This window comes from Clarias gariepinus, chromosome 5 (assembly GCF_024256425.1).
Source record: "Clarias gariepinus isolate MV-2021 ecotype Netherlands chromosome 5, CGAR_prim_01v2, whole genome shotgun sequence".
NCBI lineage: Eukaryota > Metazoa > Chordata > Actinopteri > Siluriformes > Clariidae > Clarias > Clarias gariepinus.
In genome coordinates this window covers 7520752-7592840 of record NC_071104.1, presented here as the reverse complement: position 1 = coordinate 7592840, position 72089 = coordinate 7520752, and the positions used below count along the sequence as shown (strand labels likewise).

The 72089-nt window shown below is 39.6% G+C and overlaps 1 protein-coding gene across 4 annotated transcripts; it reads right to left on the bottom strand.

The window, feature by feature from the left end:
* Window positions 1-33066: 33066 nt before the first annotated feature.
* Window positions 33067-63711, bottom strand: slc39a10 (solute carrier family 39 member 10). 4 transcript variants are annotated; one of them, XM_053496724.1, is made up of 11 exons: window positions 63585-63711; window positions 52132-52209; window positions 47585-48856; window positions 47323-47491; window positions 41261-41436; window positions 40930-41103; window positions 39675-39795; window positions 39268-39537; window positions 37428-37508; window positions 34083-34273; window positions 33067-33801 (listed from the first exon to the last, which is right to left on the bottom strand). In XM_053496724.1, the coding sequence occupies exons 3-11, from the start codon at window positions 48833-48835 to the stop codon at window positions 33649-33651; spliced, it is 2586 nt and encodes an 861-aa protein (XP_053352699.1). In that variant the 5' UTR covers window positions 48836-48856; window positions 52132-52209; window positions 63585-63711; the 3' UTR covers window positions 33067-33648. The 4 variants fall into 4 exon arrangements, with proteins under 4 accessions (XP_053352699.1, XP_053352701.1, XP_053352700.1 ...); XM_053496726.1 differs by lacking the exon at window positions 63585-63711 and adding an exon at window positions 52356-52475; XM_053496725.1 differs by lacking the exon at window positions 63585-63711 and having other exon boundaries at window positions 52132-52338.
* Window positions 63712-72089: the final 8378 nt, after the last annotated feature.

The window sequence follows — 72089 nt, the reverse complement described above, 5'->3', positions numbered from 1 at the left end:
CTAAGGACCATCAGTCAATCCCTGTTGGGATAATATTTTATTCTTTGTTTGGTTGGGAGAGCGATTAACCCTAATATTGAAGAAACAAATAGGTCTTTTTAAAGATTGGCTCAGCTGTACAGACATTTAGAGGAAGTTCATTCCACCTAGATCTAGTAGTGCTGAAGGATAGGAGGGAACATGGTGCGCTGTAGGGTGTGATTAGAGCTGAGAGGTATGTGGGTGCTGGACTGTTTTTAGCTTTGTGGGCAAGCATCAGCATTGAATTTGATGCAGGCAGCTACAGGAAGCCAGTGGAGGGAGCGGAGACGTGGGCTTGTGTGGAAGAACTTGGGAAGGTTGAAAACGAGACGTGCAGCTCCATTCTGGATCAGCTGCAGGGGACAAATTCTGGACAGAGACAGACCTGCCAGGAGTGAGTTGCAATAGTACAGTCTTTAAATAACAACTGAACAAGCACCCGAGTAGCCTACTGTATGTAGAAAGAAAAGAGCGAATTCCTCTGGAGTTGTAAAGTCACCCGCAATTTTCTCCTTATAGACAGCAATTTGGCAATAATTACAATAATCAAAACTTAATTTATGTACAACAAGTACACCATTTTCATTTTCAAACTGAGTATAAGTCCAAAGACATATTTTTTTTATCAGTGCCAAAGTATGCAACTTAAAATGCCATTTGTGCAATCAGAACATTTAAAAGTCACAGAACAGATTTCATTTAACCCTGATTATGCTCTTTGCTGCTGCTGCAATTATTTTTAAAATGTTATAAAAATTAATCAACATCTTCAACAGATATTGTCTGGATGGTTAAACACAGCATGTGACTGTCACAGTGGTGCTGAAGGAACAGTGATGTTTCAGCACAAGTAGTGTTTTGTGCCAAAGAAAACGACATGGTCACAAGTAGGCTGGGAAACCATTTCCCATGATAAACCATTTTCTATCTCACCTAAATGATGACTCTTCTCATGCCAGCAAACCTGATTTCCCCATACAGAGTTTCCAGCTCAACTGCTGTGCCTCCTCAGAGGGTTTCTCCTTCAGCCCTAACTGCAGCTCTGCGAGATCATGGTACTGAATTTCAGCACCTCAACTCCTCTCCTCCTCCCCATCGCTACTCCTTACTAAAAACAAAAAGGCAAAAGCTATTTCACTCTGGTCTGTGTTCTGCATTTGCTGAAGTTTTTACACTGGTTAAGTGTTTACAGGCATGACCACTCATCCAGAACCAGCTAGTTTAACAAGTTATCCATCATGTACAGTAGCAAGGTTTCCATCATCTCTTGTAGCAGCAGGATATTGAGCAAGTGCTGACCTGAAGATTGTCCTGGGTAAATGAAGCCATTCTCCTAGACCCATACTACTCTACCTGTGCTTCCTGTCAAAGTGCTCACCACTGAGGATAATGTCAAAGCATTCCAATCAGGTTGGTCGCAGCAAGAGTAGGCCCCAGTTCTCACCTCTTTTCTCACTGGTGAGACTCGGCCACTGACTATGACTGGGTCAAGCCAGGGATCCTGATCCCAACAAAACAGTGGCAGAATTCCATCAATGCCCTGCTAAATGTTGTGCTCCAGATCACTAATGGCTGACTAGAGCTAGATTAACTGACATCTTGAGACCTTCCTTAAGGGAAATAAATAGATCTTTGTCCTCATGGACTATATGACACACAGTACCCTAAAGCAACCTCTCTCCGAAAGGGGGTTAGTCCTTCTATTTAGCTAAGTTGATCTACTGAAGCACATCCCTTCTGACTAAGGTATGCCCTTCATTACAAAGTTGATGTCTAATTTCAAGACGTCAGTCTACCGTACCCAAACAGACAATCTAGTCGAGGGGGTTCTCGACCCCTCCTGAAAAGTATGCTTTATAATGTGTTGTAATTAAAAGGGGTGAAAATGGTACACCAAGGGCGTGCTTAGAGTGAAAGACCTGATGGAGCGTCTGGGGAGGGATCTGTTTCATATCCATCCTTAACTTTACAAATTTTTATCGACAAGTTTTCCCTACACCACAGGCAAGACCCAAGATGGCATTCAGCACCACTGGTACGGTAATAGTGGGTTCTCCAGTTTGGCCTCTAAATGTTTCCAGAGGCTGAAAGAGGTACAGTTACTGTGTAACAATGTAACACAATGAAATGATTTATCCAATTATAAAAACTTCAAAGCACTTTGGTAAGTTGCTCTGGATGAGAGCGTGTGCCAAATGCCTAAATGAAAATGTAAATGTAACTGGGAAATCGCATTAGCAGGGGACCAATGAAAAAAAAAAAGTGGTGGCCATCAGAGGATACCCACAACCCACCACTAAACATTAGGTACATGCCTTGCTTATTCCTGTATAATACAAAAGGATTTTAAGCGGTTAGGCATCAGCCCTGGCCATTTACTAGCACACTGTTTCCTCTCAGTTCCCTCCTCACCTCTTCCGCGTAATACCATTTTTTTTTTAAAGCAAAATTCTCACTCACTCTCTCTCTTTTAGTAGGTCTTAATAATTTCTCTTAATGGTTCCTGAAAACCATAGAAACTGCACTGACTGTTAAAAATTGCTGCTACTGCTGCTGGCATTCTTGCAAAAATGTCAAACATTAGTAAATATTATTATTATTAGCCTGCAGTGATATAAACCTGTGTAAATGTTTTATCCTAAACCAGATTTAATCATTAATATTAATTCAGTTATTGTCCCATCAGTGCAACATTTTTTTTTTATTAAATATTATATAAAAAAATCTGTGCATTCAGGGTAGTTAGAATAAGTACCAGATTATAGACCGATGTATCAGATAAAGTGATTACTAGTAAGCATCAGCATAACAAGTATATTCTTTAATAATTGATAAAAAAAATGTTTTTAAATATGGACTGTGCAAAAAGCAGAAAGAGTATAAGTAGCAAAAATAGCTGTAGATAAACGCAAATGGTGCAAGGCATTAGAGCTGGACATTTGTAAGGGAGCCGCATGCAAGAGCATGCTGATCTATTTCGCCTAATTGCTGCATGTTCACGTCTGACGCATCAACACACAGCTGCAGGGAACAGGTGTGTGTGTCTGTGTGTGTCTGTGTGTGTGTCTGTGTGTGTCTGTGTGTGTCTGTGTGTGCGCGCACCCCTAATGAATTAGCTTCCCCCCAGCAAACAGATGCAAAGATATTTCATGCAGCGAGCTGTCTCTGTCTTCATCTGTCATGAATAATAAGCCCTAGAATATCAGATGTGCTCAAATACGCATTCCCATATTTAGATATGGAAGATTTCTATTTCTAAATGAAGGGACGTCACGCAATCATTGAAAATGCTACTAGAATTGTTCTCTTTTTGAGTACTAACATCCTTACAAATTAAAAGATTTGCAGTAATGGGGGATCTTTGTGTCTTCTTTGCTAAGAGTTGCAGTTTGCTGAAAGCCATTTTGAGATCTTACAATATTACAACTTAATTTTCAGATTTCAAACTGAATTAATTTTTATATATATTTATTTAGCACTCTCCTGATTGTTGAGAGGAAACAACACACAGTCACACACACACACACACACACACACACACACACACACACAAAAAAAAATAAAAAAAAAAAAAATTCAAAATCATCTTCAGTATTCTGTATTCAGATGCCAGATGTCTGCATCACATGTCATGTTTTAAGGCCCTGCTAATCTACGTTTTGCATTTAATTAACTTGGAATAGTAAAAGATATATAGATGACAAAATCTAAATGATACAAATGTTAAAAATAATTATTGACTTATTGCTTGTTAAGTAAAATAATGATACAGACAAGTAAAGTCCTGTCTCTTTACAACTCAAAATATTTACATCTGGAACCTACAGAAAGAAAGCAAGAAATCAAGAAAAAAGAAAGAAAGAAAGAAAGAAAGAAAGAAAGAAAGTTTGATAAATGACACATGAGATTGACTTTTTAAAGCAAATAATACTCAACAATAATTTTGAACTTCTGCAAAATGTTTTACTTAGATCAATAGAATTTAAATGACAGAACTACAATTAAGATGGAAATTTGATTAATAGAGAACTAATATAAGGTCAATTTTACACATTTGAAAAACGCTTTTAAAAATAATACTATTTCAAACCAGGGTTTTCAGACCTTCAATTAGCTCCAAAACTGAAACTTCTTTCAAACAAACTAAAAACCCTTCAGTTGAACCACTATTCTACTTTGCCTAAAAATTTTTTTATAGTTTATTTTCAGCATATGTAGGCTGTGAAATACAGTTTATATTGTTCACAATTGAGTATAATATTGAAATGTGTAGTACTGCTGCATTTTGAAGAGCCATTAATCAATAATACGCATGGCATGGAAGAGAACTTTTAAAAAAAACAATAGAATGGTCTTTGTTGTTGTAGTAAAATTTAAGGCGTTGACTGATTCACAGCGTCAACTCATCCATTACGTAACATGCAAGAAAAACCTAAAAGCTGACATTAGTCTCACAGCAGCATGGAGAATATAAATTTATTGCAAGATAAAAAAAAAGATAAAAAATCCTTCACTTTTGGATCAGCAAAGAAAAATATGTGAGGTGTTTCGAGTCCTGCCATTCTCATACACATGCACAAATGTGCCTGTCATACTGTAGGTGTTCTTCGGTAAACAAATAGCACTATAGCTCTAATTATATTCCAAAGAATATACAAAAACAAAAAACTATCACCCCGAAAAACACAACCTACAAAACTAACAAAGAATTTAAAATGGACCTTAAGGAACTTAAGGACGTAAATAAACTGGATGTTTCTAATGCAGGTGTTGAAATGCAATCGACTATTTAGTTAATCAATCTTTAATCTATTGTATAGTTACATAGCAGGAGTCTGTAAGCCAAGCTTATTGCTTTAGAAAAAGGCTTTTTGTGTTTGCCAACCACATCACCTCAACAGATAAAAATCTGATTGCCTGAATTTGTTCACGTTTCCCCAGGTCCTAAAGACAGACATAGCATTGTGAAAGGTTTTGTAGAATAACAAATGTTTGTAAGTAATACAGTAAGTAAAGTGACAGGAAAGGTGCGAAGGTGTCTTTACTAAGTATTTTACATAAACCTTTATGTCCAAAAATGTTTGGACTTTTGACCATGGACTCAATATGTAGACTCCATTTTCAATTTTTTCTTACTCTTTGCCACAAAGAATGTCTCTGTATGTTGTTGCATTGCAATTTCTCTTTAACTAAGCATGGCAGTCACTCGTGAAAAAAATGAACTCCATAAAGACATGGCTTGCCAATTTTCAAGTGAGACGCTAAAGTGTCCCACACAGGGTTCTGACCTCAACCCCATTGAAAACAATTGGGATGAATTGGGGGTGCTAACTGCACCCCCCAGACCTCTTTACCCAAAATCATTTACCCAACATTTGTTCAACAAGCACATGTGGGTGTAGTGGTCAGGTGTCCATAAGTGCCAAAGGCATTACAGCTACGCTATATCCAGTAGAACAGCAAGACCTTGAAGGTGATATTGTATTCATACAAAATGTCCACAAACACCATTTCTTATCAATAACTATAGTTATCTTATCAATAACTATAGTTAATAACTAGTTATCTTTTCTTCACCAGCACATTCAGCACATCCTTCTAAGATTAAGGGAACTAACAGTGGCTGGCAGTTAGTGTAATTAACAGGGGTTAAAGTATGAATAAAACATGATAACAATGCTATGTCTGTCTTTAGGAAAGGTCTGTAAGGTCCAGGTTCCAGCTAGTTTGGTAGAGTGTACACTGTCACACACACCAAGGCAGTTGCTCTCATCTCAGTATGTTGGACTGTACAGACCTACTGTCAACCATGCTGGTGATTGACCTTAATCCTTAAGACCACCAGCACCGATGGGTGCATAGGGCAACGAAAGTTCTCCATTGTAGAGGACTTTTGCTGTTTCCGTAGCAGTTGTTTTTTTCCCGGGGCGGGTTGCTAGCCCAACGGCCAACCCTTCTACTTTCTCATCCGGCACTTGGGAACCGGCAACGGCGGAGCTCTATCCCTCCGGCTACGAGAAGTTACAGCCTCACTCGGCAACCGAACCAGCAATCTCCGGATGATAGGGCGAGCAGTTTACCACTGAGCCACTCAGAGGCCTGCTAGTGATCGACAGTTAATGTTTATATGCACAGTTATACATATATTTAAACGTCCACATGCTGTTATCGTAAATTATCACCACTTGTGGAATGCCTCTTGTCCAAACAGATTGCCCTGTTGGAGCTAATTGTTGTATAATATTGTATAATACTGTATACTGTAGCGTTTTACCGCCGGAAATGATGTTGGAGAGACGAGTGAGCTTACTTGCTGCCCAATGCAATGGCTGGGAGTACTTTATTTTATACACGCAGTCATACAAAAGCATAAGCAGCACATTCACACGAAGTCTACCTCCAATTCAGCCTAAGCATGAACCGGAGCACATTCCACATGTCACACACACACTACACACAAACTTTGGCAGGTGAGGAATGAGCGCGAACATTGTTTCGAGGCGATCCGGCCTCCACAAAGTTCGATGTTTTGTCAGCGTGCAGCTGGTAAGGCGCAAGACGGTCCCGGTGGAGCACAACTCGTGCCCGCCCCGCCAACCGCACCCAGTAGAAGACATCGGTAAGCCGAGCAATTACTGTACAGGAGCCCACCCAGTGGGACATAAGCTTGGCCGAGAGCCCCCTCTTCCTTCCGGAGGAACACATCCATACCTGCTCTCCAGCAGCAAAATCTCGCCCCCGGCTTGCTCGTTGCGTAGCAGCGATGGGTAGCCCTGTCCCCGACTAGGTTCACCTACCTAGCTGCAGGCGGTTACTCAGCTCTTTTGCCGTGATGTGGCGCCATTATGGGCTCAGCGCGCTCTGCCTCGCGCAGCGCCTCGGAAAGGGAAGCTGGTGCTGCTAACCTGATGTGCTCGCGGAGCTACGGCGGTCGGAGTCCCCAGACAAATGAGCGACGGGCTAGCTCTTCCCGCTTGTCGTGCTAGAATTCCAGTTAGTTCCGGCGCGCGAGACATCTCAGACATACGAACACCCCCAGTGGCGCCACGTCACAATATCTTAAAACGCCCCACGTCACAATATCTCAAAAGTAAATAAAAATCAAGTCTGATCATCCCTTCTTCGGCAGCTTTAGGAATTCAAAGACAAAATCTTTAAAGTACTTTTGTCATCTAAAGAGAAGATTCTGAAGGACAGGCAGCTATAGACATTCTCCCTATACACCTCCTCTAAAGTGACCAATAATACATCAGAGAAACAAGCTGTGGCTGAGGTGATGAAAAGAAAGATTGATAAAACATGTTTGGGCTACAAACCCATCTCAGTCCACTCTGGCATTGGCTTGTACTGACCTGGTCAACATTGAACCCGGTGTACCAGTTCTCACTGGGCTGATTCATCAATCTCATAGACAAGAGCAGAGCAGAGGTGTTCTGCTTTAAAAAAAAAAAAAAATCAGAAATCCTTAGGTTATTTTTTAAGTTTAAGTTAAGTGAGGCCTTTATTTGTAACATTACTGCACAGTGAAAATATGTTTTTACATTTTACAGCTTACTGTTAGTTTAAAAAAAGAGCTTTAACACCTTTTTCAAAAGCAAGTGTTAACGCAAGTGTTTTTGCATACTTATAGTACTATATGAAATACATAAACTATCACAGTTGTTGATTATGATGTTTCTTTGAGCCTTTAGAGGCCAATAATCTGAATAGACATGTTGGATTGATTAGTTTTGGTACAACAATATGTTTGGAAGCTCTGTAATATATGTTCTTACACAAGCCTTCACATCTGGTTGATAGATAACAGATGTTAATCTGCATGAGATGGGCAATGAGATTTAAATTAAAATAGAAAAGAGAAATGTTTTTAAATGAACCATCACTGACACCTACATTCATCAGTGATGTTTTATGCTCATAATATATTTTATAATTTAACATATAATTATATAACAAATAATTTGAGTTTGTATAGTATCAGGATCTGGAAATAAAAAAAAAAAACTTTACTTTACTTCACAGCTTAGCCCAGCTCAAAAACATCAGAGGTTAAGAAAATTTAACCTATATAAAAAATGTAATCGTTTGATCACGCCTACCGGTTCGGTCTTTGTGGGCCTGGCAAACCCTCGTTTCCAGGTCCAAATGAAGTGGTGTGATGATCTTTGAGAGCGAAAGGACAGGCGCAGGGTCCGCCCGGGGGACGTCTTCCTCATGTTGACGGGAGAGGGCATCTGCCTGGTGTTTTTGGACCCTGAGAGGAGGAAATTGTAGTGTTCAGAAAACAGAGCCCACCGCGCCTGTTTCAGGTTATGATTGGTGATTAGGTTTTGGTGGTTGGTCCAGATGATGAATGGCTCCCTGGCACCCTGGAGCCAGTGACATAATTTCTCCAAAGCCCACTTTATGGCCAGGATCTCGCGGTCCCCTACCCTGTATACCTGCTAAGTGGTGGAGGGATGAAGAGATGAGATGATGGACGGGTCAGAGTGGTTAAGGGCGCTGCAACTGTACTGTAGTCCCAAATAAAGCGACGATAGAAATTTACCGTGGAAGTTGCTTAAGGGTCTTGGGTAGGAGTCAATGACGCATGTGAAAAGCGCACTTCTCCAACTTAAAGTATAGCTGATGGGCGAGCAATCTCTTTAAGACCGCCCTGACATGTTGGATGTGTTGATCGACTGTATGGGAGCATATGAGTATGTCGTCCAGGTAAATGAATACCCATTGGCCTAGCATGTTCCGGAGAACATTGTTAATGAAGTGTTGAAAGGCTACAGGGGCATTGCAAAGTCCAAATGGAATAACCAGGCTCTCATAGTGTCCTGTAGGGAAAATAAAGGCTGTCATCCACTCATCACCCTCTCTGATGCGCACCAAGTTGTAGGCGCTCCAGAGGTCCCACTTTATAAAAATAGTGGCACCAGAGGGAGCGTCCAGGGCTGAGTTGGTAAGGGGCAGTGGATGTCGATTTTTGATGGTAATGTTGCTAAGCCCCCGATAGTCAACACATGGACGAAGTTCGCTGCCACTTTTCTTCACGAAGAAGAACCCCGCGGTGGCAGGTGAGGAGGAGCGTTTGATACATACTCCTCCATTGCCTGCGTCTCTGTGGATAATAGTGAATAGAGGTGGCCGCGGGGTGGAACCGTACCTGGCGGAAGATCCATCGCCAGATCGTATGGGCGGTGAGAAGGGAGATGTGTGCCTCGTCTTTTACAGAAAACAAAAGCCAGGTCCCGGGAGGCAGCAAGGATGTTGTTGATGTCGTTGATGACGACGTCGGGGGCCTCTGACTCCCTGGAGCCGGTCCCAGCCGAAGCCCTCAGACAGAGTTTGGTGTTGGTGGGGCCCACTGCAGAATCCAGTTCTGAGGGGGGATCGTGTTGAAGACGGTGGTGAGATGAAACCTGATCTGTTCTTGATGTTGGTCAATGGGAAGAGTGATAGGTTGGGTCTGGGTTGTGATGGGGCTGAAGGTGAGGGGCCGACTGACGACAGATGTAATTTGAACTGGCTGGGATCATGCCTCGACTTTTACTTTGACCTAATTTTTTGGCATAAGAGGAGGCAATGAAGTTGCCTGTGGCACCGGAGTCGATGAACGCAGTGATTCTGACCCATTTGTGGCCAAACTGGAGGTTTACTTGGACCGTGAGACAGGAGGTGTTGGTCGTGGTTGTGGAGAGTTGGAGGTGACCTGGTGGGTTGCTCTTATTTCTCACCGGGCCTGAGTGTTTGTAGGCCGTAGATGGCAAATAGCTCGATGGTGTGCCACCGATCCACAATAGGCGCAGAGCCCCTCTCTAAAACGCCGCTCCGGTTCTGCAGTGGTCAAGGAGGCACATCCTAATTGCATGGGTTCCCCGGCTCCCGTGTCAACCACGAGGTCCGGTGACTGTGGGGGCGAAGGTAGATCGGGCGTCAGGAACTGGGGCGTGGGAGAAAAAAGTGGAGAAGCGGGTTGTGGTATGTGAAAGTGATGGCATAGCGGGCGGCAGGGTCCAAGGGGCTGGCTTCAGACGAAAGAGCAGATGCTGGTCTTTTCGAAGAGCTAGTTGGATGAGACCCTCCAGCATCGTGGGCAGCTCTCATCCGGCGAGGTTATCCTTAATACAGGAAGTCAGTCTCTTGTAGTAGGTTGTCCGGAGGGCGGCGTCTCTCTAGGTGGTCTGGACTGCGAGGGTACGGAAGTCAGCAGTGTAACGGCTAACGGACAACCCTCCCTGCCACAGATGCTAAAAATTGGTGTCGGTCTCATTTTGATTCATGCACACTCACATTCCATACAGATTTAAATAATTTTTTAGGTTGTGTAAACCTGCTTTGCGACAATGACAGTTGTCAAAAGCGCTATACAAATTGAATTGAATTGAATTGACCTCACCGGCAGGATGTTCAAAAGTGAGCTTCAGTTAGCGGGTGAATTCGTTGTAAGAATGTGCTGTATCTGAGTTTGAACGTAGAACCACCATGGCTCACTCAGCTGCCTGTCCGGATAGCAACAAGACGAGAAGAGCAATTCGCAACCAGTCTATTGAGTATCTAGTAAAATTGAACTCAAACACAAGATCCAGTGCGGTTAGAAAAACAATACACTTCCCATCTGTGCCATCCCACTTGTCCAGTAAGGCTAAATAAACATCCAAAGAAGGGGAGGGTTTCAATGCTGCTGCAGAGAGCCGCGAGCTCGCCGTTCAACTGCTTGATGACTAAAGGTGAATCCCAATTCTACCCCTTACCCCTACACTTAGCCCTACCCCTCCGTTTGGCGCGTTCACGTGAAGGGGTAGGGGTGTCTCTTTTCTCTTTTGGTTGGAGGGGTAGGGCTAAGGGGAAGGGCCAGATAGCCCTCGAAACGAAGATTTTTCGGGACCTCACTTCAAACGAAGGGCTAACGAAATTTTCAAGATGGCCGCTCACTCGAGCAAGCAGACCCGTAAATTTAACGATTTTTTGCCATTAATAAGGATTTTTATGACAAGTTTTTATTATATGTGTATTAATTTTAGTCTTGTGTTTGTGTTTATGGTGATGTTTTGTAAAAAAAACGTTTGCAAAAAAACCGCTAAAGTTTGCTAGCGGATAGCGCCGATTGCGCAATATTACAAAAATATATTTTTATGTCATATACACTTTACTACATGCTACAAACAAATATGAAAGTTCAGTAGCACGGCAGTTTGCCGAGCTTTTGATAACGCATTGTTTGTTTTGCTTACGGCCATACTGTATGTGTACATGTAAATGAACGGATACGTATGATGACGTATAACAGTGTTGTAGTGGTGTCCCATTTCTTAGGGGAAATATTTTAACCCTTCCCCTTTCCACTTCGTTTTAAGGGACAAGGGGAAGGGGCGAGGGGTAGGGGAAGGGGTAAGGGGTAGAATTGGGATTGGGCTTTAGTGTGCCTGTTCCCCACATTGCAGAGGTAAGCGTAATCCGCTGGGTTCACTGCAGATGGCTCAGTCATTCTGTCACGGTGCAACTGAGGAGGACCAGAAGACTTAGCAGTTAGCCCGTGTAGTGTGGATGGTGAATCCAAACGCAGAAGTAGCGCGAACAGGCACGCAATTTATTATTACAGTAGAACTCTCTCGAAGCGAGAGCAAGAGTTTACACAAATAAACACACACTCGTCAGAAAGAAAAACCCAAAATTGGTGAGTACTCACGATTCGAAAGAAAGGTTTCAGAATACACATGGGCAACTCAATGACTGAGCGATGTGACGCGCCATTTTGTCTCCTTTTATGCTTCCTGAGTCGCGACCGTACTATCAATTTTGTTTCCTGTGTACTGCATTGCATAGCTTCTAAGTGAGATTAAGCATTTCACTGCTTATCGTACTGTGTATGACTGTGTATGTGACAAATAAAATTTGAATTTGAAAAAAATTTATTTTCTATGTGAGTCACGTAACAAAAGAACAAATGGCTCGAAGTGGAAGAGTCATTGAAAAAGAATCGCTCAATTCTGTTTCCTGTGCATAACCTATGGGGATTTGCGATGGTTTGTGCATGCGCACAAGTAGAAATGAACGTATCACTCTCCGAGACTACTCGTTCTTCTGTGGCACATTAAAGATTCATAAAAAAAAAATGAATCGTTCATGAACGACATATTACTACAATAATGCTGAGCAGCACATTAAACAAGCTCATCCGATTGGTTGCTTTAGACAATATTTTTATTTTGATTCACTCAACATTTAAATGTTAAGTTAAAGTTTGAAGTATTTATTCTGTTGGAACGTAAACATGTTTTTATCAATAGTTATAACTATGGCCATTTTTTATCTGCTTGTTTTAATATTATAGTTATATTATAATATTAATATTATTTCTACCCATTCAGAATGTTTAAAATTACACTGGCAGTGGCTGATAGTTTTCGTTTCCATCTTTTAGTCATGAACATGCCAAAAGCAGCTCCTAGACTCGATTCAGAAACCCCAGCATGGCCGACAAACTATCAGGCCTAATATAATATAATATAATATAAATGTTTTTTTATTTAGAAACACACTCACTGGCAAGTAAATAAAACTTTGGTTTTCAAGGTTAATATCAAAAACCAGTGAGGATTACACTCAATTACCCACATACACTTGCACGTATAAAAAGACTTTCAGTTCACTCACTACAAAGTAAAAACTCTGTGTAGTATCCGCCAGTTTGTCCTACCAAGCCATCTGCCCTTCTGGGGTGGATACTTTGTCAGGTTACCTTTCATGTCCCAGTGTTTCATGTTTTTTGTGGTTTGTTCATCCCTTGCCCTTTGCCTGTTTATCATTGTTCACTTCCTACACTACCTGTGTTTGTCTTGTTTTCTGGGGTTTTATTAAAGTTGGCTGACCTGTGATTGCATCCACCTATAGTTACTGTAGCTGATAGATTACTTTACCTTCATCATGGATGAGACTAAGTCACTAAACAAACAGAAGCCCTAAAAAAAAAAACAGCAGCAATACAGAAACACACTGCATCAAGAGCTAGAGATTATTCACCAGTCAATTATGCAGCCCATGGCCAAGCTACACGCCACATTTCCCCACCCTGAAGCCACCATTTTGGTGCCATTCACATCACCACTCCTACCCCAGCCAGCTGCCACACGGTTCACATGTCTCAAAAAGTACTCTGGAGAGCAGATAAGGTGCAAGGGCTTTCTGCCTCAGTGCTTCTTATATTACACAAGCCAAGACGGAGTTAATGAGCAGCTGAAGATTCATTGGTCTCCTCTCTGTTCAGTACAGGATTCTGGGAAGTGGAACGTTGCATCTTACAACTTCTTCTTTGAAAGATTCTGATGGGCCTTTGATCACTTACACGAACAAAAAGAGACAGGTTGAGGTAGGGAGAAGTGCTGGCTGGAAGTGCTGGAATTGCTAGGACTTGCATAAAAATCACCTAGGACCAGGATTTAGGGAAAGGGTTGATGGTACCATTTGTAAATCCCCTCAACATGACAAAAATGGAATGGATGCATAACTTAAAACAAATTATGTGCCATTTTTAAGAAAATCTATTATTTTAATTAGTAACGTAGATTTATTGCATTTTAAGAGCTTTATAAAAAATAAGGAGCTTAAAAAAGAGCTTAAAAATATTTAGAGAAATGGGGTGCTGAACTTATATTAGCACAAGATAAGTCCCCCCCCCCCCCAAAAAAAAAAAAAAAAAATCTACATTTTATTAAAATAACAATTCACCAAGTTACAATAAGTTGTATTTTTTTAAGCCATTGCACCCAATTAAAAAAAAAAAATCTAATTGTGTGTTATTTTCAGTATGTGATCATATTAATTCTCCTTTCTTGCCTATATGTCTGGGCGTCTAAATTGCAGATCCTAAGAGACCACTTCATCTACAGTATTCGCTATATGTCAAGGTGTGCCAGTCACTCTTAGAGAAGGCTAAGTTGCACTTCTATTTCTGCCTCAGTGTCAACCTGCTTAAACACAAACGACTTGTGACTGTTGGCTTTTCACTACCATCGTAATACCTGCAATCTTCACAAAAATGTTATTATTTATATCTAATACCTCAGAAACGTTATCTGAGGTATTAGATCTAATAGATATAAAACGCTTTACAATTAATATAACATATACAGTTTAAATGTTTAATTAGCTAAATTAATTTATAGTCACACGGTTTTTAATGTACTTACAGTAGCATAGACGTCTACAGAGCCGTAAAAATGTATTTGCCCCTTTTCAGAATGTATTATTATTATTATTATTATTATTGCATATTCTTTTACATATATGTCACACAAAAAAGATGAGTCTGCAAAAAATTCTCCACAATGTTGTGAAAGGCTCATTGCCAGTTATCGTAAATGCTTGTTTGTAGATGCTGCAGCCAAGAGTGGAACAAGTGCAAGAGTGGAGGTTATTATGTCTAGGGGAAATTATTCTTTTAACTAGGGCCAGTTTAATAATCACAGCATTTTTCGTAGCAAAACTACAAAAAAAAAAAAAAAACTGCATTTTTCTACAACTGATTTTTTGTCCTAAGGATCAATTCTTTTATAGATTATTTAATTAATTTGTTTCTGTTAAGACAGAATGAGGTTGCATGCCTCAAGCACACAACATTTGAGCACATTTCCAATAAGAGAAGCCATAGTTGACTTAATACTATCTATCTATTTATTCTTCATGTTTAAAATAATACCTGCCGTTTTAGATGACACTCTGTTTATATCATGTGGAGGTATAACCCAAAGGTAATACTGATTATGTTTTTTTAAAATGGTTTAAAATAAACTAAACCTTGCAATAAAATAGGTTATCCTGGAAAACCTTATTCTAATTCTCACTGAACATGAACATGTTACCAGTCACAGTCAGCTTTCAATGCGATCCGGTGCTGATGTCTCTTGGTAAAGGATGGATGTTTTGTTGTCACAGTCCCTGCCCTTAGCTCCAAACTATCTGCTAGCAGCCTTATTTAAACAACTGGGATAACGCTGGCAATTTGCACTAGCATCTCTGCGCATAATGTCTTATTAAATAAGTGAAGAGAGATATCCAGGGTCATATTGTCAGAAATATGATTTAAAATTAAGATAAGGAAGGACATTTGAGTGGTTCTGTAAATCTTGGATGGCTGTGCAATCCCGTGTAGCCGTCCAGGATGTGATCAGGTGGTAGACAGGTTGCCCATGCGTGGTGCTGGACCTGGAAAGAGAAATAGAAAGAAAAACAGGTCAATATGGTCTATTAGAGTCTTTAAGGTACTGCAGGATAACAAGTTCAGAAAATTTGAATAAAAACTGAATGAGGTGAAAGTTTTGTACATTGCCTAGAAAGTAGTTCTTGGTGTGATTACTGATTTCAGGCTTTAATTTAAAGCTCATATAAAAGCATACGATAGCCTTCTTTCATCTCCATAATGTTGCTAGGAAAAGAAATCTAATGCCACTACACAATGCAAAACCAACAGTTCATGCTTTTCCTACCCCTTAGTTGGATTATTGTAACATTTTATAGTCCAGATGTTCCACTAGGTCAGGGGTAGGCAAGTCAGACCTAGACAGCCGCAGTCCTGTAGATTTCAGCTCCAACCCTGTAATAAAAACGTACCTGCCTGTAGCCTTAGTAATCCCGAAGACCTTGATTAGCTTGTTCAGTGTGTTTTGATTAGCCGAACTCTGCTGGAATTCGACTCTCTAGGGCCAAACTTGCCTACTCCTGCACTAGGTGGATAAATAAACTCAAGTTAGTCCAGAATGCAGCAGCCAGAGTCCATATGTGAGCATATCACCCCTATCTTATCAATTCTGCATTGGCTCCGGGTAAAGTTTTGCATTTATTTTAATATGCTATTTTCTCACAACACAATACCCAATTAGGGATTTTATGTGTATTTTATGATCTGGTCTTATTATCTGGTATTATATCTACATCTAGGCATTTGGCAGACACCCCTATCCAGAGCGACTTAAATTTTTATCTCATTATACATCTGAGCAGTTGAGGGTTAGGAGCCTTGCTCAAGGGCCCAACAGTGGCAATTTGGTCGTCGTGGGGTTTGAACCTGGGATCTTCTGAACCATAGTCCAATGCCAAGTCAAGTTGATTATAGAAAATCAGGACATTTGCTGGTACCTTGTATAATGAAGACTATATCACGGGCCAGAGCTTCCACTTACAGTACAAGGCCCCAGAATTATGTAATATCCTATCCAATGTCATCCAAAAGAGGATGGATTACCTTTTGCATCTGGTTCCTCTTCCGATTTCTTCATCGTGTCATCTTGGGCAGTTTTTTTTTTTTTTTCCATGTCAATATTGGCTTGCTTATCAGGGACAAATTGATAAAGCTATACATTTCTAATATTATCTATTTGTTAAACTTTATCCAGAATTATTTATTCGCAGGTTTATGCATTTTTAAAAGTGGTCCATAAAGACCATATCATTTCATTTCATTTCATTAATGAGGATTGAGTTGTGTGAACACTGGCAAATCTTCTAACCAGCCTAACTTACCTGTGGCTGTCTTTCAGGATTCTGTCAAGATAAAATATGAGACACTTAAAAGCCTAGCTTTACCCAAATCATTAGTTCCCTTTAGAAGAACCCTCCCACCCACCCCACCGCCACAATTCAGCATTCCTAAATGGCAACTCTAAGCCAGTTTGTGAAGAATTTGGTGAAACTGGTCTTAAATTAAAAAGATATAGCATAGTGATTGAGAGAGGGATAAATAATAAAGCAAAATATTTTAGCCTCTTCAATATTTATGGAAGCATGCCTCCTTTTTAAGATTCAAAGCATTTGATACAAACATAGCTGATAAGAGAAAAAGAAGATTTATAGGATTATACCTATTCTAGTAATTATGTGGATTTTGTAATTGTTCAATTTGTGTGCATGTGTTTTAGACAGTGTTCAAAAAGCTTCTGTGTTTCTTTCATGCCCTTACCCAAGAGCAAAGGAAGATCTGTCCTCTGGGCTGGAACATCCTTCTGTGAGTTCAAATCCCTGTCCAACAAGTGCATATGTTCCTAGACCAGTATAAAGTGACAACACTTGAACACACGCACACCCGCACACACACACACACACACACACACACACACCATCCACTTCTGCTCCTCTTTTTATACTGACATGGACCAATTCTCACCCGCCTGCACTCTATCACATGTGCTCTTAACACAATCTCTCCGTGCCTCCGACTTCATTTTCACGCACCCCACCAATCCTTTCATAAGTCCTTCTGAAGAAGCATAAAAAAACCCTTGACATTTCCGCAGCTTCAGAGCCGCCCTCCATGCTACCCTCACTATGCCTTTCAAAACAAGCACTCTGCATAAACTGATCAAGAACCCCCCCGAAAAAAAAACAAAACATGCTGACATTTTCTCCGTGGCATTAGCAAGGGAAATTTCAGCAGGAAATGTCATGATCTGAGCGTCACCGGCTCCACCTTTTCATTTCTGAACCCCCTCCAAAGTGTGCTGAACTTGCCAAATGCTGCACATAATGAAAGGGATCTTTGGTGTAAAGATGAGACAAGAATGGGTTGTTGCTTTGTTCCTAATTTAATGAGACAGAAGCAAAAGAAGGCTGCGAGACATGGTCATTAAAGTGTCTGTTACAGATGTTGTATGTACAGTCCAATATCATTATTATTATTATAATAAAATCATTTATGATAAAAAGCATTATTTCAAACTGAGATGAATGAAAGTATGCAATAGCACCCCAAAACATATCCAGGATCCTGATAGCAGGAAATAAGACAAGCCAGAGGCAAGAAAACTTTGACAGGCAAAGCATCATGGTTCATAGAAGGAATCTATCAGATCGTTTTCAGGCTGATGTCTGTAAGTGGGGCACAAGGACTCAAGAAATGGATTAATAAGGATGAAAATGATCTAAACCATATGCTAAGGCTTTCGCATTTACCAGATCCCTAGTCAGTTGAACACATAAATGTGAGATTTTTCGAGTGACGTGTTAGACAGCGCTGTCCACAGCCATCAGCAAAACACTAGCGGAGGGAATATCTTTTGAAAGAATGGTGTTTCAGCGCACATATTTACACTTGAGGAGAACACCTTCTTCTAAAAGCTTCTTCTCAATTTGTCACCTGTCTATATATTTAGCTGTCTCATATCTGGATGATGTGAAATAAAGAAAACAGATGTCACTCCGTTCTCATTAATTTTAATTAAAACATCCCTATGCAGAGTGAAAAAAAAAACTTTGTGCTGTCGAGTTAGATTTATTAGTTCAATTACAAATTTCTTAAAACATGTATTATACTGTATAATGCTTGTTGTCATGGTAACATTCCAATGTAATTACACAATATGAAGAGCAGTGGTTTGGAATGTTGTTCAGTCTAATTTAGTTGCATACTAACATTGGAGGATAATTTGAATTGACAAGTCGCACATCTTAAAAATAAAATATAAGCAAATTAGTGAAGAATTCCAGTAACCGGTTTATGGTTATTGTTTAGAACTGGGGAAAAAAGCAAATTATATATAATGTGTTGTTGAATGCACATGACTATGGAGGTTGGATGAATGGGACCACTGGACCCTCTGCACCATCCTCTCCATCTTCTACCTTAAGAAGATCTTCTAAAACCTAGTACAAATTCGACCCAAGTGGAATTTACTACTAGCTGCCTGAAGGAGATCTCTCTCTCTCTCTCTCTCTCTCTCTCTCTCTCTTTGTCTTTCTGTTTAGCTTACTGCTGCTATGTAATGATATAAATGGCCTAATATTTTAATTTAACATTAGAGTTTTTCCACTTAATCTTCCTCAAAATTGGACGCCTTTCATTTAAGTAGCACATGGTCTAAATGAAAAATGATGACCAGAACTTTATGTTTAGATCAAATGACTAAGATGTGTAATGCCCACGCAATGCAAAATGCATCATTTCTGATTCACTTGCCCACTCATTTTTTTTTTTTTTTATTCCAAAAAGTTCTGAAAATCATAATAAGCTCTAAGTTCAATAACTGTGCACGGTGGGATGCCACCAGTGGCCGCTGCCTAATTTATTTGCGAGCACATGTATAATCTACGCTCGGTTTTATTTGCCATTTTCTGCTGGAATCTTTTATTCATGAACATTGATTTGCATAGTCATTATTATAAATGTCAGCGATCTCGTGGGTGGCGTGCTTTAAGTGCGCCATCGCTATTTAGTGTCTTGCTTTCTGGATGTGTGCGACAGGAAGTGTCTTGTTTCTTTTGCAGTTTAACAGCTACATAGAGTACACCAAAGCGCTCCCACTGTACCCGTCACCACAAATCCTTGGCATGAATGCCAACACTGATGTCGCCATGGACCAGGTGGAGATGTAGCTCCTGTTTGACAGCATCCTGCTCACTCAGGTTTGATGGGGTATGGACTGCAATCGCAATGCTAAATGTACAATGTGCATATGAGAAAAATCTTATTTGTGATCTTTATTCATTCTTGTCAATCCTGGATGAAATGTCAGTGAGTGAGTTTAAATCATAAAAAACAACTGAGGGTAATTCACACAGAGGGAGGCTAAGTTTGAGATCTGCAGGGCTATCTTTTCAGCATTATGCCGCATTTTTTAAATCAGCATGTAAAAATGATGGGAAAGATGAGCAAAACCAGGGTATAGTGGTTGCTCTTTCAGCTGTTCCTATTGAGGTGTTGCTACAGCAGACCATTCGATCCGCACACAACTTGGCACAGGCCCTCCCTAATGCCACCCTTCTATTTTTACTGAGGCTAAAGCATCCAGTGGCTGGGAATTGAGCCCGAACCTTCCGCACGGCAGGTGAGAAACTTTCCACTTACCACCAATAAATAGTGTGTAGATGCAATACGTTATACATAATGGACAGTGGAAATGCTTGATTTGTAATTTACATACATTTCTCCAATAAATGCAATTGTTTATTTAGTCAGATGTGAAAGTGTTTACATTTCTTTCGTTGATTTTACATTTATCTATGTCTCTATGTAACTGATTAAAAAAGGGCTGCCTCTTGCTACTTGCTGTAATGATCTAATTTAGTTGCATAGCTAATGACTGCAGTAGTCACACTCTTAAATATTGGTTGTGCGACCATTATGCAAAAAACGGTTTAAGTTTCTAATGGACTACAAGACATCATTGCTTGTTAATGTATGTGTGTGCAGGCTCAGGTACAGACTTTGTGATCTTGAGGCTTTTCAAAATTAACTGCAAGCAAATTAAAAATGCCACAAGACCATGACATGCATGCAGCCATGTACAGGTTTCCTACCAGTTACAAGCAGAACATGAACACTGTCACAGACAACCCGTGTTTCATGCACCAATATTCAGAAAGCCTTCAATGTCCAGAGTAACATTTGGAGGCTCTGATGAACCTTCTCAGAAGGGAAAAATCTTAAAAGCCTTTGAGGGCTTTGTGAAGCCATAAAAAATATTACAGGAGGTCTAGATCAAAGGTCACTTTAAAGACTCTGATGAAGCATTTAACCCTATTAAAGCCTCCAAGGGGACCTTAAGGGGACAAGCTTTGGTGGTTCCATAAAGCCTTAACAATGCCTTAGACAAGCTTTGGTAGCTCTGATGATCCCTAGAAAAATATTAGATTGGCTTTAGAGGCTTTGTGGAACCTTACTCTGAAGAACCTCAGAAAAATCTTTGACACTTATTAGGCTCAAAGCAACCTTAGAAAAATGTTAGGTAAACTTTGAAGGCTTTGATGAACCCTAGATTAGCTTTGGAGGCAGAGAGGAACCTACTACTACTCACAACAGAAACCTTACAGAAGCTTGGATGGGCTTTGCAGGCCCTGAGAAATCTTACAACTAGCTTAGATGAGCTTTAGAAACTCTGTGGAGATTCAGATAAATCTTAGAGGAGTTTTGATGGCCCTGAGGAACTGTAAAGAAGCTTCAGAGGAGCTTTAGCGCTCCTGAGAAACTTTACAGGAGCTTTACAGTCACTGAGCAACCTCGGAAATTTTAGGTAAGCTTTAGATTTTCTGATGAACCTTGAGGGAACCTTATGTTATGGAAACATATTCTGTAGGTCATTGATTTGGTTTTACAGTTGAATATATTAATCTTGGGTAAAGATGCCCGATTGTCAGCCGTGAGTGTTTCAGACAAAAACATTTCTTTTGTCCAACTTCTAATTAAATTGAACTGAAGAACAATGAATATATTGTTCAATAAATACCAACAGATAAGTTAATGTCATATGCCATTTTAGCAACACTTAACCATTCTTTCACCACTGCATAACACTATTCAAATCACTCCATATGAATGATTGATACAAATTGTCTTTCTATCCCTTTTAACACATTATTATGAATTATTAACATATTTAAGCATATATAAAAGACTTTTTAAGGGTGCCATAGTGATGTAGTGGTAGCACCATGGCCTTATACAGTACCTTCAGGGTTGAGGGTCTGAGTCCCACCTTCGGGTCTGTATGCATGGAGTTTGCAAGTTATCTATGTGATAAATAGGTTCCTTCTGGGTGCTCTAGTTTCCTCCCACAGTCCAAAGACATGTAGATTAGGACAAATTAGTGCTTCCAAATTGCCCTTAGTGTGTGAATGTATGCAGGCTTTCATACTGTAATAGGTTGTCGTAACATCCAGGGTGTTCATCCTGCCTTGTGCCCCGAGTTCCCTGAGATAGGGTTCTGACCTCCTGCGATGTCGTACAGGGAAAGCCTTATAGAGTACTATGTAATTTAAATAAGTACATTTTAAATAAATAGTGTGTGACAGCTGTCCTAGTGTTTTTTTGTCACACTTCTTGTTAGTGTGCCTGGCCCTGAAGATTCTGTACCTGTGCTGGATCTCCTCCTGCTGTCTGGTTGACAGCTCCAATCCTGGTTAACGCTGTCCTCTGTCTTGATGAGAGAGCAGCACTTCTGAATACACCCTGTGGCCCATGATCCTATAATCTAACCCTAATATAATCCTCTTCATCTCCTCCAACTCCCTGCTTGAACCCTGCCCCAGGGTGTCACTCTGTTTTTTTTTTCCCCCTTCTCATTTCATGATTTTTAGCCTCTCTATTCCCTTTTCCATTCGTCTCTTTCTCTTTCACATCGCTGCGCTTTCCTGCGCTTGTTAACTCCGCATCCTCTGGAGAAGATGAAGAGGCGGCCGTCCTTTAATCTCGGCTGCTGTTTGCGCACAGCCTCGCCATATGAGCTCTTGTTAGATTAAATTTTGTCTGAGGGCGAACATGGAGACAGTTGGCCAAAGTTCAACTTTAAAATGCTGTTTCTTTAAGCAATATGCGAGTTTTATGCAGCTCACACACGCGTGGCATTTCAGCAGGCGATTTGAATACAATGTAACTTCAGGCACACTTTTATCTCAAAGAAGTACAAAATCTGCTCTTAGTACTGACAGCTTCTCAATACCAGTTAGCTTTCCTGCCAAGTGGAAACTCCCATGAGGCTAATTAATTCAGACTTGCTAGTTTACAATACATTATTCATGGAGGAAATAAACACAAATACATGCATTCCTGAATTCTGAAATAAAACATATAAGAATAAAAAAAAAAAAAACGTTTTAAGACTATTTACTAAATCAACTTATATATCTGCACCTCCAGGGTCCGGGTTTGATTCCCGCCTCTGTGTGCATGGAGTTTGCATGTTCTCCCTGTGCTTGGTTGGTTTCCTCCCACAGTCCAAAAGCATGCAGATTAGGCTAATTGGCGTCCCCAATTTGCCGGTAGTGTGTAACTGTGTATGGCCTGCGATGGATTGGCTCCTGAGATAGGCTCCAGGCCCCCCACGACCCTGAATACAGAATAAAGCAGTATAGACAATGATGAGTAAGTGAGCTTATAAATCCTTTTTACCATCATTAAAGTTCAACAGGATTTGACTTTGAAGTACTTAAATGTTAAACGTTGAACAGACTAGTGCTGTAAATGTTCGAAGTCACAGCTAAGTCAAGCCAATATCACAGTGTTCTGTACAGAATTATCAAAGACTTTATAACTGAGGGGAAAAAAAAAGGTGTGGACAAGCTATTTTAACGGTGTCCTAAGGTTTCTTTGAGATTCAGACAGGTCTCAAAGCTTCTCAAAACTCCATTTATCCAAGGTTCCACTAAGCCCCCAAAAATTAATTTAAGGTTCCTCTAAGGTTCCTTGAAAGTTTTCCAAAGGAAATTTTACCTTGGTAGTCCAGTGGCACCTGCATTGCCAATAGTACCAGCAATGCTCGACTGATACCACAATCTGTTCTGGCATCAAGGTGGTGGAATGAAATACCTCTAAATGTCCGTAAAGACCTACAGCATTTGACTGATGGTACTAATGGGTAGTAAACTAGTAACCGGTGTATGGATCTATCCAATGATGGAAATTTCAAAGCACTTTTTTCAGTCACTCTGGATAAGAGCATCAGCCAAATGCCTAAATGTACCTTTACCATAGTATTTAGTAGTTATCGTATATTAGCAGCTAATTGTTTTATATTTTACAGTTTCTTTGCCAAACTGTTAGCACAAAGGTGGAATCGCACCATTGTATCAGATGTCTTTGTATGCTGTAAATTTACAGTTTCCCTTCACTGGAAACCTGTTCCAGCATGACAATTAATGGTTTGCCAATGAATGGTTTGCCAATGTTGGAGTAGAAGAACTTGGGGGTCCTGCACTCAGTCCTGACCTCAACTCCACAGAACACTTTTGGGATACATTGGAAACTGGAGCCTCCTCAACCTCCCAAACATCAGTACCTGACCATATAGGCCATATAGGTCCTGAGTCCTGAGCAACACCAGACTTGAGTTAGTAAAGAAGAGTTTGTTCGCTTTTTTATTTTTTATTTTTTGGATAAAACTAATTCTAAATGATGTTGAGGAGGAGACTCCAGTTCCACTGTATACTAATGGTGTTCAGGTCTCAGATAACTGAGAAAAAAGAAAGCACACTCTTCGAAATTCTTAAAACATGTTTTGAATTTAGAACTGGACTTTCTTAAGGTTTAAGCAGTATGTTTCATTTAGGTGTCCACACCGTATGTGCATGAGCTTTACTTTTTTCTGTCTGTGCTGCTGTGCCATGTTCCAGAAATGTGGATGACAAAGTCGTACCCGAGCTTCAAACCTCTTGGAGGAAGCGTCAACAAGTTCCTGGAGACGCCCTGGCTCTTACAGGTGAGCTCAGGCTGTGCTGAGTTACAGTACGTGCCAGTCCTGGAGGTAAACTCCAAAATAGCTGTATATTTCCCTGAGCTGAACATGATGTGGTGGCATACCATCTGCGCCTCAGGAGGGCAGTAGAACGCTTTAGTTATGAGGCAGAAAATTAAATCACACACAGTGTATGAATTTGCAAGAAAGAAATGTGTCCGTGCGTGATGTCGAATTTGACAGTGTAGTTAACAAAAACTGGGTGTTTTACCTGTAGAGAAGAATTACAGAGAAGTTATTATAAGTGGTTCCAGATAATGCATGCCTACTACAGTATATAGAGATTATACCAGAGAAAAGGCAAAGTATAATAAGTAATAAGGTAAACTTTATTATACCTATTAGCTTGTTTCACATTTTGACACACAAATTCTGGTAGAGGCAACCTTCTTTTCATAAATGCAAAACTTGTGTCATAGTGGTTAGCACAGGTGCCTTGCACCTCCAGGGTCCAGGTTCGATTCCCGCCTTGTGGTCTGTGTGCATGGAGTTTGCATGTTCTCCCCGTGCTTGGTGGGTTTCCTACGGGTACTCCGGTTTCCTCCCACAGTCGAATGTATGTGTGTGTGCCCTGCGATGGATTGACACCCCATCCAGGGCGTACCCGCCTCATGCCCTAAGTCTCCCGGGATAGGCTCCAGGCCCAAACAACCTTATAAGCAGAAGAAAGCGTTCTAGTCCGTAAGTGAGTGAGTGAGCACACAACTTGATGCAGTTAACCCGCACCCCCACACCAAACTCAGCCAGCTGTTAAACGCTCACACTCGTATACCGCGAGAAAGTAATTAGGCACACAGTAGATATGCAAATGTTCTTTTAATTATCTACTTTTTTTCTATTCCAATGTCTGACAATCATACAGAAGTGAGAGCATTGCAGCAGCATGCATCTTTTTCCTGTCCAAATGTTGTGTCGTTTTTAGTCGAAGCCTCGGAGAGCACTTCTTGTCTCTGTCGAGATACAGTTACAGATGTGTTTACAGGTTTGGCTTTTCAGTGCCTTTTAATGAGAAATGCTTAGCTGAGCAGTAATTATCCTAAAGTACATACACACATTTCCCTTGCAATTATTGATGTGTGATAATAAACGGTGTCATAGCAATATTATTTTTGTTACCTCTGAAATGTAAATGAGATTTCATTAAACCGACACAACTGCATGAATGAAACGGATCTTAATAAGCACTTGCACTCGTACTTGGATGAGTACTTGTTCTTATGATGAATTCATACTTCCTGATGCTGTGGAGTCGACGAAAACAATTAAAAGACAAAAACGGAGAATTCCAGCGTACAGTAAGAGCCGGGGGGAGGGGGAGGGGGAGTCACATGCTCACCATCTGATTTGAACATGCACTCTAATCATAATCCCGCGTAATCACTACTACAAGGTAGTAAGCTTTCTGATGTTTGGTTTAATGTGTAGATTATCACATTCCTGTAAATAACTCGTTAGCATTCACACAGGCTTCAAGCCGTGCCGCTGGCTGCTTTTCAGCATGGATTCTAAAGATGACTTTTACTCTAAAGACTTTAATTTGATTTTAAATCTCGAGTATTTGGCTTTAATTACTCTGGCGATGCCATGTGGAGTCCGTAGCAGTCACTGAAGTACAGTCCGAGACTTGAACCAGAGTGTGACATGATGTCTTATCATGGTGGAATTAAAGCTGTTATAAAACTGTGACCGTGAACATGAACATATCACACCAACAATAATCACACAGACTGTCACATTCAAACAAAGCTCCGATTGGTACTACCAGGTCCAGTGTGTACTAAGAAAAGATTTCCCACATCACACCGCTATACAACCAACACCAGTTTGGACCAGTAGATACGAGGCAGGATCTCCTTCATAAGTCTATTCTGAGTTGTTTTTCTGCTCCTCGAGGTTATATGTGATCGAGAGTGATGATTTGAGTTCCCATGGTCGACTGTCAGCTTGAGCCAGTGTAGCTATTCTCCTCTGACCTGTCACTCATTATGAAGGTGTTTCTGTTCACAGGACTGGCACACACTGCACAGTGCCTTTTTTTTTTCACACAATAGTGTAAAAGTCTATAGATTCTTATTTGTGAACATCTCAGGAGGCCACAGGTTTCTCAGGAAGATGCCACATTTTTAACTAAAGACCTTGATCTTTATTCTCGAATGTTGACGGGATCATTTCAGGAACGAGCAGTTACAGTATGAAGGTGTTCCTATTGAAGTGGTTGGTTGGAATGGAGGAAAAGATGGCGAGATATGGGTGGATTAATAAAGATAGAGGAACATATGGCGTTCCAGACTGTATTGTATATATCCTACATGCAGACGGAAATCGATAGACAAACAGATGGATACACAGAGGGACAAACAGAGACAGGGATATATACATGGAGAATAAAGGGATTAAGGAAGACTAAAACCTGAGTGAACATGACAGAACAGAAGAGACGAGTTGAGAGATGGGTGGGGGGTTATGAGGAGAGAGGACGCATTAACCCCTTGCCGTGCCCACGGGCTATCAATCAGAGTCAACATTACCTCGCTCTTTTACATCAGACCCCTGTCGCTCGTTCATCAGCATGTGATGAAGCTCTTGTTCCTCAGGGGGCTGCATGCATGCAGGAACACACTCACACGCACGCACACAGATTGACAGCTGGTGTGTGTGTGTGTGTGTGTGTGGGTATATACTAGTGTTTACCAAGTTTTCAGAGTCCTTAATGTCTGCCCCAGGGCTTCTTCTTCAGGCTAAACTCAGGGTGTGTTTCTGTGTGTGTGAGATAGTGAGAGTGAGAGAGATGGTTCGAGAGAGACCTAGCATGTTTGCAGTTGATGATTGTGGGTGTTTATAAAAACCCATGGTGTCTCTACCATCCCTGGCAGGCATCTACATTCATGCTTTGTTCCTGGATAGGGCACGATGGGACAGAGAAGAAAAAAAAAAAAAGCTCCTGGCAGAAGACCCCAAGGTCCTCCATGACACCATGCCCATGGTAAGTATTTATAATTTCCTTATTTATTATTTATTTCCTTGGGCTTGGTTACATACTGTGCATCACCCTGATAGCTTATGTAAGTTAATCAACAGGGTAAAATTTAAAACATAAATCACATACAGCACTGTCATGCTGATCTTTAGACATCACCCTATTAGACTGTCCTCCGGAAAGGTCAGAACTCCTTCATGCAGGTGTTTCAGACAATAAAAACACACAATTGATCATATTTTTGTCAAAACATCTTTGAGCAGGTATGTGGTAGTATGCAGTTTATTATATAGAGCATATTTATTTAGGATAATGAAGCTCAGGCAAAAATATTTCTACAAAACTGTTAATTATTGATTTCAGGTCCCTTATCCCCAGTGAAGGACAATCTTAATGCTTCAGCTTACCAAGACATCTTGGACAATGCTATGCATCCACTTTTGTGGAAACAGTTTGGGGAATGCCCTTTTCTATTCCAATATGACTCAAAGCAAGAGTCATAAAGACATAGTTTGATGAGTTTCACAATGTGGAAGAACTTGACTGGCCCGCACAGAGCCCTGTGACCTCAACCCCATCGAGCACCTTCGGGATAAACTAGAACGGCCAAGCCAGGCCTTCTCCTTCAACATTAGTGCCTGATCTGAAAAAATGCTCTACAGAATGAATGGACCGACTCAATATTGAAGTACCAAATGTATTTGGATACAATGTCATTGCAGTTTTGTTCAAATAATGTGTATCTTGTTAGTTTTTGGGGTCTTGAACACAGATCCTCAGATCCCCAAACCAACTTATAAACTGTACAATATAATATATATATTGGCCCCTTAATGTATACACACATATGTTGAGGTTCCACTATATCATCTCTGTAAACATACTGCTATAGAAATGATTATATTGATTGAAAAAAAAAAAGTTTTCACGCCTGCTGTTAGAGAAAATAAATAACTTAGTGTTTCTATTACTACTGTAAAACTTGAGACACGCACATCAATAGCCTGAGTGCCAGGATACCTGATCTAACTTTAAGGTACTAGTGTGTGGATATATCTAAGCTGAAAATGTTCTCCAACAAACCATTGAAGAAATAAAAAGAAAAAGATTTAGGCTGTATCTCCAGAGTCATGCAGTATCAATCCCAGAAGACTGGTATTACATGACACTTTTATCACCGCGGCCTACTTTATGATGGTGTTGATCATTTGATTGACGTTTCCCCTTTGCAGACTTCGTGCAGGAGAATTTATCCTGTAAACATCTCAATGTGGCCGAGATGAGCTCACGCGTCGTGTGGAGGTTTCAGTACACAAGGGTGCTTGTTCAAACTTGGCATTAAAGGGCTAAATGAATAAACTACTACATCCCTGACCGGCTGAGAGATCCCTCCAAGTTTCTGTTGCATGATCAACGTGCAACTTTCTTAGCTAAGTCATGTAAACATGGCGAATTGGAAATGTGTTGCAGTACAAACACAGCACACGGGGGAGGATAGTATAACAGAGTTCCTCCAGACAGTATGTGGCTCGGCTCCTGGGAGGCAACGCTTTTCATCTCTGTACAATACCCAAAAGCCTTTGCTATACTGAGTATCCGAATGATTAATTATAGCTGCTGTGACCCAGGAGACAAAACACACATGGTGAGCTTTTGTCTTGCTGGGTGTTATCTTGGGGCTTTTGAAAGGCATAAAGCCATTTCAGCTCAGAAACTCCAAAAAAAAAAAAAATAAAAAAGTTGACTTTGTCTTTGTTCGAAACTGATTGGAAGACATTCCAATTACAAAGTTATAAAAAAAGTGTATGACTATTGCAGTAGGTGGATATACTGCCCCCCCCCCCAAACATACTGTATAATGCGACTTCCTCCCTCAGACTCATGCTGCTGAAATACACACCAGTTGCTGTTTAATAGTCAGAAAATCCAAGGGGATTTATTCCAAGAATCCAAATTTAACATGAAGCTAAAATATTATAATAAAGCTTTTTTACTGGCTTTTAACTGACATGTGCACACACATTATCAACTGAGATAATTAACGCTTAATCCTAGACTTAGCCGCAGTAACTAAAGGAAATCCTATGGCTTGTTTTTATTTTTATTTTTTTAATAAAAGCTGCAAATTTTGCTTATTGGAAATTAACCAAATATCTTGGCAACTCAAAACTGACACTTATTTAGTTCCCTCAAAGACATAAAACTACCCAGGGGTAATGGTTTACATCAGGAGTTCGGCAAAAGGACCTGATTTTATAAACAGTTTTCTCGTAACATTTAAATAATATATTTTATTAAGACCTATATGGTGTAACAGCCAGGTTTATTAATACAGTATTTTATCCAAGACCTAATAATAACTAGTTTAACTTAATCTTCAAGGTGAAAACAGCTTTTAAAATAAAATTCTTCTTGGGTATTTTGGACTATATAAATAACCAAAACCCTAATTTACCCCTGAAGGTTAAAAAACTGTATGAATTTCATTTATCTTTTTATTATTTATTTATCTCCTACTATTCACCTGAACTTTAATAGTAAAAAAAGTTGATTCAATACATTACAGAAACATTCCAGTATCTCGCATGTGGCCAGCTGGCACTAAAGCGTCAGCTATCTGTTATTATAGCACTGATGCTGTGTTCATGACCAAGCTACTTTAAAAAGGAAAAATCAGTTTAAAAGTCTGATTTCGTTGATTTGCGCTTCCATGAAGTAACTTCAATATGGCAGTGCTCACAGCGAATGTAAATTTGGTTTTATTTAAGGGAATAAACTTTAATTTAACTTTAATTAAGCAGAATCTCAGGAAAGGGGGTGCCGTCGTGCTGGTTATTAGTACGGCTGCGATGGTATCGTTGGCACCCGGACACAGCTCGAGCCATACTGACGAAAAGCACAACAGCATGACCTCATGCTTTTATGTAACAGTTATACACGTGCCATTTGTTATCAACAGATTATGATTTGTTTATTTAAAGGCATTTTGCTCCACCGAGACATATCCTTCTGTGACTGATGTAATTAACAGGAGTGAAAGTAGTTTTAAATTCGTCTTGGTACTGTGTAGCCAAAAGTTGAGAAGAATAAACCATGATTGTGGCGGACAGTCCTGAGAAACGTAAACGATTAAGCCTTTATTCCGCGTTAGAATATCAGCTTCTAAGGTTTCAGGGTTAAATGTAAAACTAGTGTGTGGTGTACAATCCCTTGTTCAGAGAGTTATTTGGGATTCGTCCTTGGTTCAGAGATGATTCAGAATGAATTAAAAGCAATTGCCAATTAGACAACGTGTTATTTCAGATGACATAATGCTATCAGATTCATTTTTTCATGCTGAATGTGACTGGTTTTTGGCAAGCAGCTGCTCTCCTTTTCTTTTCACCCTTGCTGTGATCGACAGTTAGTGTAATTAACGATTGTAAGAACACCTGCGATGCACAGTGATACATATACTGTAGTTGGATGTCCCAGTGGAATGACAAAAACTTATAGATTTCATTTTTTGCAGAAGCCTTAGTTTGAACATTTCTCGATCATTTACACCATTTCAGAGTGTTAATGCTGTATAGTTTAAATGTTTGGAGGGAGAAATGGAAGGAAAATTCCCATCTATAAAACACAAATAGTAACAAAAAACACAGATTTAATTATTGTGATATGGCACCTGAATCGAAAAACATCAGGAGTAGATGTGCATATAAAATGTTTCTCCTCACTGATTAGCTCGGTTATAGATTCAGCTCAAGCCCATGAAGAAGCAGGACATCCCTAAACACCTGTGCTACATTTCAGACAGGGGGACACACTGTCCACCAGGGGCCAGCCCACCAATTATGTCATCACAATGAGACTTAATTCAGACGTATCAACTGAGCACTAGAATCGGCATGGAGTTGTTCTGTTCTGCCAGCTGGATTCACAAAGAAGCAGTTTGTAATGGTGGCATATTCAATCCAGCAATTATACTAACATTTACCCACTTCACAAACACTACATACAATTAAACTGTTCAAAAGAACAGTTAAAAAATGTCTGTTCTCTGCTTTCGGCTCATACTGTTCACACACTCAATGCATTTTTACCGTAATGAAAAAACCCAGAAAACTTATTCAGGTCCAGCTCATAATCAACAGCAGAGGATTAAGATTCTTCACATGACAGCTGAAAAAAGTAGTTTTTTTTTTCCAGGTTACTTTAAAAAGTGGCAGACTTCACCCACTACTTCTATTACAGATCCTTAAATTGCCTTTATTGTTTTTGGGGAAAATCCTTAAACCTGTCAGGCTAAAAACACAACAAAAGTTGGTGTTACCCCTTTATTTCTAGACAGAGATATCAGCAAGACTAATGTGACCAAGACATTTATACACCCAGGCTTTCAAAACAACATTAAAAAAAACAAGGTCAGATCCTTCACATTTTTCTCATCTTTAAAGCAAGGAAGTATTTTTGAGGTAAAAAAAAAAAAAAAAAAAAAAAAAAGGAAAATAAAAGGACATTTTAGTATTACTGTTATGATTTTTTTTTTCCAGATACAAGCTGCACTACCATGTTGGAAATTAAAATGGAAATGAGTGTTATACAAGATCTTGTTAATCATATTACATGCCTTAAGGCAAGTTCTCGTGTTTTTTTTTTTTTTCTTTAAAGTAAAAGTTTGAACCACCTTCTGCTTTGGTTCAACTGATCAAACTACAGCATCATCAAGGTGAACACTAAAATCATTTCTTCATCACTTCCTGCCCCAAAGTCTACCTCACAGTGCTGATGTTTTATCACGCACAAATAACCGTGAAGCAAAACCAACAAAACACTCGATATTCAGCATACTCTATTTAATAGAAATTAAACACTGACCAAAACAGGAAAGGGGAAAAAAAAAAAAGAAAAGTTTGTTCCATTCAGCTCATGCCACATGCATGTTTCAGGTCCATTTGAGAATGTCGGTAAAATGAAGGCGACTGATCTTTATACATACATTCAAAAGAACATATCAAAGAATAGGAGTGTTATCTTTGTTAGCTAATCGAGCAGCACACACCACAGCCAATGGAATGCATGGTGGAAAAGTTCATGAGTGCAGTTCTGTGGCAGGTGTTCTCAAAATAGTATGACATATTACAGAAAAAAAATAAAAATGATAATAATCCACCATTTGTTTAGATGACAAGGACGTAAATTATGTGAAATTTGAAGTGGAAATTAGCCTAATAACAGACGAGGTGGAGTTTGGATATTTGAACCTGGTAGTTTGGATTGTCAAAGAAGCCACAGACAAACTGTTGCTTTTACATGATAAATCTATTACCCGCTGTCAAAGAACTGTTTCTAATTGTTTTCATGATAAACATATATAGATAGCACCCTGGGTGAAATGTACTAATAACCTTGATTCGACCAGTATAATAACCTGAAAGAAAAAGCGGTAATTACAGTAATGACAAGCAGTATTAAACCCTTTTACTCATGAACCAAAAAACAAACAAACAAACAAACAAAAAAAAACAATTAGTATGGGTTCATTAATTGACACTAACTAATAAATATCTTGTGTGGTGATCTGGCTGATGCTAACAAAACACTACTCCTTAGCAGCTTGACTTTTATAGTATTCTAACCTTGTTTTAAAACACTGTGCACGTTTTTATTTTTTGACTAATACTCAGACACCCAGACAGATAGAAACGGATGGCTTTACAGGTTTTGCTGATGAAAGGATTTGAAGGGAGTCGTAAAGGTAGTGCGCTTCCTCCAACTAGGAACAGTAGAATTACTACAGCATAATGAAAAGCACTCAAATCTACACTTCTGCTAACAAGCAGACTAAGACTAGTTTTTAGTCTGTTTTTTTCTTTTTGACTGCCGTCCGTTCCTGGGACAGTATTTAAAGATTTTTTTAGTGGCTCGTTAGCCACAACATGACAACATGAGACAAAACACGGCAAGAGACGGTACACTTCTTCATGAATGGGCTTGCAAGTGCGCTACAAATAACAACGACAACTCTGCACTACTAGACTTAGACGGATGGATGTCTGCGCTAGCTGCCTCTCTCAACAGTCGGATCGTCATCATGATATTAGGAATAGAAGGAAAAATCCTTCAATTCTCAGACTTCCTTCTCACTGATATGATATTAGGATGATGCTTGCGTACTGATACACGTGTTAGGACAAGCACTGAGACATGCGCTTTGAGCTTTTGAGGACAGAGAGAGACGTTTACTGCATGTTTCTGCATCTGTATTGTGCTTACTCGGGTTTTAAACCCAAACTTGACCGAAGGGTAAAATGAAGCCGGATTGTAAATGTTCTTGTCTGCTGGTCCGTTATAAGCCACAGAGGCCCTCGTAGAGAGCATATGAAAACACAAGGACACGAACTGAGACGTGAGGATGCTTCGTGCCATGTTGTGAGGGAGGACGCTGCTGGCGTGGAGATGAAGCTAGAAGTCGAAGTCAAACACTATACGGTCCTCGAAGATGGCGATGAGCAGCATGATGGCGAAACCTGTGAGCATGCCTACGTTCTGCAAGACAAAGTGTCCCATCTGGCAGCGCTTGTGATCTTCGCTATCGCCGTGCAGCATCTCGGGCATCTGGAGAACAGAACCAAATTCACTTTAGATATTGTTGATTTTAGATTGAACAAAAATTCAGGCACATTTGGCATCTAGAAGACAACTTAACTGTTTAAATGCATTTTTTGTTGTTCCAATGTATTACTAAAAATATAAATAAATTATTGTCTAAAAAAATAATCCCCATCTGCATAGTTTTAAAAACAAAACATGTCTGCGCTTTAGACATCAACAGGAATTGCAGTTTTAAATGTCGTTTTTTTTCTTCTGTAATGCCTGAGGAGTGTATAAATACTCACCATGTCCACCAAGGCCACATAAAGGAACATGCCGGCAGTGATGGCAAAAATCCAGCTTGTGACGTTGTGTGTGTACTGACCCACAGCTGTGCCGATCACCATGCCAAAGTAGGCCATGAGAGCTGACAGCAGGTTGTACACAATAGCCTGCTTTACTGTCATACCGGCCTTCAGCAGCACCGCAAAGTCACCTAGAGGCAAGAAAAGGCACGGTGTCAGAGATATTCATCACACCACCACAACTTAGTGAGTGTGTACACACTTCCACTGCACTCATCATAAGGACACAAATGCTAAAAATGAACACAGCCAACTGGCACTCGGTTTCAATCCCTGAGCAAGATGAAGTTTAAAAAAAAAAAAAAAAAAGCCAAAAAGAGTCGATTATTGGCCTAGATTCATGTTACGCCATGTGTCCTGTCCTCCTTCCCTGCTAATTACTGTCTAAAATGCATTAATGTGTCTCTCATGCATCAATCCATCTCAGGAAAAGCGGCGGAGATGTGACAGCCTCAACTGTGTGGAGCTTGTGTGCTAGCTCTTGCCTTCCCTCGTGTCGACAGGCACAATTAAAACAGTCGGCAAAGGAAATTAGCTGTGCCTCGAGGTGCAAAAGAGCACTCATTACCACAGTGTCGTGCTTCGTAAAAGAGGTGCTGGCAGACCAGTCATTCCCTTAGGATGGCACAAATATAAACACAACAATACAAGCTAGTCAAAGTCATTCAACAAAAAAAATTCCAGACATACAGAAACAGGTATACGGTTGTGGTCAGAAGTTTACATGCACTTATCATGAACGTGGCACGGCAATGTTTTTTTTTTGAGCTGGTCTCTTTTTACAGGTAGAGGAACTTGTTGGATTTTTGACCTCTCCTCTTGTCAAAATTAGTTGAGCTCAATAAAATGTGTTGGTTTCCTGATGCAGACCTGACTGTTCATCAATAGGGTTAAGTCACCAAAGGCTTAATTTTAGCCTGGTTTATTCATTCTACAACTAGTTTTGTCTGTTTTTTTTTTTTTTTTAGGTCTGTTTGTGGTCATTTTCCTGCTGGAGCACTCAATCTTGTCCAAGTTTCAACTGCGAAGCTGATTATCTGAGATTGGGAATCCTGAAGTAGTCCTCCTTTTTCATTATACTTACCACTGTATATTCAGTACACCAGCTCCACTGGCGGACGATGTCTGAAGGCCGAGTAATGTCACATACTTTTTTTGTAGGCCGACTCTAGACAGAGAACCTGGTGCTGTTTAGAAATAAACATTTCTGACTACCATACTTCTTCTCCGATCTGTACTGAGCTCCTTGGACTTTCCAATTGAATGGTTTGTTGGTCAACCTGATCAGTGCTGTCAAACAAATCTCTTCTGTTGGCACAGGGAAGCTACCAGCTGTAGACCATCATCATAGATATCAGGAAGTTAAAAGACTTTAGGCGTGGCAAGTTAAAAGGCATTTTGTGACTTTAAGCACAATTAAAAAAATAATCTAAGCAGGTAAGTGTATAGTTTAGATCGAAAAACCCAAATAAATGAAAACATGGTCTCTTCAGGTTTTCTTCCATTAAAGATATACACTATGTTATGCAAGTATACTTCTCAAGAGGAATATCAGGAGTAAATACTGTCATAATTTTCATGCTCTTGAGTGACTGTAACTGTAAAATACAAATGAGCTTCTATTTATTCCCCCAAAAATAGACTCATATTCTGAGTTTCATTCATATAACTCAAACACTACAGAATATTTGAGTTTCTTGTTTTTGTTGTTGTCTCAGCCTTGATCGATCTATGGCATTGCCATTTCGGTTTCTGTTTGTTTTGCTTCCATTTAAACATGAAAGGAGGCACATGCACACGGAGAGATAGATGGGACTTCTCTTTTTCCCTAGCTGATGTCTCGGACGAAGTGATCAATCGATATTGGATGCAAGAAGCATCACTGGAAATGAAAAGCCATTACTCACACAAGCAGGAGAAATTTTACAGCATGGTATTGTTGCAGGAAAGCAATAGGAGTGATTCATAGTGACTGGCAGCATCCTTAAGGACAGCTTAACCTTCCTTTTACTAAATACAGCAGGGTCGGGATGTCTGAAGCCACTACCAGCAACTACTTTCTCGAATATATCTCTCTGTAAACATTACTCATGATTTTAACTACTGTGTACAGTATATCTGGGCATTTTTTAGCATGTGGGTTGTACCTGGCCATTACCCAGACATGTGGCTCTCAGACAAACCACAGAGTTAGAAGCACGCAGTTGTACAAATGTCTAGTGCGCTGTAACACCAGTGTTTCCCTCCACTGGACCCGAGAGGTCCAAACCTGTTCCAGTGTGACGATGCCCCTTGTGCACTAAGCAAGGTCTATGAAGATAAGGTTTGCCAAAGGTGCCCTTAGGAGCCTTTTTCAGAAGAGTGGAGTTTAAGTGTAACGTTGATACACCGTGTGGAATGGGACATTCACGGAACATGAGCGCTACGGTCAAATGTTCACATACTTTTAAACACAGTGTCAGATCAAATCCCCTATTTTAAAAGAATATTATTAATTAGAAATATATTTATTTTAAAGATATTTTTGAAAAATAAAATAATAAAAATACCACTTTTTCAGTAAAAAAAATCTAAATCCAATCCAAAATTTTACACCCAAAAAAAAAAAAAAAAAGCCACTATTGCAATAAGCATCGAATAATACACCATGACAAAGTAAACCTGTAACAAGGCAAAATAATAAACCTGCCATGAATGCAAGCTGTTTCCTAGACTACATTTTATTTAAGACATGGTTTATGACGACCACAAGCAGAACCGTGTGATGATTTTGAAGAGAACCTCCACGCTGCTTTACAACAAAAAATATCTGTCCCAGAGTACTTAACACAAATTTGAGGGCCTTTAGAAGACACTTACCTCCTCAACAAGCAGGTGAATTATGAAATATTTACTCTACTAACAATCCCTTGAGCTTGTGTTTCCCGTTCTTGCTCTACTAGCCTTCCCCGCAGGCTTTTCTGAACTGATGGTTCTTCTAGTCCTTGACCTAGTGAAGTAGGATGATTTTTTTTTTTTTCTCGATAAAGACTACAAAGCACTTAAAAAAAAAAAAAAGTCTCCTTGGATAAGGGCGTCTGCTAAACTCTGTAAATGTCAGTGTAAATGCTAACTCGAAGTCGAACACTTACCTAAGCTTAAATGACTAATAAAGCATGCTTTTTCTTTTACTTAAAATTATGACAAAGATGCGCAACACTTCTTCTCAGATGTCTGTTCAAGCCCACTAACGGTAATACATTGTACGTTTGAACAACTGACAGCTGGTTTTGATAAACAACCTACCCAGTTCATGAGGTAATTCATGGCAGAAGACAGCGACAGATGTACTGATGCCCCCCGTAATGTTGGCACTAAACGCAGCACCTGTAACACAGAATACAGATCTTAAATAAATCAGATAAATCGTAAATTTTTAGTTAATTCATTCGACCGCTTATCCTGTACATTTTCCTGTTTCATGAAAAGACTGGAGCTTATTCTGGGAGTGTTTGGGCATGAGGTAGGGTACCAATCACACACGTTCATTTACACACTTCGGGCGATTTGGTAACGCAGAATTATCATATTCCGCATGTCTATGGACTGTTGGAGAAAACCAGATTAACCAGTGGAAACCACAGCTAGCCATTTCCTTGTTCTACACATTTTTAGGACTATTTTGGAATTATTAAGGACTATTGGCCAGTGTCGGCTGTGCACCTCTTTGGTATTAGCTATTTTGGCCTATTACTAATGATACTACGCCTAGGTCAGTTTACATACTCACCATGAACATGAAAGTCATGGCAATATTGGGATTTTCAATGATTTTTTTGAACCGGTCTGTGTATGACAAACATCTTTTACTTCAAATTCTTGCGATTTTCTTTTGTTAAAGATGTTTGTCATACACAGACCGGTCTACAACTTGATTATTAAAGCTTTTACTTCAAATTCTTGCGATTTTCTTTTGTTAAAGCTTTAATAATCAAGTTGTAGTCAATTATCATCACTTACTGTATAGAATGTTATACCTTGTTTTAAGGGAACGGTCCATCAATAAAAGGTGCTGAATATTGGTTTTGATCAATTTTCGATTAAGTTAAGCCTTTATTTGTCAAGTTTACATTTTTGCACAGTGAAATGCTTTCTTTGCATATCCCAGTATAACCAGGGTCAGCCATGATACAGCACCCCTGGAGCAGATGGGGTGGAGCTGGGTCTCGAACCACTGACCTTTGGATTAGTAACTCAGTGCCTTAGCACTCTTAACTCACTGCCTTATCCCTGCCCCTAATTTTATATTTTCTTGTTTAAAAGAATCTCAATATTGCCATGATATCCATGTTTACAATGCAACTGTATTATACAAGGGCATAAACTAAAACCTACTATTCATGTTACAGCCAAAGTTACTGTCCAATCTGTTGCTGATAAATGAAAATAATGCACAATTTCTGACCAATCAGATTTGAGCTTTATACCTTGCTGAGGTACAAGATGGTTTAATATCAACAGAGTTATTTATTAGGTCACAATAAACCTTGATATGAGATAATTAGATTACAAGTTAAAAGAACAATTAATTAACTCAATTTTAATTTATTTTTTATTTGTATAGCGCTTTTAACAATTGACATTGTCCCAAAGCAGCTTTACACAATTAAAATAATTATTTAAGTTTGTATGGAATTTGAATGTGTATGAATCAAAATGAGCAGGTCCCTGGTGAGCAAGCCGAGGGCAACAGTGGAAAGAAAAACTCCCTGAAATGGTAGTAGGAAGAAACCTTGAGAGGAACCAGACTCAACAGGGAACCCATCCTCATCTGGGTGAAAGAGAGCAGGAATTGATCTGCATTTATACTGTGTGTTAGTTGGCAGGTAGTTCGGCAATTAACTCTAAGTGTTGATTAAATAACCTGTAATACACTTCTACTTTGCTGACTGTTTCTTACTGTATATATATTGTTCCCACAGATATTTTTATTTGTCATATATTCACCTCTACTTTCCAGCATTCTTTATCACGGCTATATATTAATATGCCAGATTTCACACAGGCATTTGTGCTGATTACTGTTTTTGTCATTGTTTCCAGTCTAAACATACAGTAAACGTCTTGACATTTCAACAAGCCTTACCTATAGCTAACCCATCACTGAAGTTGTGCATGCCGTCTCCCATGATGACCATCCAGGCGATGCTAGCGATGCCAGCATCTTTCATTTCCTTCTCCGAGTGGCAGTGGCCCTGATGTGAGTGGCCGTGACCGTGGCCGTGCTTCTTTGTTTTGACCATCTTGCTGGTTTCCTCTGCGGCTGCAGGCTGCTCCGTGTCCGTGATGGCCAGAGGAGTCTTGCTGGGAGAATCTGGAGGCTGCGGTTCCATCATCGGCGTGTCGCTCTGGGAAGCTGATTGCGAAAAAGCAGATTTTTGAATCAGTTAGAAAAAAAAAAAAGGCTTTCTCAAAGGATGTCTGCAAAATGCAATAGATCTAAAATCACATTTGAAGTCTTCTAGTTTTTAAGTGTCCTGGTAAGGGACTTACCGTCATCTAAACGTTTTAAATGCATCCACTCCGCATCTGAACGCCTGTTTAGTTGGTGGTCTGACAGCTTTTTCCCGATCTTCCCATCCTCACCTCTCTTTTTCCTCCGACAAAAGCCGCCCTGCGCAAGCAAAACCATATGAATACTTCAGGAAAACAACAACAATCACCCATTTTTGTACATTTCGTCCTTTCTTTTTTAGAATACCTGGGTGATATGTGTGTTTTTGATGCTTTCTTCTAATTCTGGATATTTCAACCAGCAGTAAATCAATCAGTCTACAAACGGCTGAATGCTTCTTTGTGTTAAATAGTGATATTGGATTAACTAAACTGGAAATAATACAGTGAAGTGAGCAATACTAACATTTTAGTAAAATCAATGCAAGACCTTAGTTAAGGAAACCTATTTCTGCTTTGTGGCAAAATGCCCACTGTAGCAGTAAATCTCATTATATAAAGGGTTTTAGAACCAATCAAACCAGGACTTGTGATGAACTTCCTTGTAAATGAAGTCGTTCCTGTGAATATTTAGCAAAAAGGGGAACACCTGATCGTCAATAATCGAGGGATAGCCGACTTGCAGAAGAGATGCATTTCTGCATCTGTATAAACTGTACACACAATCAATCATTCACCAATACCACTTGCACATTACAGGACCTCGGCTGCGATTTATTGCCATATCCCCCGTACAGCCATTTCCTCGTTTGACCAGAGTTTCAGACTTGAAGCAGGCAGTCCGATCATGGCCGTTCCGAGAAAACTTTCTACCTTGATGGTGTCCAAGCACGGGAAAAAAGCTGGGATAAGTGCATTAGTGTATCAGGGGTTTGTATAGAGTAATAAAGTGAGTTTTTACTCTCATAACTGTGTCCTGGTATTCTGCACAATCAAAAGTCCTGGTTTGAATCGAACACCCCTTCCATTTTGTCAATATTTATGTTTATTTCATCATATAACCAGTTAGGCTGAATACATTACAGTGTTCATCCTAAAGCCAACAATTATACTGGATCCTTTGTTCTTACACTCACACACACACACACACACACACACACACACACACACACTACTTGTACTAGGCCGTGTTTGTGCCTGACATAATCTGTCCTTTTTATGCCTCTACCCCACACTATACACTCTCTCTCTTTCTCAGTCCTTCACTGATGAGTTATTGTCTTGATTCTGGATTTGAATAGCCTCGACCCAGCCCTACACAGCAGCCCCTGTGCTGTCTGAAATAGCCTCGTACCCCATGGTCTTTGTAATGTTTGATCATCCTGATGCAGTGCTCGATGATGAACAGGAGGTAGATTCCTGCCAGCGCAGTCAGACCCTTCCACACGCCGTCGAACTTTGTGAGCAGATCCATGTCGTCAGCCTCGTGCCCGTGCTCGCCGTGACTGTGGTCATGGCTTCCTTGAGACTAAAAACGGAAAAATACACAAACTCAAAGCACTGTGACAGAAGACGTGACCCCCGAGCTTTAGGGCTATGCCCGACATCGCAGAACGTAGCGCGATCAGTGGTCATTAAACACATGTCACTCAGCCTCTTTAGGCAGAAAGATCATTCGGTCTTACGTGAGGCAGCAGATGGAGGAGGGCATCGCCACTCAGCGTGCCCACTGCCAGCGCTACCAAGAAGGTGAGCAGGAACTTGAAGCAGGACTGATTGAGGATGGGCACCAGCACGACGCCCAGCAGGGACAGCAGGCTGATCACGGTGATGGACACGAAGCCCCACACCCAGATCCATGCTGCAATAACAAGAGCAAGTGTACTCAGTACTGCTGAAATGTAAATAACATTAACTGAATGGCAGGTCATTACTCTACAAGGATAACAGACACATTTTTAAACACTTTAAGGATATATGAAAAAAAAAAAAAGTTAGTAGTGGTTAATCAAGGTGTGGTAGATCCTGGGGGCGGAGTTTCATGAACATCAATGCAAAGCCCAACTTACATTAGAGACGTGATCTTGTAGCATATATACACTTATGTTACCTCACATATGCACATTTCACCTGACCGAGTGTGTGAATAAAAATAATAATAATGCGTTCTGATCATAATGTCAGGTCGCAGTTATTTACTCTGTTTGAACAGAACACGCCAGTGTGGTTTGTTTGTGCAGGCGAGCACACAGAGCACACGGCATTCGCACTCCATAACAACTCGTATGAGCATATGAGCGAGGTGTTCCCCATCCGCTCTCATGTGAACTACGGTGCAGTTTAATTACAGAGAGACAAACAACCCAACTAAGCCTTGAGGAGCAAAACATTAACCAAAGACCAGAGCTGTAGCGCTGCCACAAGTGCCATGTGTGTTCTGGGTAACTGGACCGATTAGCAAGAAAAAAAAAAGATAAACAGAGTTGGATCTGATACACAAACTGAGTATGAAACCTTTTTTTTTTTTTTTTAGATTTCACTATATTTCTAATCAATAAAGACAAAAAATAAATTGAAAAATACAGTGGACCTTTAGTCTGCGAGTGTTTTGCAAGACGAGCAACGTTTTAAAATAAATTTTGACTTGGTCTTGATATACGAGTAGTATGCATACACTTTGTTTGTCAAGCGTCACATGATCACAACCGAGACACAATAGTTATTCTCTCTCCCACTCTACTGGATTATGGGTAATTGTCTTTCATGCTCGGTCTCAGTGCGTGTGTGTCATTTGTAAAGTCAACATCTGATGTACAGATTACTATAACAATGTGACCGTGTGTGTGTACTTGTTAAAGAAGTTTCCCTGCAGAGCACTGTTTCCGTTAGTGTGTGTGTGTGTCTGTGAAAGTCGTCCCACAACCTTTTGTCTTTACATTTACACGCAGGCGCCAACAAAACACACACCCCGATGCGCATTTTATATAAATATTTTTGGGTTCTGGAACAAATCGTCGGAGTTTCCATTATTTCCTACAGGGAAATGTGCTTTGATATACAAGTACGCTCAGAGAACAAATTATGCAAATCAGCCATGCCTGTAAATGGTAAAGGAAAAAATTCTCCCACAGATGACTTACCATTTTACACAGGACACCAAGGTCCAGAGATAATATTAGTCCTGTGCGAATGTTATTATTTTTAATGAGATTTTTTTCAATGTTTCTGTTCACTGTGTGCCTTTTTTCCATCTTCCTCGAAGAATGGAGACTGCGTTGGAGTGCTTTGTTATTATTTTGGGTGCTTTGTTCATTCCTTAATCACAGAAGGTCCCCAGATAACACTAATCCCATGAGCATAGGGCTTGTGTGTGAAACCAAACCAAATTAAACTCCTGACTTTTCTCCAATCCAGACTTTTGAAACTACTGAAAGCACTCCAAGTGTAGACTAAGGTAGACAATCAGGATATGGTTTTAAGTTTACAATGGAAGCCCTGATTAATATGCTGAAATGCTAATCGACTGTACCGAGCGAAATTAACTTCATTAGGCAATCACTTAATTGTATTTTAATGAGAGTTATTTAAAAGTTTTAAAGGTCATACACAGAGGGGACGGAGTGATACTGTTTGGAACAACTGCAGATCCTGTTCCTAGCGCAAGGTCATTATTAATTCATTTATTAGACTGAAATGCCTAGCTTCTTAACTCCAACACAATACGCAGAGTTCTGCTTTTTGAATAAGTATTAAGTTCAGGGGGAAAAAAAGGTGTTAATAGACCTCATAATACTGACAACAATACTGATTAGAGTTTGCGACTCCACAATTTGAAAATTTTAATTAATATGTACCATCGGGAAAAAAAGAGAAAAGAATTATGCCTTTTTTTGCTAAAACTTTATTACTCTGAAGGGAACAGCAGAAAATTATGAACTATAAACTTGTAAAGGATTGACACTCGCTTAGGAGAGCTGCACACTATCTCTGGAGGAAAAAGCAATCACGCACTGACACACAGCACTAATTATACAGGCCTAATAAATAGCACCCTCAAGCTTGTGCCCCGTAAAACACACACAGCGACACACTTCTCCCAACTTCTAATGACTAGAACAAATAATTAAACATATCAATTAATTTATCACTGGTCAGTGTGTGAATCAGTGGTCTATCTATGTCTTTACAATGGATTATGAATTAATATTTTGACAGAAAAGTTGAGTACAAAAAAAAAAGAAAAGAAAAAAAAAGCTGGGTCTACAGCAGTGCTGAGCAATCTTTTGGATTACCCTTAATTAGTTTAAAAACAATTTTGTAACGTTTGTTTTTGATAATCGAATTATGATACTGCATGGTCATATGTTAATATGTCACATGTTTACGTGTTAATTTAATTGCACACTCTTATAGGCGTTTTTTTTATTTTTTATTATTTATTTTATAAAATTTTATTTAAAATGTACAGCGGCATCTGTTACATTTTGGAATTACCAAAAAATTGCGTTACCGTGAAGCGGTGGAAAGAAGATGCGAGATTGCGTTTATTGTGCAGATTGGAGCATAAGTGCTTATTTAAAAAAAAATATACAATGCCATCTGATTATTTTTCAGAGTCGTATATATATATATATATATATTTTTTTTTTTTGTGACTTAAGAGTATTTTCTATTTAAATTTCTAATTAGCGCATGACAGATCAGACAAACAGGCAGATAAAAGCTCCAAAAAACATCTTGATGTTTTATATTACTCATCATACATTAACACTAACTATTTATTGGCAAATATCTTCAATGTATAGACACGGCAACTTTAAATAATAATTCAGTCAGTGTCAAAACAATACAAAACACACACACAAAAAAAGCACAATACGTTTAAGTTTTAACAAATATACATGTTGAAATTCATTCATAAGTGTTTTCTATAACGCTTATCCTGTACGATGTCCCGGGGAAGCCTGGAGTCGATCCTAGTTCATCCTGTACAGGGTGCCGATCCATCACAGGGCACATACTACACTTACACGCTAATTCACTATGATAACACACTATGAGGAATTTTTGGGAACGGCAATTAGTCTAATCTGCATGTCTGTGGACTGTGGGAGGAAACTGGAATACGCGGAGGAAACATGTAAACTCCACACAGAGACCAGAGGTGGAAATCGGACCCTTCACCCTGGAGGTACGAGACAACAATGCTTACTTCTACGCCACCGTCATCCAATGTAAAGCTTTTAGACAGTTTCGATTCCCAGGTGATGCCGTAACCCCTTGCAGCCGGAGGTCTAGAGAGAGCAGATTGGCCGAGCTCTCCCAAAAGGGAGGGATGAGAGGGTCTTGGTGCTCCCACATTAATCACGGCTCTACAGCCAATCGCGTCTGTGAGCTCACACGAGCGGGAAGCGCTGTCCTCCGAGTGCGTTATGCCGCCCCCCAACAGTGCGTGAGTGAGCAGTTCGAAAAGATGCGTCACGTGGTTTCGGAGGAAACATGTGATAGTCTTCAGCCCTCCCGACTGAGTGGTAGTAGTAGCCTCAATGTGGGAGCCCCTAGTGACGGGGAGGAATGGGACACGGCTAAATTCGGGAGAAAATCGAGAGAAAACTCCAATAAATAAAAAAAAAAAATGAAGGATCTTCACAACAGGCATTGAGCTCAGGTTTCAGCTTTTTTTTTTTTTTTTGGATTATCTGCGTCTGCATCTCAACACCACAACCTTATCTCCAGCAACTTCAGTATTAATAACTTTTTGTGCAGATGTAAGTCTCCAGTGTACGCACCCACACAGGCGGAGTGAGGCATATGATCGCTTTCCTCAGGGAACACACCGCCAACGACAAAGGCATCATTCACGCTGAACCCTCACACATCATATCAAATCAGATTAACACAATCATTTAGACATTTTGTTTCGTTTTGCCAGGATTAAAATAATGTGACTATTAATTCAGCAAGCAGAAATATCCCCGATACCCGTACACACTACACTGGGGCTTGTGTAGTCATCTTTAATATCATATGTTTGTCTGGATTATTCTATTTGTAGTAAACACATGAAAAGCTTGGCATGTTTCCTCCAGAGGGTTATTTCTGTAACGTCGATCTCCATCTGTGTGGCGATTGTTGTGAGTCAAATGATTTTACTACTTTATTACAGCGAGCTATAAACCTTTGATAAAATGTAAAGGATGATAAAGAAACCAGACTAAACAAACCAGGAGATGCCATTGATTAGAACAAAAAAACACACACTCAGCTTTCGTATATTTAACCTGTTCATGCTGAATGACATATTAGTACATATAGCCCCTGCTGATATATTTAAAAATCAGACATTATGCTGTTTAGATGTCATTTAAACACCATATTACAGTACATGACCTAAGATAACCTTATTGAGTAAATGAACGAAATACTGTACACATAAGATAATGTGTTCCAGTATCTAGGGATAATAATACACAGGATAAACCAGGCAGAATGTCATTTTAAGGGCATTGTTCCATTTAATAGCACTAATGTTTAATGTCTAATTTACTAAAGGAAATATTTAAACCTATTAAATGTATCTAATGTGTACTGAAATGCTGTGTATTTCACCAACCTCCCATAATCTTTAAACTAGCGGGAGAGAGCGATGATCTCATAAACCGAGAAAGATGAGAGCAATTTGCATTTTTTGCAGAAGCTCTGGTACAGTTTTATTGATTTCATCAATTTTATCGAATAAGGTTGTGTTTACATTACAGTCCGCAGTGTTTAATTCTGATTTTTCATGACGGTTCACATTTGTAGTTGTAACATCGGTCCACATCGATAGGTCATTGGTCACTCACTGGGTGGTGAGTTTGTATGAAGGCTCATTTATGTCAAATAATGGATCCGATTTTAGCAAAAAGTCACATGAACGTTGAAGTCACATGACCATGTATCCATTTAAAAATAGAAAATATAAAAGTGACTCAGATCCGGTCTGAAAAACATCAGATTTGTGCGATCGAAAAAAAAAAAAAAAACGAAAAAAAAAAAAAAATATATATATATATATATATATATATATATAAATATCAAAGTTTACCTATATAATTAAAAATAAGTGTGAATTGATCCTGAATTGAATTCAATCAATTGAATTGATCAACAAAAGACAAAATAAAAATCAGTCAAATCGAGTTAATACTATATAGGATGCAGAAAATACTCTCTTGTTAGATGAGGTCTGGGCGTGCTTTTAATTTTTTATGCTTTTCAGTGAACTTTTAAGTAGTAAAATGTTTATTCTTTTTGTGCCATGGAAAATCCCCTTACTTGTGATATTTAGATATTCTCAACAGAATCAAACTTTCTATATATATTATGCAATTTTAATGTTTTTACATGTTTAAACTCAAAGAATCTGGATAGGCGCATAAATAATTTATACATGAAAGCCTTGAATTTAGCTAAGCATTCAGTTTGGCGTACGGGATTCAGCCGATTGGCTCAGATATCAGCAAAGCTGTTCTGTTATGAGGTTTGTTCACCACATGAGTAACCCATGTAGTGAAACTTTGCATAGACTCCTGAGTGGGATTGAGTTTGCACGTATTATGTTTGGAAAAAGTCGAACAGCTCGGAACACTGGATCAGAGTGTGCTGTATCAGTTTCAGTGCAGGTGTGAGAGAGGTGTCGTCTGATACATAGCCCTAGAGCGCACAATAATGAGGACTGTGGTGTTTTATTAGCGCGAGCGTGTACCTGAGATCTGAGGCGCTTCCTGAACGTCGACCTGGTGATAATGGAGGATGCAGAGGCGACTGTCTATCTGATAGAGCAAAGCGGGGCACAAGTAGGTGAACTGCGCTGGCGAGATGAGCGAGTCGGAACTCAAGCCGTAGTGGTGCAGCAGCTCGGTAAGATTTAGGCACTGAAACACAAGATCAGGATAAAGACTGAGATTTGGTTCATGATGAATTAAACGTTTGCAGCAATAATATTTAGTCGAGTGGGCTAGGGCTACCTCCTCATGTTGGTGAGGCTTGTCCTCAAACCGACCAGCCAAGGAGGAGTTTGAACTCATGAGCTCTTCTGGTACTGCGCGTTTCTTTTTGCTGGATGGTCCTTGATGGTGCAAATGATGCTCATGGTCAAGCTCATCCTCCACTACAGGGCTCATGGAAGGGCTGCTTCGTCCACGCTGTCCCTTACCCTTTTCTAGCCTCCTGAACCTCTTGGGCGTAGAGGTAGGACGCTGGCCGGAGGGCTGCCCAGCAAGCACCTCTGAATTGCTAATCTGAAGGGATGGCGAGGTCATCTGTGTAGGCCTCATTTGATCTGGAGTGTGGTGGTAGTGATGAGGGTGGGGGTGTTCATGGTGGTGATGGCCATGGTGATGAGGCTGTGGTTTGTCTTCATGGCTACTGGGGAAGGTGCTTTCTAAAGATGATGCGGTAAGGTCATTGGTTTCCTGCATTTGCTCGCTGGTTTGTTTCTTTGTGTGGTCATGTGAGTGAACGTGTGAGCGCTCAAGACTGTCCTGTGCGTGGTCATGGTCGGGGGTTTCAGTCGGAGTACTGTCCTGTTCATGATCATGGTCGTGTGAGTGATCATGCGAGTGTTCGTGAATGTTGTGTATGTGATCGTGTTCAACGCTTCGAGTGTCAGTTTTCTGATCGTGGTCGTGATCGTGCTCACCCTTCCGTCCGTGAGGCTTGCTCTCTGCAGTAGGTGTGGCTACTGCAGTGACATTGGGGCTACATGAGCTTCCATCAGCCTCTCCATGAGAATGATGGTGGTGGTTGTGATGAGAATGCTTCGGGTGTGAATGACCAGCTGAATGCGAATGCAGTCCTTCCTGCACTTCCAGAAGGTCCAGGTGGGCAACGTGGTCATGGCCCAAGTTGTCATGGTCCAGCTCCACCACTCGCACCTCGCCTAACCCCAGACTCAGCAGCAGGTTCTGGAAGCCACTGAAGTCGAGCCGGTCCTGCTGGCCATAGCGGCGGAACAGCTGCTGGATGTAGAACTGCTGCTCTTGCTCTGCAGCTTCTTTCTGGTCCTTGGGCGCTGGGTGATCTCGTGGGCTCACGTAAGACTCCCTTGATATCTGGTGGTCATTGTGGACATGGTCGTGGTCGTGGTCATCAGTGTGGTGGTGATGGTGATGGTGGTGGTGGTGGTGATGGTCACCTTCATGACAGTGTGTGCACTGATGGAAGAGGAGGGTGAAGACGCAGAAAAAGCAAAACTTGGTGTGTGCGTGAACTCTCATCGTCTCTTCACTGCGACACCACTGCAAAGACAACAAATACAAGAAACAAGATTCTTTATCTTTAAATGCCTTCATGTAACATGAAATGTATATCATCTCTTGGATTGAATGACAAAACCAGAAGCAGCGACATAACCCCAGGTGGGTTATCTAGAAACAACTTCAGATGGAGACAAGAGTCCTGTCTTTTGTCTCGCAGTAGCAATAAAGAATGAACGCAGAAGAGCTTTGTCACAAAAGGATTAAAATATACTTAAGTGCAAGGTAGGTCAAGTATCAGCAAACTAACTACCAAAATATTATTAATAACAATAATAACAATTATTATTATGATGATAATATTAAAGAATAAAAAAAAGAAACTTCAGGATTTTCATAATTCTTTTTACGGAATTTTTAATCATACTAGCAGGAATTTTCAACCATGCCAATACCACCACAAACACTAGATCTCCATGAGCTCAAACAGCGCTATACGTTTTCATGAAACGTAAATGTTCCAACTGTAAATATTTTTTTTTTAAAAAAACCTTTACAAATCATATTCGCTTAAATTCCCTGTTACACGTTTTTTTTCTTAGGAATTTTTCTTGGATCTAATGTAACACTTTAGGATATAAACTTCTAACTTAAAAAAAAAAAAAGAGTAAACTGCATGATCGACAGATGTTTCCTGTGAAAAACATTGTTCCACTTTGAACATCCTGACATTGGGGACGGAGACACGTTAAAAGAGGCACGAGTGACACAAAAGTAGCACAAAAGACTTCAGCCAGGAAAACAGATGTCACTTCTTTTTTTTTTTGTGGCAGAATCTTCTGGTAGAAAGAAGACATTGCAGTGGATAAGTGCAAGGTGCGTCAAGGGATTAGGAGCAAAAGAAGCCAACGGCGTCTTGAATGAGAACCCATAGACAGTCTATTCTTTCCAGATCAGCGGCATAAAAAGGTGACGGTGCGGCAGAGACGTCGATATCCGGCGGTCTCATTTCAGAACAACGGATCGACCTGGAGGAATATAGATGCAACACAGAAATCTTCTTTCACACAACTACATCACATTGAAAGATGAAATTTTCTATCAAATTGCTATCGTTCAAGACACAATCAGTATCATGCTGTTCTTCCTGGAGGGGAAAAAAGAAAAAAGAAACCTCTTACACACTTTGAGGTCAGCGATAACCTCAGGCAGTACGCTTCTAAGCTAGGATGAAAAGATTGCTGCCTAAATATTTCTTTATTCCACTTCAAAGCAGACAGAAATCATGAAAGTGTCACCAGCACAACTCTAGATCACATGCTAGTGTTGAAAATAAATAAATAAATAATTAATAAAATAAATAAATGAAATCATAACCGTTCGTAAGGATCGGCTGCAAAAAAACAACATGGAGGAAGCTACTTCAACGAGACTCCCCTGCCTCGGTGTGTCAAGTGTAGTACTTACACCGTCTTCGGCGTGTGTGCTTCCCGAACGACGAGCTCAAGCAAATTAGAGACACGAGAGCGAGATCTGGCTTTCACTTTCAAATATTGGTGCAATATTTTGAGCTCGCCTGAACAGTGTTTATAAACATGCAACTAGAGTGACCTCTGAACCCTGGAGGAGATAGGATAGGGCAATAATTCAGGATATTCTCAGGGCAATCCTGCCTCACAAATGCTGCAGTGTTGCATGCTCAATGTGCTCTTTGTTACCTGCGAAAGGGGTTTTTCTAGTATAAGCGCGTGTTGAACCAAAAAAAAAAAAAACAATTTTAAATCATGAGACAATTCAGCTCAGACCGGAATCTGCTGGAAAAGTGAGCGCGGATGACCGGGGCTGAGAGCATTTCTTTGAGGCTTAGAGATGTTGTAGAAATGTCACATGTTCAGCACCAGATAGGTTTATATTCATCATTCCAACAGCCTTAACTGTGTTGTGCGTTACGTACGTCTCTCTAAAGGCTTTGACTCCATCCGTCCATTCCATTCAAGCAGCTACAAACAAAGAATGAGTTTATTGTTCGAATAGACTTAAACATGGCCCCTTTGAGGTGGATCATAATTACACTATCTGTATCTATTCACTGCTCCAAATAATCTTACATGCATTCCAATTTAGTACTACGTGTGTAGAAGTAGGTGTGGCTTTAAAGCTCGCTCACATAGCTAGTGTTTGCGTTTGTAATTGCTTGCGACGCTTCCTAACAAATACAGGTAGTCTTCGATACCAATTTTTGCAGATACGAGCGGACCGTGGTTCTACTTCTAGTTCAATCACGGAAGTAACTCACATGTACAGCTCCAAAAAAAGACCCTGCAGTGCACCAGATACCTATATTTACAATTATATACAATATTTTCAGTGTGTAAATGAATGTATAAAATGTCTTAAGTCCGATAGAGTGTGTGTGTGTGTGTGTGTGTGAGTGTGTGAGTGTGTGAGTGTGTGAGAGAGAGAGAAATGAGTCGGCCTCACCGGTTTCAATAATTCTGTCCGGGAGCACGATATTAGAAAATGTCTGTACTGTAAATCTATCCTGATTGTGAATTATCCTAATTTCATAAAATCCTCAACTAGATAATAAAAAGTTCACAGTCCAATACAGTAGAAAACAACTCTGAGACATAACGGCATCCAGGATTCCCCTTGCGATTTAGGCAAACATAATGGCAGTGTGGGGAAAAGGGACAGATTTAATCAAATGAGTTGGTATGCTTTACATTGTATATCCATGTCATAGGCGTACAAACTCACTTTGTCGGACTTAAAAACAAACCGGACTTACGAACATGCTCCCGGAATAGAACTCGTTCATAAGTCGGGGAATACCTGTACAACCGGATTTATTTCCTCAAAAGAAAGCAACAAACGGACTGATTTAAATTGACACACCTCTGACCAGGCAGATATTTAAGAAAAGTGAATTAATGCTGTAAATAAACAAGGCCTTTCTTTTGTCACATTAGCTTCAGATCCAAGTACTTGCTTGAAACCTCGCACAGATGTACACCTCCTTTTTCTCTTGGTACCTGTTTAAAATGTTTTAGCTGCTCATTCTGCATAACATACATAATGCATAATGTATTTGCCTAAGTGAAATCAGGGAGCTTAAGACCTTTGATGAAATAAGAGACGCAAAAGTTTCAGGCAGACACTTTTAACTTTTAAAAACATCCCCCCGAGCCAAGAGGCAGGAGCTGCTGAAAGCACTGCAGGACAATTGTATTAAGAAAACTTATCCAACAAAACTGTAAGACTTGAATGTAAAACTCATTTTATTTCACATTTGCTTAATATTTACCAGAACATACCGTAAATCCACAGCCCGCCACTTTGGCCCCGGTCCTGCTCTGAAGATGGTTTCCCCAGCTCTTCACTTCTGTCTGAATCTAAACAAGGAGCAAAACCAGATTCTGGTATTAGTATTAATTTTGTTGCATTTATTAATCTCATAAAGTTGAATCTTGACAAATCCATAAGTGCGTATGTGCCGTATGACACACACAGCTGCGCTACTAATGAATGGAGAACGCACGGAAGGTTCAGTTGCTCTTTCGAAACAGCGTCATGCTGTTGGGCGTACATGCTCCATAAGCACGGGCTGTGGAAAAGGAGAAATGCATGGAACCGAGTCGGACACGAAAAATTTCTCACGGGCACTTGTGCAACATATGCACGAAGAGCGCTTCCTCTGGTAAAAGGCGGAGGGGGAGGGGTCAGAAGGATCAAACTTAATTCTGTGGAAACTTCATTTATTGTAAGTCATAGCAGAATGAAAAACACAAGAAGATCAGACATATCCTTGAGAATAGCAAAAAAAAATATATATATAAACCCACTTCCCAAAGTCTTTAAGTCAGCTGAGTTCATATGACTCTCATGTGCTCTCCCCATCTCTGCAGGCACAAGTCCATCCCTGGTTCAGTGCTCTACACGTAGCCCAGACTGCCGAGACTTTAGTAAATCTGTCTCGATTAGCCGATTGGATTATCCCATAAATCACACCCTGCTTCATTTGTTTAATTAGCAATCTCTCTCTCTCTCACCCACACAGACAGACCCCAGCAGGCGGGCATGTAAGAATATATAAAACACAGTATAAACACCTTCTGAGCTGCGAGTTTACGGATATCAATCATCCAAATGGGTGATTAAACTTTGGAAAGGAAAGCATGAGATCTGATCCATCATAAAGCGGTTTCCTCTCCAGGACCTTCTCACCAAAACAAGATGCTGATATCGGGGGCCAACATGGTTTCCTGACTTTAGCTCTCGTACAAATACAGACAGTTCGAGGTTGATTGATTTAATTTTAACCTGAAAAACGTAGACATGGAGCACAGAAGTCTTTCATGCTGACATGTTTGTTCAGTCCACAGATGGAAAGGCATTTTTTAAGCTAAACTGATTTAAACTGAAATTTAAGTTTAATGATTTTGTTTTTTAGCTTGAAAAAGCTTACATTTTGTGCACGAAAAATATAAAAATCAAGTATCATCTAGACTTCTATTTAAAACAACGGTACATTCACAATACAAAGAGATGACGTTAAGCCAATACATCAAACTCAAATACATGGAATAAAAATTGGAAGAAAAAAATAAAAAAATTAACAAATTACAGCGGCTGAGAAAGTAAATAGAAATGAAATATGAACTTGTATGTTATAAATAACGAATACAAAAGTTGATGTTTTCCTCCTGAGTTTTCAGACACCTTGTACATCACACATTAAACGATGTGATGTGATGCAGTGACTAGGACATGAGGTTGTTTATAAACCGGGAAGAAAATCTGATTCATGTTCACCGGTATAGTCCCTTCTCTCCGGGATCGGTGTAAACAGCCTTTTATCATGAACGTGACACACGCAAGACAGTGACGTCTGACTGCTTTTTTTTTTCTTCCTTCATTTTTTCCTGACGTATGACTACACACCTTACGAAATCACCCTGCCTGAGCAATCCGTTTCCTGTCCGGTCGAGAAAAAAACAAAACAAAACAGAAGTCCAATATGAGCGATCAGCTCTCTGAATGTGTATCATGTAGATATGTTTTGGGAAACCCTCACAGGGTCAGGAACGACGAGCAGATGCGCCGGAAGACAATGGCAGATGGAGGGAGGAAACAATGTGTGCTCTGCGACGGCTGGGAAAATTAAGCAAAGTGGAGATGTTCGAGGGATTTAGTTGACCGAACTTCTGTAGAACTTGCCGTTAATCAGGGTTTGCATTGATACAGAGAGCGCGATGTACTCTGTCGGTTCCATACACTCGGCTCCCTCTATTTAATACTTCAATACAAAAAGTGTCAAAGTCGAGGAACTCATGCAAGATCTTGCTGTAATACAAATGACTGGAGAAAATATCTAAAACATCTAAAACTATCTATGAAATGGAGCGAAAGTAGGCAAAATAAAAACGTTCCATGATGCTCCTGGATCGATTAGTTCTAACTCGGTTATCTGAAAAATTTCCCGAATAAAATTCAGATCACCTGAAGGTCATGAGGTTGAAATATCCACTGAATCCCAGCTGTCTAAAGAGACCAACCTGTCTTTGGGAATGTTAGAGGATGGATCCAGAAAAAAAGAAATGCCTGGGGTGTGGAGAGCCAAGCCCAAATATCCTTGATCCTTCAGTCACACACACACACACACACACACACACACACACACACACACACACACACACACCTTAAAATAAACAGACACACCATAAAACCAAACACACATGACCCAGATAGATGACCAGCAAGATTATCAGGGTCAGAGGGGATCGGACTCTCGAGCTTAACCTGTCAAAACACACTGAAAGATTCAGAGGATTTCGTGTGTAAACGACAAAACAACATAAACTTGCGCAAAAGCACGCAACAAGCAGACGTCATGCTCTGTAAATTAATGCAAAACTCAAAGATGTACACACTATTCTGGAAAAAAAAGATCTATTAACATGTTAAAATACCAGCATTAACAGACAGTACCGCTTTCCAAAGACGCTGCTTCTGACCTGACTGTCACCTTCGAGCTGAAATCTCCAGGCCTTTTCCACAGGCAGTACAAATCCACAAACCTATAATAAAATGAAATGCTGGAGAGTGAAAGCAACACATTTTTTTAAAAGTGGCAAAGCATCAGTGACTCGGCTCAAGCGAATTCCTCACAAGGCCGCGACGGATCCGTGTGTGTCCAGGACGAGGGCAGAGTGCATACCTTACACCCGGAGACGTGTCTGGAGCGAAGAAGAAGGAGGACGGAGAAGATCAGCTTTACGTGCTCCTCTACAGCACCGTGCAGAGGATCGACTCCCTCAACTCGATGCATTTTTTGGGTTTATAAAGGCGCAGTTGGTGGACTCGGACGCATAGTAGTGGGTGGAGAGGGGGATTTAGGTTAATCAGCTACAGGGGCGACCACATGCTGTAAAGACATCAGGGCACTGTGGACATTTGCGTTAGGAATGCTTGGACAAACAGGGCTGAAGTTTAAGATGGCAGGAGTCACTTTGTTAAAAATTTTTACGTTACGTTTGTAAAGATTTAAGAGGCATCTTTATGTCAGCATTCTGCATGATCATGAACATCGGTGACCACCAGACACGATACTGTCTCGATACCTCTGTGCTGATCCGATTAAAAATTCCGAATTGCTATTGTGTATGCATTAATTTTATTACAATTTTTTACCTTTAAAAAGGTTTGCTGAGTAATTAAACTCGTGGTGTTTTGAGACGGGTGTAAGCGTGTATAATGAGTGGGTTTTAGACTAATTCACCTACAAAGTTTAAAGAGAAAAGCTCTTTAATGTGCGATTTTTAATAATGTAACGCCATAAAAATATTTCCACACAAAGAAATCATAATTTATAACTGAATCGATGTTTACGCCCATCTCTAAATGTTTGCCGCAAAATGGACTCGGCTCGAATCATGTAGAAAAGTCGTTGGTGAAGTCGACATGTCACCTAAACTGCACCTACAGCTAGGACGCTCTGCTCCATGGCTGCATGGTCCGATGGTCCCTTAAACCAGCTACTAACAACTGAAACCAGGTTATCTTACTATCATGTGAGAAAAATATCTGAATATCCTGAATATTAAGCTCGGTGCTCGACCTTCACCCGCACACCTAGTGCATCTTTACGCACAAATTTAAACCTGAAATTTAAAAAATGGTAAAAACAGGAGGATCAGAAGAGGAACACATCCATCATTCTAGTAAACAAACAACAATGATGTCCAACAACGATAAGCGTAGAGTATAACATTACATAGCACATTAAATTCTGTTCTGTCACTAATGAGGAAACTAAATTAACACGAACAACAAATATATAATTATAATGATAAATAATAGCAGCATCTATACTATAATCAGGCACTCGGTAAGTACAGTTCACCTCAAAAATTATTTTTAGCTTGACATGGGGTTCATTTTATATTAAAAAGGCATGCGGTGGTCCTCCTATGGCTCTTATTAGGTAGAGGATAAGAGACCGAAACAAAGCCCAGGGTGCCAATACTTTATTTAGTGTTAGTAATGAAAAATCTGTAGGGGAGCAGAATTTGTAAAATAGAGATTAAACGCAACAAAACGTCTGTTGCTCAGTCTGGCGATATTAATACATCGTTCTGTTCAGTATTCTGGCACTTTGCTCATAAAGCCATTATTCTCTGCATGGGTTTGCGTTTTTCTGGACTTCCCCTCAAAGTGGTTCCACTTAGTCGTTACAACTAAAGATTTTTTGAGGAGCTGGTGATTTTAGACAGAAAGTAAAACTTGTTCTCATTTACTGCTTGTGCAGCACATCAGCTTAGTTAAACACACAAAAACAAAGACAGCACGTACTGTACACCCTGACACGTTTTAACATGTGACTCAATTAACTGACTCATTTATTTATTTATTTTAGCTGTAAATGTATACATTTTGTTTTATTAATTAATGCCCTGAAATCTAAGCTAACCAATGAAGAAGTTTTGTTTCCCCTGTGTTTCGCTCTTGTTGTGGATTTGCAAAAGATTTTGTGGCCAATTTCTTTTGGAGGGAAAACAAACTGAACTTCTGAGAACAAAACTCTTACTGTGAACAAAAGTCTTCTGGAGGCCTGAACGTCGCTATACATCTTTAGGGCCGTAACTGTAATGTTAACTTATAAAATGAACAACTGAATAAAACAAAACAGAGCTGGCTGTCCATTTCTTTATAAATAAATGTCTTTATCTGTACATCAAATGTGCTCTAGTTTGTGAACCTCAGGCTTAACTGCTCTGTACCATCATTATTCTGGACTATACATACCACAGATAGAAATTAATCCTGCTTTTTGTCCTTTTTTAATATTGTATTGGCCAGTTTTGAAACAATACGAGAAAGACACGGCGGCGGCTACGGCAACAGCAGCAGCGAATCCACATTTTTTGCACTATTTAATGCACATTTGTTGTTGTAGACATACAGAGTTACATTCTTTCAGCAGTCAGTTATAGGCCTAAGATATCGGCTTCAAAGATGGCCAAATAAAAATAATTTTTTATTTTACTAATTTATTTATTTTAAGTTATATTCTGCTTTGTTTGTATAATATCTGCTGGAATGTTTAAAAAAATGTTCAGTGTTAAATAAATATTCAGAAATTGTATTTTTGTTATTTGATTATTTTTTCTGAAAAGCAACATAAAATAGTAAAAAGCAAATTTTTACTATTTAATAAATTATTAATATAAATTGGCAAAATAAATGGAAAAAATTTCAAAACACCGCGTTCAGTATTCGGCCAAGCATCTCATTATTATTCGGCTTCGGCCAAGAATTTCTTTTCGGTGCATCCCTAATAATAATAATAATCTTGTTTTTTTGTAGAACCGAAGTTGTCAATACTTTTAAACCGTATAAACTGTACTGCTCCAGGAATATGGAAATGACATTGCAAAAATGCAGAACTAAAAATGCACGCATTATTATTATTGGTCACAGAAATTACCTAAAACAACCATAAAAACATGTGACTATATGCTATTTTTTTTTTTTACTAAGTCATGTTTGTATAGTTGGTTTAAATTTAACAAAACTTAGTTCATCATATTGCATAAGTTGTTATAAATAATATAAAGCCCTCTTTTTATATAATGCCGGCCCATTCTGACGACTACAACCCCAAGTATGTTTTAGACCTTCTGGAAAAAAAACTGGTGCATAAACACATTATACACCTGCTATACACCTCATCGAGCCTGGTGGTGGTGCAGGGGTGATGATTTGGGCTTGTTTTGCAGCCACAACACCTGGGCAACTTACAACCTTGAACTCATCTGTATATCAGAGTATTTTAAATGTGCTACATCTTGGTTAAAAAACAAGACAATGATCTGAAGTTCACCAGGCAATCTACATCAGAATGGCTAGGAAAAAAAAGGATAGAATCAAGGTTTTGGAATGGATGAGTCAAAGTTACATGTCATTGTTTATCTGCGGTTGTATTTTTATCATTAGACTTTTAATACTAAGACTTTTAAGATATTTATTTTACACCCACACAAAAAAAAAAAACATAGAATATATAAAAAAAAACTTTTGAACATGACTGTATATCTTACTTGATCGGCAACTTCTGATCAATATTGAGTTCGCCTGATAGATTTAAATTAGTGTTTTTATGCATTATATTTACTTAAACTAGAAAGCGCAGAAATGAATGCTGAAAAACACATCTGCATGCACATCTGGTGTACAAGGAAAAAAGCACCGGGAGCCAGATACAGAGCGAATAAAATCACACTGGTGCAAAATCTGCTTAGTCAAGCACCAGGGGCACGACAATAACACTTGTGTTTGGGAAAAAAAAGACACACAAACTACAGATTTAATTTTTAAAAAGTTAAAAAAAATAAATTTTAGGGTTTAAACTAGCTTTCCAGTAAATAAACAGCTGTTGTACATGTGTGTGTGTGTGTGTATCGTCATAGTAGCAATTATTGCAGATAAACACATTGTCTGCATACTCCAAGTGTGTGTAACGAAAGCAGTGTACAAAAAACAACAAAAGGGAACTCAGGAGTGTGTGAACACGTATGTGTCTGGTGATGAAGTGGTGTCCCAACTCATCCAGCGTGGAGGACGTACTAATAAATCAAGACACTGAGCTGCATTGATACCGCATCGGCTGTTGTCGCAGCTCATAAAGCTCATAAACACAGAGCGGAGCTGGAGTTCATCCAGAGGTAATGAAATGTGCAGAGACTCGTTAGAGCACTTATTTGAGGAAAGTTAACCAACACAACGCTCGACTGTAATTCAACAAAGCGGAGAACTAAAACAAGCACATTGGGATGAAAAGAGAGTTGAGCTAAAAAGCAAAGCTCTCGATCTACCGATCTTCATTCCTACCCTTATTTACAGTGTGAGTATTCGGTCAGGAGCGAAAGGACAAGATCGTAGAAACAAGTGACTGAAATGGGTTTTCTTACAAGGGTAGCTGGCTTAAGGATGCCATCAGGACGCCTCCCTGGAGAGGTGTTCTTGGCACGTCCAGTTAGGAGGAGTCCACAGGGCAGACCAAGGACTAGGTGGAGAGATTATATCCCCACACTGGCCTGGGAACTCAGTCAGAGTTGGTTGAGGTGGGCAAGAAAAGGGAGGTTTGGAGTTTCCCGCTGGAACTGATACCCTCATGGGGCACGACTGCACATACGCACTTGACAATGGATGAATATAAATATTATTATTATTATTAGCACTGGTATCATTTTGGTATCTGGTATCGATTTGACCTTTTTTTGAGGTTTTGTAGGAGTCACTAAAAGTAAATGAGTCAGGAATGCACTATAAACTTTATAGGTGATGAGCCTTTCTGAAACTTTGTAAATCAGTGAGGAAATTGTATTTTAGCTTGACTCAAACATTGACATTACTTTACTTAAAATCTGAAAAGTGATGCTCACTGTTTCATATCTTGAATCCATTGAGCTTATAATATTTCATTATTTCCATTAAAGAGCAGCAGTGATGTGCACAGCAGGAGTATTTCGGAAAGGTACCAATATGCTAAAGCGTGTGAAAATCAGCTGAATTTAAAAAATAAAAAAAAACTTACGGTATTGGCAGAAGTCTGTTAACGAGGCAAAATTATTCAGGTTATTTCAAAACTATAGCTTAATTAAATATTTATATACAATGCTGATTAATAAATGACTTTAATCAATTGTAACTGAAAGTCTTATTTAATCCTCTATTTAAGAAATGCTAATAAGACAAAAATTTATAAAGCATCAATTACACAACTTCCTTTCAGAAACAATAATGATGAAGGTTGCGGTAAAAGGGAGTTCTGTTATTCTCGTACACGCTGATTAGCGCTCGTTTCTTTTATGAACAGTAGCACATTAGTGCAGGTGTCTGGAAATAATTATACACACACAAGTTAATTAAGCTGAACTGCTATACAATAATTTTTATAATCTGTACAGAAAATTGAGTGTTTAAACCTCTCCTGCTGGACACAAGTTACACTGGGGGGAAAAACAAAACCCCTAAGCGCCACACACCTAGAGAAAACCATGAAATTTACACCAGGTGTATATAAAACTAATCTCCATGCCTGGTCTAACTTGCCTCCACAATTCGAAATGCAGCTGCATAGAAGATTACCTCTTGTACAAACAATTTTGCGTCCGAAACAAAAAGTCTCCTAGGGTTGTCATGCAGCTCGTTGACCAAACTACAGAACTTGAGTTTCTCACTTCACTGAAAAATTATTGGTGCAAAAATCCACAATTTTTTTTTGTCCTTCAACATTGGAACCAACTGTTATAGAAAGTGACATAATACCATCCTGGAACACGCTGTAGTCAGGATATCTTGTTCTGACCAAGCATCTTAAGCCTGGCTTAGTCTTACACGAGTGAATGGAGTGATGTCAGTATTACCAGAGTGTCTCTGGTACCCTATACTTTACCTTGTATAGCCTACAATGTAGTGATGCAGCAAGTAATACATAACCCTGTCTGGACATGTGGAAAAGACACCAGAATATTCTGAGAGATTCTGTACTTTTTTTATTCAGTATAGAATACAGGAAGCACTTTTTTACTTTGTCATCTGCAGTCATTGGAACAAAACAAGGGCTTCCATATCTGATTTGATTCGTGTCCGAGTACAGAATGATCCTCACTTATCAAAATGAAGGGTTATAAAATGGGTTAACTGTCCTCCGACACGAACCCAGGGCCCTGATTTGAAAATGTTTTAAGAGAACTTGTACAAATGCTCTTATCCAGAGCGATTTACAAAAGTGCTGTGATTTTTTTTCATTACTAGATAGATTCTTACACTGTGTTACGAGATTACTATTTATAAGCACCGTCAAACACTTTTTTTATCCTGTTATATCATCTTTCCATTTAATGCTTCTGCAGGGGTTTAAGTAACTTATTGAATTCTTACCACAGGTTAAGCTTACATACATGTTATATCACCATAGGAGTACAACGCAAAACAATGAGATGAATAAACAAGGGCTGTACTGATAGTAATGCAAAAATGTTTGCATAAAGTTTTTTTTATTTTTTTATTAACCGACACAGGTGGTTTCAGTGTTGATAATCCCTTAGAGAAGTAGAGTTTACCAACACCGTTTCCATCACAAGCAATGTATTTGCACCATCATCGAACCCAAGTTTCAAATCCTTTGTCTTCAATGCGCGTTTCCCCTTCTTTAAACTTGTTTGTCTATGACAAAGAAAATTTTACAAAGAGAATTCAAGAATTGAGGTCAATAATGGTCTAAATGCAGATAGAGGATAGAGACTATGTTGAGTAGTACCTTTGTACAGAAGAAGAGACACCCTACGGACAAATTTAGTCCAAAAAAAAAAAAAGTTGTGACCACTTTTGCATTGCTTTTGGTACAGCCAATTACATACAGAAAATTTGTCCCAAGTATAGCAAAAATGTCGTCTCGTAACGTTACTTAATAAACATGGCAGGAAATCTTATCACATCCAAACCATACTAATATTGTACAGGTAGACACCGGGTACAAAAGATCTACAAACAGTGTTTAAATTAACACTTGGGACACAAGAAACAATGAAGTGTGCTTACAAACAGAAGTCGCGCTGAGGATGTTTGGCATATTAAGTTAGATTTAGTGAAAAAGGGTTCAATTTCATTGAAATATAGTATAGAGACATTCGAGGCACTTTCGCAGCAGCTGTGCGCTCATCACCCACAAGCAGATAAGACATTCTGCGCATCCCATAGTCAAGATTTTATCTCACACATTTCCTGGCATCTCAGTTTACAGAAAAACGTGCCAAACACACATCCTGACCTTGCTGTACATGTATGAGGATAGTATAGTATTTATTCATGTTTCACAAACTTCAATACATGTACAACTGGTCTAAATCCATCTGTTCTGTGACGCATTGTAAAGCAACAAGTTTAGACATTTCACACATCCTGTTTTATGTGTAATGTGATGTCACATGTGTTTTACATCATTTCTGGTGAAATTGAAAAAAAAAAAAAAAAATACAACCCCCCAAACTATGTGACGAATGCGGGATGATGTAAATAAATGACCTTTACATCTACTTACAGGATTAGACACAATCCCAATAACCTGCTGTAATTAGTGACCAACACCACTAAAACCATGTGGCAAGAAATAGTCCCGGGCCTCGTTCCCATCCGCGAATAAGTGTACTAGATAGGGCCACTGCGCTGCTATACTACATAATGATAAATCTAGTAATTGGTGCGCGCCATTATTCCAAAGTGCTCGGATTGAGACACAGCCCAGGCTGTAGTAACCGTATAATTGATTTCGAAATGTTTATAAAATTAGTAAAATGAAGAGGATGAATCAGACTTAAAGACAAACAAACGATTAATATGCATTTGTTGAATAAGTTTATAATTTAAAAATACAAGTATCAAAAACTTTTACAGAATTTTAAGTTTAACCTAATTAGCAGGAGTCACATGGCAGAAAAAGTTAGGAAGTTCCCTTTAGTTACAATAAGTAACGCTAAAACACACACACACAAATATGTTATGGTAAAACTCATTTAAGAAGAAACTCCAAGTCTAATCTAAATAAAACTATACATTTGAAAGCATTGAAAGGGTTAAGTAAAGACAAGCCATTTAAACTAGCTAACCACAATCATCACCATCCGCCTCATCTCAGAGTTTCGAAACAAAATAATCAACAACAGAGTTTAATACTTAAATTATTATTATTTATTCATTTGCCTGGCTCACCTCGCCAACACATCTTTTCTTTAGCTAAGGCTAATTATCAAAAAGATCACGAGAAACAGCGCGCATGAACGAGCGTGCGTGCGCACACACACATACGCACTCGTAACATAACGTAATACAACAATTTGTATTAAACGTTAGCGCCTTTTCTCGTTTTTAGACCCGTTTGGTTTGGCAGCCAGTACCGCAAACAAACATCGTAATAAAATCACATCCGACAGGACGACGGCTAACGCTACCGTAAGCCAAGCTAGGCTAGGCTAGGCTAATGCTAAGGGCTCCGTAAAGGCACACGTCAACGCAATGTGCGCTTAAACGAGGCGCGAGCTCGAGAAGCCCAGGATCTTCCACAGTTCCGCCTCGGTGTTATCGTTTAATATGAAATAAACTCGAATAGATATACAAGGCCACCGGCTGGCTACACGTCGATACGCCGCTCGGGTCCATGTTGTGGGAGTGTGTGAAAACAAAATCGCGGGTTTTTTTATATAGTTACCTCACTCGAGTGCCGTGTGCATCTCTTCTCCGCTCGGTACTAAAAAAAAAAAAAAACACAGCACCAGGCGCCGCAGCAGACCCGGAAACGCACAGAAAGGCCAGCGAGAGGCGCAGGAGCGACATTCACCAAACGCTTTTACGCACGGTCTGAGGCGTTAGCGTGTAACGGCACGCGAACTGCGTAGACAAGATGTGACGCAGCCCACGCGCACAAGTGTGTGACCGTGTCACCTGCACTGCTGCAGCTTTTATTCATTTATATTTATTTCCTTCTTTACTCTTAGGCTTATTTAAGGATTTGTTTGTCGTGCTTTAGTACATACAGTAAACAAGGAGGAAGAATTATCAGAAAAATGACAACAAAATGGTTAGACTATGTATGTTGGAATAGTAAACAATTTGTTTTTTATTTGATTTACATTTTATTCAGCTTCCTCTTGTTTCTATGCATTTGAAATGTTTTACATGAATCATGGATATTAGTGTTGTTCATACAGGCAATGACTATCTTATTTCATCTTGTTTTCAAACTCTGTAAAATCTTCCTATTTTTACTTGGAAACAGTTTTTCTATTCATACAGAGTCTTAATCAAAAGTCTTTTCGGTCCGGCTGCTTTCAGCCTGTTACAACTTTTCCCTCGGTTAAACTCACTCACTTACTTACTCTGTGTGTACTGCTTCATCCCGTAGGCAGGGTCGTGGGGTGTCTGGAGCCTATCCCAGGAGACTTAGGGTGTGAGGTGGGGTACACACTGGATGGGGAGAACATGCAAACTCCATGCACACAGACTCATAAGGCAGGAATTGACCCCGACCCTGGAGGTGCAAGGCGACAGTGCTAAGCACTCAAACTAGTGCTGGCTCAGGCATCAAGGTTGTTGGTTTAAGTATCTGGGCATCTGGGCATCAGAGGCGTTCCTCACCAAATGTGACAGCGCATACGACAGGCAGAAGTGTGGGGCGCGGCAGTGAGTTGACCGCACCCTCCATTCGCAGGCAATGGAAGCACACAGTAAAATCTAGTAAACTATAAAATAGAGGTTTCTTTTTTTTTGTGAATTGAATGAAAAATGTAATTTACTTTTACACACAATTGTATGGTATAGTTTCTCAGCTGAACTATAATAAAAGCTGCCCAAACTGGTGAAATAAACTATATAATTATTGTTTGTAATTATTTTCTGATCCCAATTCCTTTTCATATATACAGTAAGATATATATATAGTAGGTTTAAATCTTACCTCCAGTTTTTGATGTGTGGAGTTGTGTGTGCATGTACTCCCCGGCTTGGTGGGTTTTCCACTGGGTACTCAATAGTTATAGTAGTGACTCCACAGCTCGCTTGACCACGGTAGGACCTCCGGTCAACCTTCCACAGGACGGGAAATTTGGGAACGCCAGTTAGCCTAATCTATGTTTTAAGACTGTGTGAGGGAAAACAGAGAACCTAGAGGAAGCCCACTAAGCACGAGGAGAACATGCACTCCATGTACACAGACCCGATGTGGGAATCGAACAAAATACCTGAAGGTGGAAGGAGACAGTGCTAACTACTAAGCTGCTGATCGGTGTTTAATTATGCTTACCTAAGTGTAATTCTTCAAATACTTTGAAAAAGTGCTTCAAAAATTTTAACAATACGATTTAGAGACTCTAAAACAAAACACAAAGATTATGATAAAACTCTTTTTAGACGTACCTTAAAGTGTAGTTTGTATCCAAATAATAGACTTCATTACAGACCAGTAAATTTAATTGTTTTATTTATTTCTGACAATACAACAATGAAATAAAAACACTTTCAAGCTTAAATATAAAGCTTTAATGCAGGTTTTATTTCTTTAGTTCAGTTTTTTTATACATAATACAAGAAACACCCTTTATTTCTATATATAATCCCCTGTTACACTAATGCACTTACCCCAGCATTTTACTAGTGCTTGGATACCATCAAGGTAGAAAGTTTTATTCACTGATGTGCAGCCTGCTGTAAAAACATTTGCACAATTTAAATGTTTTACTGCGGCTAAGAGTTTCATCATTGTACCGTGCTTGATGTCTTCTGTAAATGTCAAACGTTTTTACACCCTCCTCCATTAGAAATGACTTGAATGCTCCTCATATGTTAACAGTCAATCACTGGAGCCTTAATAAAGTAGGAAAGATGTTGTTCACACTTGCAGTAATGTGTGAGACACTCACAGCTGTTGGAATGTCAGGTGCAACAGACGTTAAGCTCTCACTAGCTGGCCTTGGTGAAGGACAGTCTGAACAAACACAGCCATTTAGCAGAGAATATGCTATTGGAAGGAACATTTTCCGACTGAGCATGTGATAATCTCATCAGATTAACAAAATGCATAAAGATTTTCAACTTTGGAAGGTCACAAATTTCAAGACATAATAAATCACTTACAGGATGTAACAGAAGGCTTCAACGTTATATATAGTTTTTTTCATATTTACTATATAATATCTTTTTGTTTTTTGTTGTTATAGCCTTTATGCTGTCTTTGATAAAAAGATGGACGTATTGAAGTCATTCTCATGGCTCGTTTGGGAAACTGCCACAAGGTTACAGTTACCTTTATCAGGAAACATGGCAAACACATAACATATGACACTATTGGCAAATTTTATTAACAAGCTGGTAGAAACCAACCAAGAAGTGGATGTCCACAAACATCATCATGTACGGTTGTTTTGTGAATTAAGATACATTTTGTCTTAAAAAATGTTAATTTACTTTATGTAAGGAATTTTTTTGGGACACGCTGTCTATTTCTAAAAGGTTAGAGGTGAAAGTATTGCGAAGTGATATAAAAGATTCATACTGTAAAGTCTACAGAATATAATTACATTTACCAACAACAACAACAACAACCAATTTTAAGGCCTAAACATTACATTTAGTTTTTGATGATAATAAGTTTGTAAAAAACATGAGATGTTTTTGATGGTTGCAAAAACCTTGGTTTTTGGTTGCACCTTCAGGGTGCGGGTTCGATTCCCGCCCCTGTGTGCGTGGAATTTGCATGTTCTCCCTGTGCATGGTGGGTTTTCTCCCACAGTTTAAAGACATGCTAATTAAGTTAATTGGGATTCCGAAATTGGCTGTAGGTTATCCCCCCACCCCGTCCCACGCCCCGTCCCACGACCATGTATACAGAATAAAGCGGCATAGATGATGAGTGAGCGGGTGATTGATTTGTACCTGAAAATCAGACTTCATGCTTTTCATACCAAATCTTTCAACTACATCCAAAGTAAGATTCAATATCTGCCGCCAATTCAATCAGTTGTGTTCCTGTGCAATATCAACATTGTTTAATAATTCAATTTAAAAGATGCAATCAGCCTCTCTGCTACAGGCGATGATGTCGAGTAAAAAAAAAAAATCATGAGATGACATGAGAGCGAAGCCTTGAGACGAACCAGACTCGAAAGGGAATACCATCCTCATTCGCCTGTGAATAAATCCCTTCTATGACTGTGTGCGGTAGGCGAAAAAAGTGCAACTACATACAGTACAAATGTCTTTTAGTTAACATGAAGTCCTCTTTGTTGAGGTTACCAACTGTTCACTGATGGAGCCTGATTGCAGTCACAAGTCATCATGCGTTTGAAGCCCAACTCATAAATATTAAGTATCACATGCATCCATCAGCAGCAGCAATCAGTGATCTTTATGCGACAAAGAGAGAAAATGTCACTATGAACTTTTATTAATTACAGAATACTTAACAGTTTAAGTCTTACTAAAGTAAACTTTGTTTACTCCAGTTTCCTCTGGGTACTCCGGTTTCCTCCCACAGTCCACAGACACGCAGATTAGGTTAACTGGCGTCCCCAAATTGTGGATCAGTAGTGAGTGTGTGTGTGCCCTTCAATGGATTGGCACCCTGTCCAGGGTATATCCCACCTCGTACCCTAAGCCTCCTGGGATAGGCTGTACACAGGATAAAGCAGTACTGTATAGACGATAAGTGAGTAAGTAAGGTTACTTCACCCTCATTTTTCTTTCTGTTTCTCTCAAACTTTTTCTCAAATTTAAATACTTTGACATTTCCAAACTTCAATATACCCAGAATTTTAATATACCCAGAATTTTATTAGTTCAATGCTCAATTAATTTTTAAAGAGCCAGGTACTGCAGTATATTGGTGTTTCTGGTTACTCATGTGTATGATTTGAGCTGAGATGGCCCTATTTTCATTTGTTAATGTGTATTTGGCAGCAGTGAGCAGAGTCTGATTTCTACTGCTTGATACAGAGTTGCTGATTTATGAAATTTCTGTCTGCTGAGCTTTGATGGCTAAGCAAGGTACCTTGTGGCTGTACTGTCTTTTAGGAGTACGAACAAGAATTTTACTTTATAGTAGCAGACTTAAATAATGCATTGAAGTAAGCATGCAATGCACTAAAGGAAGCCTTTAATGCATTAATGGAAAAAAAATAGACACAATAAAGCATTCAAATGAACGTACAGTATGTTGCCAAAAGTATTCGCTCGCCTGCCTTCATATGTATATTTAGGCATTTGGCAGACGCTCTTATCCAGAGCGACTTACATTTTTATCTTATTACACATCTGAGCAGTTGAGGGTTAAGGGCCTGGATCAAGGGCCCAACAGTGGCAACTTGGTGGTTGTGGGGTTTGAACCTGGGATTTTTCGAAACGTAGTCCGATGCCTTAACCACTGAGCTACCCCTGGCCCTATATGAACTTGAGTAACATCCAATTTTTAATCCATGGGGTTTAATATGATGTTGGCCCATCCTTTACAGCTTCAACTATTCCAGCACACAGGATAACACACATTCTTTCACAGGCTTTAGGAGTGTGTTAATGCTTTGTGCACTGGTGCGCAGTCATGTGTGGGGTTGTTTTTCAGGAGTTGGTCTCAGCCCCTTACTTCCAGTTAAAGGAGCACACCAAAACATTTTGGACAGTTTCATGCTCCCAACTTTGTGGGAACAGTTTAAGGATGGCTTCTTCCTGTTCCAATATGACTGCGCACCAGTGCATAGGCAAGCTCGATAAAGACATTGGTGTGGAAGAAATTGACTCGCCTGCACAACCTGACCTCAACCTGATAGAACACGTTTGGGATGAATTCGAATTAGGACTCTGAGCTAGGCCTTCTCGTCCAACATCAGTGTCTGACCTCACAAATGCGCTTCAGGAAGAACGGTCAAAAATTCCCATAAACACACTCTTAAACCTTGTGAAAAGAAGAAGAGTTGAAGCGGTTACTGTACAGCTGCAAAGGGGGCGGGGCCAACATCATATTAAACTCTATGAATTAATAATCGGATGTTATTCAAGTTCATATGCATATGAAGGCAGGCGAGCGAATACTTTTGGCAATAAAGTCTTAGCATTAAATATACACTACCAGTCAAAAGTTTGGACACACCTTCTCCTTCAGTGGTTTTTCTTTATTTTTATTCTTTTCATCAATGTACATCAATACCGAAGACAATCAAACTATGAAAGAACATTTATGGAATTTTATAGTAAAGAAAAAAGTGTTTAAAAACCCAGAATATGTTTTATATTTTGGATTGTAGTTTATTAGAATGGCCAGCCTTGGAAACCATCTCATAGCACACATGAATGCTTCTGAGAATTTAAGCAGCGGATATATATTTCAACATCTACTGTTCAGAGGATGTTGCAAAAAATAAATCATTATTTCAGAAGAACAACAAGAAGACTTGCTTGGGCTAAGACACACAACGGTTTGACATTAGATGAGTAAAAAATCTGTCCTTTGATTTTAAACTTTTGTTTTTGTTAGACGTTCAGTAGAGAGAGCAACCAGATGGTTCCTGCATGTTTGGTTCCCACTGTGAATCATGGAGAGGAGGTGTGATAGTGTAGGGCTGCTTTGCTGGTGACACTGTTGGTGTCTTAGTCAAAATTAAGGACACATTTTAACCAGCATGGCTAACACAGCTTTTCCAACTGAACACTGATCACAAACATACCTCAAGGTTACGTAGGAGCTATTTGTCCAAAAAGGAGAGTGATGGAGCGCTGCATCAGATAATCTGGCCTCCACCTTCACTTGATGTCAATCCAGTTGAGATGGTTCGGGATGAGTTGGATTAGAGAGTGAAGAAAAAGCAGCCAAGGCGTACTCAACTCCTCCTTTGAGATTGTTGGCGAACTGGGTTCCAGGTTATGACCTCATGAGTTGGACTGAGATAATGGCAAGAGTGTATAAAGTTGACATCAAAGCAAAAGGTGGCTACTTTTTTAAAAATTTTAAATGTCTTCAGTTTTAGTATACAATGTTAAAAACTGTAAAAGGAAAAAACATTACTTAAAAAGCGGTGTCCAAACTTTTGAGATTCTTTTAAACTAATTTTAAAAAAAGCATATACATAACTTCATAAGTTATAATATGTGATAAGGATTCGTTTTAGATTTTAGTTTACCAGCTCTTAATTCTTCACGCTCACTTCCTGCCCTGCTCCCTGACGAGCCATAACGCTCATGAAGCAGAAAAACTTTTCGTTTACTTTCTCTCAATGGAAAAAATATTTGGAATAGAGATAAAGGAGGAGAAGTAGAATCTGATAGTTTTAGCTGACTTTGCACAAGACAAGTTTTAATCTGACGAGCCTTTGGTTTTTCTTGCCAGCATAAGCTTTTTTTGTACACAGCTTGTTTTCTGAAGATAGACTCCATCACTGATGCAACGCGATTAGGCTTTTTTTTCCTCTTTTTTTATTTATTTTTTTTTTTACTTTAAACGCAAAGAACAGAGGAGTATATCTGGGGTTTTACATGCAAATGTGACAAGGTGTACGCTGCCGAGGATTCCGACAGCGACCGTGCTCCACTTCATCTCCTATTCTTCCGGCTCTCATCCACTATGTTTATCCTGTGCTCTATTTTAGACATCTGAGAATACTGAATACTCAAAACAGCCTCGTCAAATCCTTAGTTTTTAACCAAATGATATTTAGATATTTGCAAAATATGTTAAAGAAAGCTTGTTGAGAAATGTCATTTGAAATAGTGAAAACAATCAGAGTTGTGGAAAAAAGCAGAAACTAAAAACTGAAATATTACATCATGTTCAAAATATATATATTTTTTTATTGACTTATTTATTTAACTATTCCTTGGCCATGTTAACTGGAATCTTTTTTTTTTGTGGGTTAAACCACAATGAGGCATCAAATTGCATGAAACTATATAGCTACTGTAGTGTCATTTGGACATCCATCAATGATTAAGTCCCTGTCAATCTCTAGCAGAAAGTTTATGAAATATGAAATGACCCCATTTTTCATCATCTCATCTTACATCAGTCATCTCATTTGCTCTGAAACTATCCAGCAGTACACTTGTCCTCTTCAACACATACAGTACATAAGTGTTCATTCTTCATGCCCCAACATTTACTGCGCACAAATCATGGCCCTTAAACTAGAGGTCATAGTACAGCCATAAAAAGTACAGTGATTAATCATAAAAATGAATAGTGATCATGACGTTGCTGTATGTGCTAGTTGGTGCTATCCATTGTAACAACTTCGAAATGGCACAACAGTAAGGATGCCCATGAGGAGCGTTAAATCCAAGTGATTAGGTATGTAAAGGAATCATCAAACACATGGTAATCCAAAGAGAATTAGAGGAAATGTTAGCAAGGTGGTCAAAATGGAGGAAAAGTAAACAGGGAATCCACAGCGTCGGCCCCAATAACATTTTTACATGCGCCCACTTAAACAACAAATGGACATGAGGGACCAGGGTGATGGACAGTGTGAGCACTGGTAAATCATTCTTTCAGGTTTTGAAATGTGTCTTATTTGTGAGTCTAGGTTTTTGCTTCAATAACAATGTAAGTGGAGCAGCTACAGAACTAAGCCTCGGATAAATATTTAATATAAATTGGCATCTCTGGAGCGCTGGCATTCCAGAGCTGTAGCCAGAAGGTTACTGCTCCTACTTTGTTGTCTACTCTACGCATTTCCACTGTTTTAACATCCAAGAAAACAATTCACACACTGTTCAAGTCAAACCAGGACCTCATTTCTGAGAGTAAAAATAGATCAAGGTAAAACTTTTCTCAGTACCCCAGAGCCATGATCTGAGGTCTGGAATGCTTGCCTCTCAGGAACTCCTGTAATGGCCCAAACATGTGGAAATGTCTTAGAACAAAATCATGAAATTACTGGGTATGTGGTTGTATCTCCCAGCCAAGTTCCTGTAATGTGCAAGTAAATACAGTAATTGTGTGTACAGTTCCCACATGCAGATATCAGGTGCGCCACTCGCTCAGCCATCTTAGCCAGCATGGCCATCTTTAAAACCGTTCGAGTCTCATTATCACTGTACTGTGCTTGAAGACTTCTGTAAATGTTAACTGCTTGGCAGGAGATCATTCACACAATCCAGAGCTCAGTGCGGAGCAGAATGGAGGCCTTGGCTTTAGGAAGCCCCTATGCAAGGTCAAGGTAGGGTTCGGAGATCGGAA

What these genes read in the sequence shown, in the direction of transcription:
- slc39a10 (XM_053496724.1), bottom strand. Translation starts at nt 48,835, where the DNA reads ATGAGAGTTCACGCACACACCAAGTTTTGCTTTTTCTGCGTCTTCACC. An exon ending in CAGTGATGGGTTAGCTATAG is followed by an intron (nt 37,509 to 39,267) that starts GTAAGGCTTGTT and finishes TCTGTGTTACAG; the next exon opens with GTGCTGCGTTTAGTGCCAAC. An exon ending in ATGTGGCCTTGGTGGACATG is followed by an intron (nt 33,802 to 34,082) that starts GTGAGTATTTAT and finishes TCTGTTCTCCAG; the next exon opens with ATGCCCGAGATGCTGCACGG.